The following is a 54,934-nucleotide window of genomic DNA, read 5'->3' as shown; positions in this document are numbered from 1 at the left end:
TATACTTCAAGGAAGAAGGGCCTGGCCGTTTCTTCGCAGAGCCGACCACAGGACCACCCCACTTTGAAGAAGTGGAGACCGGCCCTCCTCCCCTTCTCCCACCTCCACCCCCATGAAGCCCCTCATTTCTGCCGCAAGGCTAGGCGTACTTTATGCAGAAATAAAGACGTATAAAAAATAACTTGTGAAGGATATGAGTGTTAAGTTTTCAAACTACGATTTCACATAATTCACCCTGCTTCATAAGTTCTTTTACATTTCTGTCCTGCAATGCTTACAAGGCATGCCATGCGGAACTAATTATTTCAGAACCCAATGAAGACTGTCAAAGTGATGATTTGTCTTATGCCGCACTAATGAAATTCTTATATGTGTTCATTAGAAAAGAAAAAAATGATTTGAATGCACAAAATATAAATCCCTGCTCGAAGGTTTTATCTGTGTTTAAAACTATTTTTAATTTATATGGGTACAGCTTCAGAGCTGTCAAATATCTAAAGGCAAATTAAGCTTGCCAGCTATATTAAGTACTCTGCAAGGAAGATCACAAGATGGTTCGGCTTATAATATTGTTACGTGACGGCCAGCCAAAGTATGAGACGAGATGACTGATGGCAATGAGATGGTTTAATGGCCGCTGGCCTAGCGCGAGCGCTCCATCTCGGGCCAGTGCCAACTTCGTCTTCTTCGTCACACTACCCGGGCCCACCGACCCGAGACGCTGCCCACACGTGACGACACCGTTCCCCTGCCCATGCCGTTCGGCGCGTCCTGGGGCCCCAGCCGTCGGCTCCTGGTGACCTACGGCCACGAAGCTTCGCGGGCCAGGAATCATTAAGTCATCTCCTTCATCGTGGCGGCCAGCACCTCACCCCTTACTCGTTCCTGTCCAACCATCCTCTGAAGCCCATCACCACTTCGCGCGTCTCTTTGCCACCGATCGGGACGATAGCTCGGTGGGCCCGGGTAGTGTGACGAAGAAGACGAAGTTGGCAGTGGCCCGAGACGGAGCGCTCGTGCTAGGCCAGCGGCCATTAAACCATCTCATTGCCATCAGTCATCTCTTCTCATACTTCGGCTGGCCGTCACGTAACAATATCATTGACCAAAATATGCCGCACTCCTAAGCGTTATGAATGCATTTGGAGGTTGAGCTGCGAGTATCTTATATATTTTTATGTTGCCTAATTTGCGGTTCTCGCTGAGTACTTTAGAAAGGTAATGGTCATGCTGTAACATAAGCTAGGATCAGCAGGTCTCATTGTCATAAGCAGAGTACTAGGTTTTTCGCGAAGCTAAACCGACCAGTCAGTAAGCATTTTCGTTGACACTTTAAATGATGGTACACTAATCAAGGTTAGGTAAAAACCTACGCCGCTATAGAAGCGGAATTTAAACATTTGGGTTAAGTAAAAAAGCATCTTCCCATACAGCATGATTTCGAGGATGACGTGGACGGCTTAATCATTCACCTTATGCATATAGACTCCTCAATCGAGATGACTGGAGGGAAAGTAAACATCTACTATTTCACATGAACCATATGTTTACAAACCATTTCCGGTTTTGTGAATACGCCTTTCGCGCCCACATTACTACTGAGCTACTGAGATTACCAGCTGCATTTGCGCCCCCACATGTGATAATGAGCCGCTGACACCTTGCTGCTGTCGTGCGCGTGCCGTGAAGTACGTCTTTACTGTTATAAACCTCCAATTTATCAACAAGTTTGGTATGCCTCCCTTGAAAACGACCAGACGCCGAAATGGTACCTGAAAGTAATACATTCCTTCTGAGTGTTTAAATTACTGTAGCGAGAGCTACACTGGGCTACCAGTCGAGCATTTCGTGGTACATGGGAGAGGGAAGTTGTGCGCATGCGCCGTTGCCCTGGCAACCGAAGAGGAGCAAACTGCGGCGTGCGCATCGCGGTCGCCGCGGCCGCTCCACCGTCGAAGCCGAGAGCGACGTCACGCGGATGAGCAGTTGTGCGCGTACGCCGATACCATGGTAACCAGAGAGATCCCACAGCTGCGCCGCGTTCTTCGTCGCCGCCTCGCCGCAGCCGCTCTATCTATCGAATCCCGCAGCGCATGCTCAGGATTGCATATAAAGGTGGAGAAGAAGTGTGCGTCTCTATCACAACGTTTGACATGCATGCAGAAAAGAAGAGTCAGAAGAGTCCAGCTTCTGCTAAACGACGGTATAGACAAGGGAAGATTAACTCTTCCGATCCTGAGGTTGGCGCCTGGCACTTGGCTTGAACCAAATAAGAACGATGGAGTCTGTGTGTACGTGCAACAAGCTATCACCGCTGTCAGACGTCTCCCTTCGATCGCGGTGAATAATGGTGAAGCCTGCTATGTTCAGCTATTGGAAAGCAGCTTTATCATCCAAGGAGTCTACATGGAACCGGGAACATCTCTCAGGCTGACGATTGATGTGGTTGCCACGTGTATAGCAGCCTACGGCGCGGTTTCTGAGTTGTGTGTGACTTTAGGTGATTTCAACAGGAAACAGGACTCTCTTAGTGAGTTTATGAAAGAAAAGTGACTTTAATATAGCTTCGGACCCTCACGTCCAGATTACACAATGGGGAACTACTAAGCAACTTGTATACTGAAGAGGTTCTGCCGAATCGAAATTCTGTATCGACAAAATTGAGACCACTGGATGCTGCTTCACCGATCATCGGGCAGTCTTCGTCTCTGTCAAGCAAAATGAATAAAATATGGGTATACCTATTGTCTCTCATTTCTGAAAATGCAGTGACCACCACAAGCTCAGCCAGAGAAACGTACCTCTCGCTACTTATATCCTGCAAAAGCCGAGCTAAGCCACTGCTCATTTTTTTTTCAGTCACTTTGTAATAATTCGGATCAAAAACATTACGTCTTTCAAAGCGCATATAACGTAAAATCGTGCGAATGAGAGCAAACCTATGCATCTTTCATGCACCCCTTAAAATAATCTCTTATGAACAGCTTCCTTCATGTTTTCCCACTTATCTCTGTGGCGTAATGCAGTATGAACTTCACTGTGAAGCCGGCCCAACCGTTGTGGTGTTCACGATTGGGTCCAAGAAGCTCGGATTTAAGCCTGGAGACTACGTAATCAAGGTACGACACATGGTCATTCTGTAACACGCAAGGACATTATATGACGGTGCTCTTGCCTTACCGAGAGTCATACTCAAGCGCACAACAAGCAAATCTGCAATAGCACTGTGGTTTGGGCGCGCTGGTTCTTATCCATGTTTGTGGAGAGATTCACAGCAGAAATTAAAAGCAGACACAAGTGCAGCACAATCTTGTATTATTTGTTCCTGCACTTGCGTCTGCGGTTCATTTGTGCCGAGAATGTTTCTACACCATGCATGATTACGTAGTCCTGAACGGAAAAAAGCCTCCGGTAAGCTCAAGCGTAAGCCAGCCATAGTGCCGGATCTACGCGCCATGTCTTCCTTAGACAACGGTCAACTAGACAGTGCACGCGTAAAATTAATAAATTGCTAAAAATGTCACCTTGATTAAAAATACTCTGAGACCGAAGGGCATTTAGGATGCTCATGATGAAAAATCGCGAATATTTTAAGTACACAGAAAGCACTGAGGACGAAGCCAGTACAGGACAAGCGCTGTCCTCGTTTCGTACTTCATAGTTACCGCGCTTTGATTTCTCAGTAGAGATAAACCAATATGCACAAACATATTCCCTCGTTAGAGTGCGCCGATTGACATATCATACGTTAGGACCATAAATCTTTTTGTTGCGCTATATACAATGAATAGTTTTTGGAGTGACAATCGAAGCAAGGATCGATTTCATAATAAACTGCTAAGTAAGAGCCCTGCGTTGGAGCTCACTAAAGGGCTACACCAAACGCCTAACCTATTTATGCACTGATTCAAGCCGTTTTTGGGTCGCAAATTTTCAGAGCATCCTATATTTCTCAGCTGCAGTCTTTACGTGCGCACTTCTGCGTTGCGTCTATTCGAGGAGGCGCTTGATCTGATTGCTGGTGCCATCTCGCTATTCCTCCTTTCAGCGCTCTATACGAACTTCGTTCAGGTCGACGAGCCATAAGGTACGAGATGCGCCAGCGGTTTCGTGGAAGCCAGCAAGATGCACGATACCAGTTGGCACTTGGGGCTTGTCTTCCTAAGACGCGTCTACACCGTGATCGTCGCGTTGCCGGGTGGAGGGAAAAAACGCTAAGGCGCCCGTGTGCTGTGTGATGTCAGTGCACGTTAAAGATCCCCAGGTGGTCAAAATTATTCCGGAGCCCACCACTACGGCACCTCTTCTTCCATTCTTCTTTCACTCCCTCCTTTATCCCTTCCCTTACGGCGCGTTTCAGGTGTCCAACGATATATGACAGATACTGCGCCATTTCCTTTCCCCCAAAACCAATTATTATTATTATTATTATTATTATTATTATTATTATTATTATTATTATTATTATTATTATTATTAATATTATTATTATTATTATTATTATTATTATTATTATTATTATTATTATTATTATTATTATTATTATTATTATTATTATTATTATTATTATTATTATTATTATTGCCGGGTCCATCTGGTAATGGACGAGTGTGCTTTGCAAGCGCCCGCGTACCCATGTGAATCGCGGCGCTAAGTACATGCGGGATGCCCAAAGCAGCGTTGTTTTTTGAAGCTTAGACCCATTGCTGAATAAAATGACGTCATGCACAGCAATGACTTGGCTGAACCCGGGGGCGGGGGGGGGGGGGGGGGATAAGCTATCGCAGCAAAGCTCGTCGCAGGAGAGCTCATCGAAAACGGAGTAAGAGTGAAAAACTAAAAAAACTTCTGTGAAACTATACACATGCGAAATCGCTGTCATTTTCTTTACCACAATAATTAGGAAAGAGCTATCAAGATGGAAAGAAACGCGAACAGCGGAAAGCGTGGCTTTCCGCAATATCAGCGCAGCCTAGCGTCGGCCCGCTGACCCGAGGATTCGTGTAAAACTCCGGAATGTTTGGCTGTCGCTAGGCAGATCGGCGCTTTCAGTCCGCGTCGCCCTAGCGCTAGAATCTTGTTGCGGCCGGCGCTATCGCATCGCGTGTGTTTGAGAGAAAGATGTGAATACCTAAAACAAAAGCTCAAGCAGGCACAAGTGCTGAACCTATCACAAAAAAGAGCTGGTCGACAAAACATACTTTGCAATAATTAGTATTTGGTTAAGTCTCCTTCGACAAGGATGACAGATTCCATTCGCCGTGGCATAGAGGCGAACACTTTTGTGGCTAGCTCAGTGCCGCGAATCTTGTCCTACTCGTCATGAACAGCCGCCCAAAGGGAGTCTTTGTTCATTTTATGGAGCTGCAGTCGCAACAAGCTTGATTTCATAATTCCCCAGGCATCTTCAGTTAAATTTATGTCTGCTGCTTTTGCTGGCCATGAAAGTTTACGGATGTCAAGGATCTCTAGCAAGCTTTCCACGGAGCGTGAAGTATGGATTGGAGAAAGGTCATTCTGATAATAAAACAGCCCATCCTTGAATGGTACATCCAAAGCATAGGGCAGGACAACCTGCTCGATTTCATTACTGTATTCTGCTGTGGTGAACCGTTGATCTAGCCATATAAGGGGTCCCAAGCCATCGGCTGTGATGGCTCCCAACACATTCACGGAGCAGCGCCTGCGCTGAGGCTTGTTCGCTTGAAGCAGACGGGATCAAAGCTGCATAATTTTTTTAAAAAGTTAGTTTGTGCAGCGCGCTTGAAAATGGTAAAACGTGCTTAGCAGAACCCCTGCTCTAACGAAACCCACTTCTTGTACATTTTTTCTAAGTAGGCACAAAGCTCTAAACAGGATCGCGCTGTGACTGTAATTTGGTTTATATTAGTTCGCTCAGAAAGCACCTCGAGCCGTTAATTCATGCGTGCATCAACCGAAAAGTAGCCAAGGTAAGCGCAGGACATGTTTCTGACTTGAACACACTAATATATAAATTCTCATGGGTACAAAATAGGAACACAAAACTCCGGCTCGCGAGTAGTCCACGCGCACGCACAAATACAATTTTTGCCCGAGTTTGGACGAAGGATCAACACCGATGCCACCGACGCAGTTCGCAAAATGCACATGGCAATATTATTCCCTATAAGCACTCGGCAGTCGCACTCTCATGTAACAAATGTCGGCGGGTTATATTCGTTACATTTTGATACTCTTATCACACTAGCACTAATTAACAATTTTATGACCACTTTTTTATAAACAGCATAGGAATTAAAGAACGCGGTGATACAAAGGCTTACCTATGATTGTCTGGATGCCACAGTTTGTGTGTCATTACACTTTGTGGTAAATATGCTCTCACCTGTGAAGATCAACGGTCCCCAATTCTCCACCGTCCAATCCTTATGCGATTGTGCAAACAGTAGACGGGCGGCTTTGTGGTGATCCGAAAGCAAGGGGTTTCTTTCAGCTATTCTGCTTCGAAGGTCATCTTCATGAAGGCGCTGTCGCGCCACTTGGACACCCACGTTTAGTCCGAGCTCGTTTTTGATCTGCTCCGCTGTGAAAAAACGGTTGTCTACGGCGGCTGCAACAATCAGTGGGTCTTCCTCCGTGATTGGGGAACGTGGCCGCGAACCGTGAGGAAGGCCCAAGTGTCGACCTTCAGTTTTGTAGGCTCTCATTTGTTAGGCGTCATTTGTTAGGCGTCATTTGTAGGCGTCATTTGTTAAGATACCTGTATGAATTAGCTACACGAAAACACGTCTACACAGAGAGAAGGAGCGCATGACCAGAGCTGACGAAACTTCGAACTTTGTCGCGGTAAAAACACCTCGTCATGTAGTCTCTACGCAGCGGTAGTGGTTTATTGAGATGGAAGATTTTAGGTTGAGTCAGCTCCAGTCCTGTGCTTCTTCCGAAGCTTAGTCTTATCCACCTGTTTATTTCTTAGTTATTTTAAACCATCCACTTTACGCCGGGGAATTTCGTCTTAAAGCTTTGAAGGGGTACAAAGCGCTTTAATGCTGCTAAAGAGCTGTAATCGGCGGAAGATGCATTGGAATCAGAAAAAGGGGACATGATTTGTTCTGCACACACTATATATATATATATAAATAAAATGAGGGGCTCGTTTGACAAACGTGTTCAGGAAGCCAACAGTCACCGAAACCAAGGTTCCTTGGTTTCGGTGACTGTTGGCGTTGGCTTCCTTAGTATATATATATATATATATGTATATATATATATATATATATATATATATATATATATATATATATATATATATATATATATATATATATGTATACGGTTAGTTTTCCCAGAGGCAAAACTATTTCCTTACCTTTTCACTTTAGGTAGATTTTTGAGGGAAGTGAGCCATCCGGCATAAATTGAGAAAGGGGGAAGGAATGCAGGAGCCAGAAAGTTAAATAAATTGAAGACCGGTTGCTCTGAATCGGTCGCAGAGGTAGCCGATGAAATTATTGTTTATACAGCTCTAAATTATTGTTTATACAGCTCTGTGTACGGAAGAAACCGTTGTATTTTTACAATATATAAAGAAAACGTATTTTGTTGAATGGCCTTGTTTAGCAGCTCATACTTAACTACTACATATCTCTATTGGGGTCATCTGCTTACGCATGTAACGGGTTGCAAAACTCACATACGTCAAGGAAAAAACGAGCTTAGGAACAACAGTCCGCAGAATAAACAAGACCCTTGACTTCAGTAAGGCATTTTCGAAATTAACCTTCTCACTTTTGACAGAACCGCTGGCCCAGGAGAAGGCTCCAAAACAATCTCCGTGCCGCTGGTTAACCACAAAAATGTGAGTAGCATTCGAATGGGACGACGCTACGGTCTTTACTTATAAACGCTTTACGTAACTGACGCTCTTCTTTTCTAGCTCGTGAGGCGCTTCATGTTCACTTAAGCATTATGTCTCTCCATATCAGCAGCGGAAAGTCGGGTTCACTTCAACTTCTAAATAATCATATTTGTGCACTACTCAGAACCGAAGCCTTTGAGCAAGCTTATTATCCAGACAAGGCAACCGTTGGAAAACATTTCCTATCTAATCAATGAGCAGGGATGTTTGAAATATCATTAGTATTAAGAAAAAAAAGATATATTGAACTGCATTCTTGTTATACCGCGATAGGAACACAAAATACGTACCTTGAACGCGATCTCTAGTGGCTGCCTTTCGAAAGTCGTCACTGCACTCTGCCAGTACAAAAAATGCACAAAATAAGAATGCTATGCATACAGCCCCAATTTTTCACTCTCAAGAACACTAAATTTTGAAGGCCGTTCAGTGCCCCTTTTATAGGAACAATGGCTCTTTTAGAAACTGAAGGTAAAGTGCTACAGCGCTAAAGAAAGACGTGCATAACAGTAGACCATGCCAGTCCTGTCCATTATCTATATGCACGAGCGCATTGTTTATATGTGTTTTTGTCTTTCTTCAGGGATGTTGAACTCTTTGTTATGAATTATTCAACTAGTCAGCAGCTCCTTTTATTGGGTTTCTAAGAGGATGCGTAAGAACGGAAGTACAGATTTTCTCATTTAACCGGTACTTCAATTTTGACAAAACGTGTAACACAGGAATAACTTGTTTTCTACGGGCCCAGCTTTAAATAAAAAGTATCGGCCATGGTTCAAAAAATGCGCATCTCTTTCAAAAAGGGGTAACAATTATGTAATGAGAGCTATAAATGCTTTAGGCCTAATAAAAGAAGAATGAGAGTTTGTATTCTAGCTGTCCAATTGTTTGTACTTTGGAGTTTTGCAGGAGTGACAGATGCAACGACGAGTACTTTATGGCCAGTGTATTTTAGAATGTTAGTACTCTGTTTCAAGTGAATATGTGTCGTTTACCTGCTTAAGCAAATACTGTTTTCAAGCACGCCTTCCAGTAACGAAAAATCAGCCCGTTGTGTCTCTGGCGGTGCGAGCGCAGAAATTTTCTTTTTAGATCTTTTTCTAGCCCAATCGACTGTTTGTAACTACAAGTTGCCAAGTACCGTGCTTTCCGAACTTTAGTCTGCGGACTATATATGTTTAGTATGTAATTTTTCACATCTTGCGTACTATGTATTGATGCGGACTTTACACGATTTAATTAAACGATTTAATTTTTTATCCCAAGAAGGCTAGAATGGCTGTTAAAAAAAACAGGAGCTAACTTCGGCGGCGACATTGGGCGTGCTAAATCACATAGCGAAATCAGTTCCGAGACGCAAGCAAATGCCACTGGAGGAACTTGGAGTGCCTGCTTTTCGGTGCTTGCATTTGTGAAGAGATACGAAAACCCTCGACGAATTACGCCAGAGGAGTCGTAGTCCGTCTTGAAGAGCGGTTACGATGTCCACAAAAAGAAGAGCCTTTCCGTTAGAATTCGAGTTCTGTGTAGTGGATGGTGCACAAGGGGTAAAGTCGAACCTATGAGGGGAGAAAGAATTGGATAGCGTTGAAAAAAAAGTGCCCGTAAGGAAATCTGGGCTGCTCCTCTCATAAATTAGCGGGAAATCTATGAAACTTGTTTTAAGCCAAAATTCGCCCCGGCGGACTATACACCAGATGCGGACTATCTACCTAAATTTTTTTTTATTTTTTGGACCAAAATTTTCCCACGTCGACTCTACACTATAGTGGGGAGTATAGTCCTGAAAATACGGTACTTTATTTTTTGCCACGAAGGCAACTAAGCAACGCGAGGACGCACGCCGTTGGAGAGCGCGTATAGAGCTGGCGATAAGCAGCGTGCCCAGACGTCGTATGGCAACGGGCGATAGCGGTAAGCAGTGCGTTCACACCGCAACAGCTACAGCGCGATGACATTGCTCGTAGAGCAGTCACGAGAACGGTTTCCATTGCTGCCGGCGAGTAGGCGCTCGCTGCTAGAATATCGTCAATGCACCAGGCTGCCCTTTCGCCGGCTCAGGAACGTTGGTTGTGCAGGTTGACTTTCACTTGAAAGCTCTCCTGAAAGAGAAGCGCTTATTTGATGGAATGAAATTTCTGACATTTTTGAATTATTAGCAGTAGCATATTCTTGTCATCAGTGGGTATGAAGGTTGCAAAAATGTTTACTATTATTTTAATTAAAATTCCTTATTTTGAAAAGTGCCTACTTCTCTGGCAGTTGCCAGGTGCCCTTGTGCCTTGTGTCCAAAGTGTCTTTGATTATACTCGCGCGTTCGCATTAAGGGATGATTCATGGTTTGAAATATATGTGTTTTAATCCACACCGAACCACCACGTTTAAATGAAAGTCGAATGAATTGCTCTTCCCTTAGTACATTTGAATGTGCAAAAGACACAGATGCGAAATAGTCTTTCGGACCGGAAAAAAAGCAATCATTTTATATTTTATTCATATACTAGCTAATGGCAAAGAAAACAGCCCGATGCACATAAACTGAACAGAACTCGAAATAAAGGCTGGGCACGTTGATGATGCATCGTAGTGCTGGGAGCGCGAAAGAGGCGGACAATGTTTTGTTTTCTGGTTTGTTCGGTTTAATGCTGCAAAAAATCTAAGGCTATCATGCGCCAAGCAGATGGACAATGAAGATACAAATGGTCAAAGTGCACTCATATTCGTTCTTCGAAAGTGTCCTTCGTGACTGTGTCCTATGTAGTCGAATTATGTGGAAGTTCAAATGCGCAGTTATGTCGAGGCGGGATCGAGTGAACAAGATATAATTCCACTGATATTATTATTTATCTTTGCCTGATTTCACCAAATATGTATGTGTATATCTCATGATCAGTTGTAATAAATTGATCCTGATTTGATGCAGAGGTTTCCGTGTCGGCGACCTGTGCATTAGTGCTATTGCCGCCGGTACTTCACGTACGCTGACGTCGTGCGCGTTCTGATCTTTCCAGCTCACCTACACCACTGTACTGAAGGTGGGCACTCCACGTCAGGCTTTCAATGTCATGCTGGACACGGTGGGGCCTACGTGGCTTATCGCTTACTTCTGCGCCGAGGGCGAACCTTGCCGTAAGTATGCGAATATTATCGCTTTGCTCTCTGTTTCGACCCCAGTTTCTTTCGGCGCATTATTTCTCACTTCTGAGAATGTTTGTCTTTCAGCACGCGTAATGGAATTTTAGTGACTAGAAAAAAACAAGATTTCGATTCCTTACATAACTTTAGCAAAATATTCGAACAAAACAGGAGCCAGAATATGTTATATTAAACTTACACGATCAAATTACGTAAAAAAAAGAGATACCCTTGAACGCGCCCAATGGTACGTGCGAAATGCCACAAAATGATGCCCTTTTAGAGCGACTATGCGCTGCAATAAGTGGTCAATTTTGTTTATTTTATAGTTGCAATCATTCTCGATTAACGTTGCATTAGTGTCGCGGATGGTGAAGGAGGGACCCAGGACCTCCTGTTTTGTTACGCGCCGCTCTATTATTATTATTATTATTATTATTATTATTATTATTATTATTATTATTTGTTTGTAGAAATGCAGGAAGGAGGTTGCAAAAATATATGTAGATTCGATGGCTTCTACCTAACCAAAAATTAGTACAAGAAAAGACATAATAACTCTGAATGGTCCGCGAAAACTGGCACAAGAAAGTGAAGAAACGTTTCACATTTTGCTCAGAAGCTCGGTAAGTTTGAGGCGACATTCCACTCATCTTGCATCAAATGGGTCATGGTCTGAAATATTCTTAGCTTACCATTCATTTCGGAACCACAAGAGGCGAGATAATAGGCGCTCTTCAATATTTCGTGTATATTAGGAAAAAGAACCCAAGTCATAGAGAACAAAAGTACAGTGAACCTGAGTGCGCAATTTATACCACTGTGGCAGCGTTACGTTTCTAATCGTATACCGTGTAAATTATAAACGATCCTCTATACAAGGTTGATGGTTACTTCAGTGTAAGGTACGCATGGAGGAACAATTCGGTGCCTTTTAAATTCACAATCATTTCTTTTTGGAAGCTTTGGTTTTCGCTCGGTAAACCTTTTTTTTCATTTGCATTAGTAGCGCTGTCGGCTGAGCACAAGCGTACGTGCCTAAGCTGAATTTTCTCTTTCCAAGATGGACACAAGATGTTCGATTGGACGGAGTCGACTTCGTACAGCACCGACGGGGTCGATGGTGTTGTAGAGTTCGGCAGGTAAATATTATCTTGTTGATCGATGACAAATCTGGCGCGCTGCATCGCTGACTATAGGTGGGAGGGTTTGAATGTTTATTGCACCTTTCTTGAGAGCGTACCAGTGTTCAAAAGATATTACGGAACACGCTTCGGCGTTTGCAATTTTTGCACGCCTCTCGTGGAGAAAGTATGTTGGCTTCTTGGGTTGAGAAGCAAGCATATAGGCGGCATGTGACTGACATATGTATGTACAGTCGCGGGCAAAAGTAAGAACCCCCCTCCAGCCCAGTGCGTCGGTCTAAATAGGAAGGCTTCCTTCAGATGGCACCGCTATGCTGAGCGGCCAGGTTCGGAACACGAGTGGGGTCTCTTAATTTTTTTCTGAGCTACGGTTGTATGTACTTTTTAAATTTGGCTACCTCTAAGACATCAAAACAGCTTGGTAGCCGAAGCGTGCTCTGTATTGTTATGGCCAGGACTGCAAATAAGCATGTTCAGCTATGCCGACATTGAGTGCCACGTTTCTATTATTGAAATAGTCTTCGATCAGTTTATAATCTTAGAGGTATGCTCGAAGTATAATTTTGCACGATAGGCGGGAGAACGTTCGCTGAAATTCCTCTGTGGTCTAATAGGTTCGTACAATCCCATTATGAGAGGAAGAGAAGTTCTTCATGTGTGTGGTATTTAAGAAAAAATATAAAACACGTGCATTTACGCTTCAATTAACGCATGATGGGAACACAACGCATTGACTCTAACCATAATAATAAGGAACGCACTGCACCGCCCTCTGATATTAAGCAGGATACGCTGTCGAGAGAGCTGGCGCATAATAAAATGTGCTGGCTAAGATGCGCATTCTAGTCGATACCAAGGTAGACAGAAAGGCACCGCTGCAACTTACAACTGTTAGCATCCTTGAGCCCATCTTACCCCTCATTTGGTTGTCTCAAATACGAACTACAGAAAGGTTCAGCGGTAAAATGCACTTTGCCTAGTTTGAAAACGAATCAGTCGACGCAGTTCGCAGCGATGTTGTTGTGTCGCCAAGCAGGTCAACGTTACCACGTTCATTTTGCTTACACATTTCGCGCTTATGCGGTTACTGGATCCCTGCACATCTTCACAGTGGCAACATTACCGGAGTCGAGTCCTTGGACACCCATGAACTTGGAGCCGTAGACATCGGAAAACTCTTTTTCCTCAACGGCATAGGGTTTCATGTGCCCAGCTTCGTAGACGATCCTTTTGACGGCGTTTTCGGCCTGCGCCTGGGCCCGCTTTCGCCACTGAGCGAAATGGCTCGTTCCGGAGTCATCGGAAAGCCGTGGCTGGGGCTCTACTTAAGCAGCGATGAGAATGTTCTCGGAGAGGCCTTGTTCGGTGGTGCGAACGAGAGCCATTATCACGGCTCTCTTGGCTTCGTGCAAGCATTTGGCGATGCCTTCCAGTTTAACATTAACGGGTGAGTAGAATCAACTCAGGTTTGAGTTAGCTCTTCTGAACTAAACAACTTTTGGGACAGACTGACATCTTTTTCAGAAATTAGGGTTTCGACAATGTCAGTAAAATTGAGGGAACCAGATCGGTTCAAGAAAACCTTAAACATTTCACTGACGCTACCCTCAGATCAGTGGCACGTTGAAAATCGAGATAAAAATCTCTGAGCAGTAGGTAAGTGCCTAAATGATTGTGGACAAAACTGTCAAGCCATCTTGAATTAGGAACGGCCTAGCCTTTTCTGTCTAGCGCTTTATTGTTTATACAATATTTTCGAATGTACGGGAGCTATCTCAGCGCGGTCTGTGCAAAGACGCACGTTATTTACGTGAGAGATCTCAACTAAAAGAACATTAATTAAACACGATTATCTAGATATTTTTATTTTAATATTAGGGCGCAGGCTTATATTGAGAAACTGATGGACGAGAACATCAAAAACCAGCAAAGTTTATAAATTTATTTCTCAGCATTGTGGGTCTAAATATCAAACGCTAAAAATACGGAACTGAAATCTCGTTGAGGCCGCTTTCCTCCGTTGGTATTTTAAAGAAGGTGGCGCTGGAGTTTTTTATGCATGAAATATAGACGGAACATCGGTTTTAGTACGGAGAGATAGTCAAGGTGATTTTCACGATTACACTATGCGCAGCGAAATCATTGTATAAATCACTTACAGTCGAAAACGAACTCAACAAGCTTCGAAATGCGTAATTTTGAAATTCGACACTTTAAACTGCGCTGGAGATTTAGAAAATTTAAATGCCCGACTCACCTTTGATATTTAAGGCTTTAATTTCACCATGTAACTTGCCCCCTTAAACTAGAAATAATATAAAAGTTTCTGAGTTATTTTTAATATATAATAGTATATTTATTGAGATCTATTACGTACCTTTTCTCCTTACTGCACAATCGAGACGTAGCGACCGCACCGACGTTTCTCTCAATGCTCTCAAAATAAAAACCCATGCATGTTAAAAAAATTGTCCCCAGTAATATTTGTCGCGCCCAGATTTTTGAGGGTGTCATTATTGCAATTAAAGGCCGTTCAATGTTTTTATTAAGATATAACCACTGCTTTTTAACTATACCTTCGTTTCCTATTGAAATAATTAAGGGCTTTTATTCAACTAGAAAATTGAACTGAAATAGGAGAAAAAGCAATGTTTAAACATATATTTTACCTCAGAATTATTCAAGTGACAAAGTATCACAGAACTGAGGGGTAGAAAAGAATTCATATACATTGCAACTATGTTACTGTGTTCTATATCTACCTCTGTTACAATATCTGAAAATGTCAGATTGAGAACGAGAAAGAATCACGAAACGCGTTGAAGCTAGTTTCGTAAATTCAAAGTAGTATAACGAAAGCTACTGCAGGCCCTGCCAATCCGCAGAAATTTCGATGCAAAGGGATGTGACATATGCAGGTACAGAGTGGGCGCAATCACGAAGACGCTGCCCTCTGGATACTCCCGTGCCCGGCTGGCTCTTACTGAGCCGTTCATTGGAGGCCCAGCCGGGGAAATTCAGGCACTCAACACCTTGCTTGGCGGGCGAAAGGTGGAAGGTGTCAAAGTAAGTAGAACCGCACTCCTGCGCGAATTCGAAATCTGCCTGCAAAAGAAGTGCCCTAAAGTTGTAGTCTGGACGTGAGGGTCCGAAGCTAAATTAAAGTCAAACTTTTCTTTCATACACTGACTAAGAAAGTCCTGTTTCCTGTTGAAATCACCCAAAGTCACACACAACTGTGAAACTGTGCCGTAGTAGGCTGGTATACACATGAAAACCAAATCAATCCTCTGCTTGACAGATGTTCACGGTGCCACGTAGACTCCTTGGATGATAATACCGCTTTCTAGAAGCCGAACATAGCAGGCTTCACCATTATTCAGCGCGATCGAATGGCGATGTCTGACACCGGTGATAACTTGTTTCACGTACACAAAATCTAGCGTTATTTGGTTCAAGCCAACTGCCAGGCCACAACCTCAGGATCGGAAGAGTTAATCTTCTCTTGTCTATACTACCATTTAGCAGCGGCTGGATTCTTCTTCTCTGCATGAATGTCAAACGTTGTGAGAGAGACGCCCACTATACCTCCACCTTTTATACGAAATCTTGCGCTTGCGACGCGGGTTACGGGTTATAGAGCGGCGTAAATGACGCAGAACCCGGCGAATCTGTGGGGATTCTCTGGTTACCATGGTATCGGCGCATGCGCACAACTGCTCATCTGAGTGGCGTCAAGCTCGGCTTTGACGTTGGAGCGGACGCACGGCTGCGGCGACGGCGAAGTGCACGCCGCACTTTGCTCCTCTACGTTTGCCATGGAACGGCCCATGCGCAAAACTGGCCTCTCCATGTACCGCGAAATGCTTGCCTGGTAGCCCAGTGTAGCTCTCGCTACAATAAACAAGGCACGGTTTATCGACAGAAGAACGATCAGAATCAAGCAGCCTGTAAAAAGTTCAATTAACGCCTGAAACCAACGTAGACTACTGCAGTGAAGGTAGAACTAACACTGCTGTAGAATCAGCACTTGAATATTCACTTGATGCAGAAAAGCGTGCTTGCATCTACTATTCTTACGAAGCCAATGCGGCCAGGTAGGTTTTCAGCCTGATAATTCTAGTGTTCTTGATCCTGACATCTAAGCAGAAAGTAGACAACGGGTATTTTGCACGGACCACTAGTTTACAATCAACTTGCTGTTCTTGCTCATCTTGTTCAGGTATCTTTCATGCTCTAGCTGCAAATTGCCGTGGGGAGAAGCTCAGTGCCAGTTTCTCCCTCCAGCTCGGCCTGCGCATGCTTCACTGGCACGTGTGCCACCTGTAGCGGTACAAATGTCACTTACGTTTTTACTGTTCTGTAACAGTAGTGTCAAAAGTCGTGTTGTTATGCCTTGCCTTAAGATGAACAGACGAAGAGGTCACGCTCAGGGAATAACATTCTTCTTGTGTACGTAAATTAATTTTGTACTCGCTGTTATCTTTTCGTCAACGATCACGACATGTCCTGTCAAGCGCAGATGATGAAATTTCGTACGAAAGAGTCACTGTATACAAATTTTGTGCGTTCCAGAGGCCGATCTCTTCTGAGCTGTTTTGTTCAATTTTTGCGCACCTTTGCCTGTGGCGCAACGCAGTACGAACTTCGCTGCGAAGCCGAATCACCACCCCTGCTCTTGAAAATTGGGTCCAAGGCGTTCCAGTTTAAGCCTGAAGACTACATAATCAAGGTACGCTGCATGCCCATGCTATAACGCGCTCCAGGCTTTGTATAAGAGCACCATTGTGAACGTCTTACTGAAAAGCAAAACAAAGGGCTTTGAATAAAAACGAAGCTTCGCGAGTAGCAAGCGAAATCCTGCAGCAGTGCTAGACCTACCCTCCTGTGTAATCCTACCACAATGGTAGACTTTAAGAGATAACTTGCTGTATATTAAAAAGAACAATATTATTCTTAACATTACACCAAAAATCATTTGCATACTTATGATATTAAATCGGTTATTTCAAGTGTACCCCTTACTGTCAAGCGTAAACATGAGACAATAATTCTATTTGTTATGTTCTATACACCATGTAGACTTCAATGAAATTAAAATCTACATAAAGAATCGATTTCACAATAAATTCAACTACAGCAGCTGCTTTTTATGCTCTTTTCCTTGCATTTATTTTACTGTGGATTTCGCTACCAGGCTGCGGTAAATGGTTCAGCTCTTTTCGTATTTATTCAAGCGATTGTTTTCAGCGTTAATGTACACAGCACTCCTTAATTGTGAGTTTCAAGCTTCACACGCGTGCTTCTACTTTGCTTCTTTCTTCATTTTCTCTTGGAAGAGATTCTTGATCTCACTGCAGATGTAAGTCACTTTACTCCGGCTTCCAGAGCTTCATAAGCACTCCTTCAGAGAAACATGCAAATGCCTCATAGAGATTCAAATGTTTCCGGAGAGACTTGTAGCGGCTCGCAAGCCAATCTATAAAAGGATGAAAAAACTCGATGTAGAGGAATCGACAGCTCCTAATAGGTGTTCTTGTGAATTGTTTCAGGTCGACGAGCCATCAGGCACGAGATGTTACAGCGGTTTCATGGAAGCCGGCGAGATGCACAATGCGACCTGGCACTTGGGGCTTGTCTTCCTAAGGCGCGTTTACACCGTGCTCGAGGCGCCGCTAGAACCGTCGGGCCATGGTCGGGTGGGCTTTGCGAGCACCCGCATCAGCGGTGAATAGCGGCAATAACTAGACGCGAGATGCAAAATCGCAGCGGTGCTTTTTTAAGCTTACCTTGATTTCTGAATAAATGGGTGCTATGCACAACGATGACTTGGTTCAGTCCAGTGGCACACATCCACGGCACCAGATTTTTGATGTCTACGGTTGGCATGTCTATCTTAGCCAGCCGCTCAGCGCACCCCCCTTTTAGACAGCTCCGTCGCCAAGCCCGTCCCTTTGTCGTGCGTGACCAGCTGCTTTACCGTCGGAACTACTTGCCAGATGGACGCAAATGGCTGATATTAATTCCCCGGCATATCTGCTCCGCCATTTGCGCCAGTTATCACAAAGACCCACATTGCGCCCGGGCCAATCTGCTGAAAACGTTTACTCGTCTGCGTGTTCGGTATTACTGGCGGGGCATACATCGTTTTGTCCGCCAATATGTGCGCTCTTGCCTGGAATGCCTGCGTCGCAAGAATGCGCCTCCGCGAGCTCCTGCTCCTCTGTAGCCTTTACCGTGTCCATCCCGCCCATTACACCGTGTTGGGATCGACCTTTATGGCTGTCTTCCCAGTACTTCCGCAGGACACCGGTGGATCATTGTCGCAGTTGGTCATCTCACGCGCTATGTGGAATCTTCCCCGTTATCACCTGCCACAGCCTTTGATGTCACCGGTTTCATACTTCAATACATCATTCTTGGTCACGGTGCGCGTGAGGAATTGCTCAGCGATCGGGGTCGCGTCTTCTTGTGCGGAGTCGTGGGAGCCCTCCTGCGGGAGTGTCGTATCGATCACAGCCCAACGTCTTTGTACCATCCGCAGACGAAGGGCATGGTCGAGCGCTATAACCGAACCCCCGGCAAGATGATGGCCAATTATATTTCTTCTAATCACTCCAACTGACACCTTGTTCTAGCCTTCGTTGCCTACGCTTACAACTCTGCAACACAAGCAAGTTCTCGGTTTTCCCCGTATTTTCTTGACTACGCCGGGGAGCCTTCCTCCATCATGAACACCATACAACCTTACCGCAAAGATTATTGCGAATTTACAACCGTCTCCCAAGCCACCGCTCATGTCGAAGAATGCCGTCAACTCGACCGTTCTCTTACATCTCACGACCAGCACCGACACCCTGCGGGTCCACATACCGTCCAGCAAGCGATCCCTGGCATCGTATTGGGTTAGTGGCAGTGACGAGACCACACGCAGCGTTTCAGTGGCAACAGCAGTCCACAAGCTGTCCATCCCATCATAGTTCACCCCGGCGGCAATTCCTTCGTATCCGCTGTGGTGTCTGCGGGAGCCATGTGCGCACATTAGAATTTCGAGGATAGCGAGAAAACTAAACTTAGCGACGCCGGCTTTTAAAAAGTCGAAACTCTGCCTACTCCACTCCGAATATAGCGACCGCACTCATTTATATACAGATGGCTGGGTCAAATCTACAAGTCAGCTTGCGCCGTGTACAATCCTGCAACACAGATCAGTATTAACCAGCTAACGTCGCATCGGACAGCATGCACTAGATCAGAATTGGCCGGTCTTAATGCGGCTCTACAGTGCATCGTTGCGCAAACATCCCAAAATTAGTAGTTCACTAGAATTCAAACGCTGCCCTACAATGTTATAAGTCTGCTTTACGCCACGGTGATCACGAGCAACTGGTAGCCGAGATCAGACATCTTCAACACGAGGCACTGGATGAGGGTCATGAAATCATCTCACAGTAGCTACCAGGACACTGTGGCATTTTCGCAAATGACGCAGCTGCCGCTGGAGCTAGATTAACCCACGTCAGTAGCGACTTTCTCCGGATACCGCTGACAAGAACCGACGCAGGAAGACATCGGCGAATGCTTGGCCGAAATTAGATTTTACGCCATGGACTTCCCCTGGAAATTTGGCAGGGAGTTTGCACCACCTCGACCCCTTACGTCAACTTCATCCTCCGTCTGGCCTATCCCGCCACGATGCTACGATGTTGTGTCGCCTGTGGCTGGTAGTGGCGTTAACAAAATCTACTGCCAATTAATCGATATGGCAGACTCTCATGCGTATGAGAACTTCGGGTGCGACTAATCAATTGAGCACCTACTTTGTGACTGCCCTCGGTTTGGGCATGAGTTTGTGCTTCTGGCTGGAAAGCTACGCCGCTTAGATCCTCGTCCGCTACGGAAGGGAAGATTCTGGGTGCTCTGAATAAACCTTCACCGCAGAGGACTGCTGTGAAAATGCTTCTGCAGTCCTCCTGACTGCAAATCTGCGTAGCATAGATCTCGTCAACTACAGAAGCCAAGATTCTGGGTGTTTTGAATAAACCTTCACCATAGAGGACTGCTGTGGAAGTGCTTTTAAAATTCCTGAAATACTCAGGACTGAGTTCAGAATTATAAACTTTCGCTGTGTGCTCTGTGCACCCTGATAGCAATGACCTACAGACAATCTAAATTGTGATCTCCCTTTCCTCTCTCTCTCTTTTCTATCTCTCTCTCTCTTCCCCTTCCAACGTGCAGAGAAGCACAGCGGGCGTCGCCTAGTTAACCTCTCTGCCTTTCAGTTCATCGTTCTCTCACTTTCTTTCAAGTGGTATCTTGCCTGCAATGCCTGTTTAGTGCACATGTCTCTCAACCTCAGCCGGAAATGATATAATCTCCCTATCGTATTCTGTAGGAACTTCCGCTTGTAGAATTACTTCTTAACTTTCCTAGCTCCGACGGATAAACGTGAGTCGGCTGACCAGCATTGTTCATGCGTGTCAAAGCCAGCTTTCAACCTTCGGCCGGGAAAGTTCCGGAAACCAGTTTATATAAAGAACTTGTAGGTATATTCTATAGTTGGGGAGGATAACTTTCTGAATGATATTTCGTTGAAGCCCTACATAAAGGCAATTACCGTATATGACACGATATTTAGTGTTCGTTCTTTCTGCGTAAGCTGAATACCACACTTCGCGAACTTTGTCTCGACTGTTCATTTTACTTTTTTTTTCATTTTGAAGCCTAACCTTGTTTCATAGTTTCCTTTTTCTTGCTTTCGAGGCTCTTCGGGCCGTCTCATGTTTCGGCCGTTATTTATAAGAAAATACATTTCAGTTAACATTATGCATTCTTGGGGGCATCTTTGACACTTCCTCGTTGTCTTCTGTTACTTGTTAATATGACTCGTGTTACAAGCAAACATTCGCCCTAGCTCTGTTATTATTCTTATTTACATCGTTGGACAGTCTCAAGCGTACCATCGATTGGAAGTTTTTTAGTGAAATAAACGACTGTCCAGTTCTTCACAGCCACATTGCAAGTGTGTAACAAGATATCTTTGCACTCGCAATGACTTCAGGCTATAAATAAAACCACATTGCTGTTCCTCTGAAAAACTGGTTTGCCGATTCAATCTACTCGTTTTGCTGAGTCTTGTTTTAATCATAGTTCACGTGGAAAAGTATACACTGTTGAGAAAAAAATATTTTGAGTTTTTTATATCTACCCCTGTGAAGCGAATCTACTGCTTACTCAAGGAGTAGAAACTACAGTTTGGCTAAAAGTACAAATTCAGAGAACTTAACGAACTAACCATTATTATGGAGTGTGCTGCCACTCGCCTAAATAGGTGGATTTTAGTTTCCAATAAACATACAGCAAATTAAATTATTGCTGGGAATCAATATTCTTCCAAGACAGCTAGGTAGAAGATTTGTCTTTCAATGAGCAATTTACAGAAAACAATGCAATTCTTTAGCCGAGGTGCTAGACTATTACAGTGCCGATACTTGAAACAGCAGCACGTCAAACGCACAAAGACGACGATGGACGTTAAAAACGCTTCCAAATAATTTATACATCTATCTATCAACCCACCTTCCGAAGACTTCCGTTGAACACAATACTGTCGAAAAGGTTGAATCAAGGGCACAATAATGGAAGTTACGTTGTCTGCGTAATGTCTTAAGAACGAAGATCTACCTGCGCTGTACCTTCAGGTGCTCTACTCTTAGCTTTTTGCAATATGCTCGGAAGACCGACAAAAATTTGTCCTTCAAAACTGAAGCCTCCTCCCGAGATCTTGTAATAACCATTTAATCTAACATCCATTCCTCGCCTATAAATTATGCTTAAAGGAGACGGCCTAGTAGTTAGTGAAAGCTGCTAACACCTGATTATCTCATGGCATCGCATTTTTCCTCTCACACAGCGCTATTAACCCTCTCTGAGCAGGTGTAGTTTCCCTCTCACTACAGCACCGCTGACAGTTATATTGGGTTTCCTTGCCCCACACAAAGAATGTCCCTAAATGACTTTGTTATAAATAGTTTTTACGGCATTTTGTTTTGTTTCCTTACCTTTCAGCTAACCCTCATCCGAGTTTAGCCTGCCTCGAAAAACTCTCCTGAATACACTTTTGCGCGTCATTCAGCATGTCCCTCAATATACTATTGCGTCCCTTATGCCGATTTTAGACATTGTGTCCTGCAGACACAAGGACCCTGTGTCCTTAGTTCTCTTAATCAGTGAAGTGGCCTTCAGTTTCGTCAAAATCCTTCAAGAGGTTATTGTCAAATGCAATTTGTGGAATAGAAGAAGCGGCACCATTTTGAGGCCAAAAACCCACCTTATCAAAACACATTTCTGCTTCAGTATGACGGCCCTATTTTTGGAATAAAATAAAAAGTTAATATACAGGCTATATGCGTTTCCATCGTACTACGCGCCCTCTGTCTACAGAAACTGCAGCAGGTATCTGCCTGAAAGCTGAGTGGGCGAATTCTTTTTTTGTTATCGACCAATTACCAACTGATGATGTGAAGTGATAAAGCATTCTTACAACTCATGATTGCATTGGTTTTACAGGGTTTAACCTCCAAAAGCGATTCAGTCTCTTAGGGATGCCGTAGTCAAGGGCTCTGGAAATTTCGACCACCTGTGGTTCTTTAACGTGCACCAACATCACACAGTACACGGGCCACTAGAATTTCGCCTCCATCTAAATTCGACCCACGCGGCCGGCATCGAACCAATACGTGAGCAGTAATTTAGTTAGGGAAGAGTTTATAGAGCGTATATATGCATCTATACAGAAGTGTTTGCAGCTCACTTTTTTTAAGAGCATCTTATTGACGATAAAACTAAGTATTAGACAGCCGTAAACGTATAGGGCCGTAAAAATCGGGAGATATAGTTAGAGACAGGTTCGTGTTTTTGAGTGGGTCTCTTCACTCCGGCGTGACATTTTTTCCTTATGTGACATCAATGAGCTTTAATTGCCATAATTGCCGAAATAGAAAAAGTAATGAAAACAATGTATTCAGCGACTGAAAAAAAGGGTTGCAGCCTCCTGCACTGCCCTGAGACCATATTTTACCACACTTCCTCAACCTAAAAAATAAATACGCTGTAATAAAAGCTATCTCCGTGGTAGTCAATCTTGAAGCACCATCTGAGCAAAAATTGGTTCATGCGACTTGCCGCTAATCATTACAATGGCTAAATGTCACGTAATTTAATTGCAATAGTCATGTTCGCCGGCTCTTGTGAAGGGGTGCTGGTGTCCATTTTGGAGTTGTAGTGAAAATATTGTGCATTTAAAAGGAAAGGTGGCTGTACAATAATGAGTGAGAACGCAGTGATTATTACGGCGAGTATAAAAAGAACGAAACGTAAGAAAATTGCAGAAACGGAAGAGTGAAACACGCCGTTCTGAAAACTGTGGCCTCGCCTACACTTCCTCAGCATCAATTCCGTGCCCGTTGGCTCTTAAAAAAGGTTAATAAAAGACAGCCTAAGGATTTAGCCGACCCAACAAATCGATGTGGGCCGTAACCATTACTCTCGCAACACTTACAGCTGCGCCAAAATTCTAGCGCGAAGTTGACGGCTGCGGCGGCACCCTGTAGTTTTAGCTGAAGGGGCCCGTGTGCTCGACAAGCTTATGTGCGCCGCTATGCTTGCCTAAGCGCCCCCTAAACCATACAAAAATGTCCTATGGCCGGCTATAGACATTTGGCCCAAATAGCTATAAACCTTTCCTATTTCTATCTATAGCTGTAGATAGAGGCTGAAATATTTTTCTTTAGAGAGCTTAAGACAGTTGTATGCTTGCAAAGTTATAGCTTTAGTGGCATAGATTTTTCAATAGCTAGCAATAAGCCCCTCTCTATGTGCTTATAGACGTTCATAAAAGGCCATAGACGGACGTAGCTTTTTCCAAAGACGCCCATAGGAAGGTTTTGTACGGGAAGTGTTTCTTTGTCAGTGTCCAGCGACATTGAAGTACCGCGGCGTTCGATGTCCAAGAAAGGGGGAAGGTTATGTGAAGTTCACCAGCACTGAGAGCAAAAAGAGACTTCTCTGGTTGTCCTAGCTCCTTTACAACATAGTGAATTCCTAAGCCTTCTCGTGTAATCTTCGATGTGACGTGCAATGCGCGATTAATATATGTGTAATCGCCAACGAATCACAGCGTCTACATTGACTAGCATCAGTGGTCCAAAAATCTCGGATGACGTCACCGTGGTGTCAAAGAATAAAATTTCTTTAAAGGCGCGGTAATTGAACCTAGCACTTTCAGATTTCCAGGCGAGCACGCTGTCACATATATTAAGGAGCTTAAATTAAATTTTAAGGAAAAAGGGTGTGAAGAAGACAACGCGAATTAACCGAAGAATAAAGAAGAGGAAGAAGCATTCGTTGAGGTGGAGAAGCAGACGGTGACGTGGAGAGAGATGATTGGTGGAGAAGAGAAGACGACGACAAGGCTTACGTGGACTAACACCGAGGCTATATAAGGGCGAGCGAGAGCGAGGCGCAGGGCGAACAGCAGAGAAGCGGAGGCTCCGGCGGGTCGGGGACACTTTGGCTGGAAGAGAGCGACGCCGGCTACTGCTCCGGTGAGCTCGCGTTCTACGGCAACGCATCGTGGACCTCCTGCCGTGCCTGAGCCCGTTGCGGGGAGTCAACGGAGGACGCTACCACCTGCTACGGTCAGGTGTATCTCCAGCGCTGTTGCCACCCATCCGGGTGTTGCCCCCAATGCCAACAGCACCGGCATCACCTCCACGGGCGCTTGTACCGGGAGCTTGTACGACATAGCCAGCGACGAGGCCAGCGACGCCAGCCCAAGCACGGCGAACGCCGCCTCGACGCCGCCTACTGGATCCATACAACGCCGCAGCCACACCGAACCAACCGTGAGCACGAACGCCGACCGCTAATAGTAGAAAACTAGTAGTAGACGCTAGTAGCAGTGTGCCCGGGTCGTGTGTATTTATAGTTTGTGTGTTGTGTTAGTTTTGTTAGTTTTGTGTTCATGTGTGCGTGTCGCGTAGGCTGTATTAAACATGCGTTTGTGTGGGTACACCCGTCGCCTAGTATATTCTTTCGCCCGAGTGTTCTCCGGAGAGATCCGTGACAAAAATGAGTGGCGAGCCGGTGCCAGGATTCATTTCCTTTTGTCTTTTTGCTTTGTCTCGGTTTTTTCCGATCTCTCGACTGCAGAAAGGATGGATTTGGCAAGAACGTTAGAACTGGCGCTCAAGCTAGGGTTAAGCAAGGAAGAGGCGATGCATCTCTATGAGGAGGAGGGAAAGAGGCAGAGAGAGGAAAGGGCGCAAGCACGCGCAGATTCTCGTGAGGCAGAAGAGCGAGAGGCTAGAAGGATAGAACGGGAGAAGGAGTTTCTTTTGTGGAAACCGGCGCATGTCGCGGGAGGATCTGAGGAAATCACGGATAGTGATCAGCGTTCCTTAGCGGGTAGAGAATCTCCTAGACCGGCCAGAGTTTGTCCAAGGAAGCTGATGGCTTCCTTCGATGACAAAAGAGATGATCTGGACGCATATCAGCAACGATTCGAGCGGATAGCTTTGGGGCAATGCTGGGAGCGCAGTGAATGGGCCACGGCATTGAGCATGTGTTTAATCGGAGAGGCGCTGAATGTGTTTAGAAAGATGCCTGCTGTTGATTCCATGGACTACGAAATGTCAAAAAGCCACTTCTCCAAAGATTCAGGCTTACGGCAGAGGGTTTTCGTGAGAGATTTCGCGCCGCGAAACCTGAGGATTCGGAAACCGCTAAGCAGTTTTCCTGCAGGCTATCCAACTATTTTGATAGGTGGCTTGATATGTCAAACACAGAAAAGAGTTTTGAAGGTGTGCGTGACAAGCTGGTCACAGAGCAATTTTTAGCTTGTTGCAGCTCAAAGCTGGCGCTATTTTTGAAGGAAAGAAAGTTGTGTTCTTTGGAAGAGTTCGCCGACACTGCTGACCAATTCCTCGAGGCTCAAGGGCTAAGAAATTTGAGTAAGGCAAAGGAGGAAACCCAAAAGGTCCTAGAGACAGATGCGGCAAAACCAAGAGCTTGTGGCGGTGCGTCTAAGGCGCCAGTAAGGTGTTTTCTCTGCGGCAAGGTGGGACACCGTGCAGCTGACTGTCGCACTAGTAGCGCTGCCCAGAAAACTCAGGTTGTGTGTCAAGGTTGTAAGAGGAGGGATCATACTCTGGATGAGTGCCGATACAGAACGCAGGACCAAGCTGCATGCGTTGTCGACTCAAGGGTAGAAAGTGTCACGCCATCCGAAGTTCCACAGCTTAAAGGAGAGCAAACGCCGCAGGAAAATGAGGCAGTGAGTGGAACACCCAAGTCGAAAGCAGCAATGCCAGTGGTGGTTGGGCAAATAGGGGACCGTCCTATATTAGTGCTTAGAGACAGCGGAGCTAACACAGTCTTGGTTCGTAGAAGACTGGTGAAGGACGAAGATCTTACAGGGGAAGCGTCGGCCGTCACTCTGGTAGACAGCACAGTAAGGTACCTCCCTTAAGCTAGGATTCTAGTGTCCACGCCATATTATACGGGGCAGGTAGCGGCAAAATGTGTAGACCAAGCCACCTACGATCTCATCCTGGGAAACATTACGGGTGCAAGAAGTGTCGAAGACCCCGATCCCGAGTGGAGGATGCTCGGCGTTGAGGAACATCCAAAGGAGGAAAGGCCCGTGACAGCTGAGACGGGTGCAGTCAGTTTTTCGTCGGCAGTAGAGACAAGAGCTCAAGCGACAGCCCGACCAACGCAGCGTCCGCTCTCTACTCCTGTTACGATGTGCCTGAGCGTAACACTGGGCGAAATTGCAATTAGGCAAAAGGAAGACCCAAGCTTGAAGCCTTGCTTCGAAAGAGTCGGGGAAAGAGTGAAAAGAAAGAAGAGTCGGACGTCATTCGAGTATCAATTGGTAAATGGTCTTCTGCACAGGGAGTGCATATTTAGTTCAGGAAGGCGGGTCCACCAGCTGGTGTTACCGAGAAATACGCGAGAGACCGTGTTGCGCTTAGGTCATGACGCCATTATGGCCGGACACCAAGGTGTTCAAAAAAAGGTGTCTAGGATCACCGAGGAATTCTTTTGACCTGGTGTGCAGAGTGACGTTAAGCGCTTTGTTCGCTAATTTGATGTGTGCCAGCGCACATTTCTGAAGGGAAGAGTTGGTCCCGTACCTATGGGAAAGATTCCAGCCATCGACCTTCCGTTTCAGCGAGTTGCAATTGACATTGTGGGGCCAATCTCTCCACTATCCGCCAAAAGCAATAGATATGTGCTTACTCTCGTTGACGTTGCCACTCGTTATCCTGACGCTATTCCACTGAGAGCTATTGACAGTATCCAAGTGGCGAAGGGTCTTGTGAAAATGTTTTCACGTTATGGGTTCCCGAGGGAAATTTTGAGTGACCGGGGCTCGAACTTCACGTCGGAACTAATGAAGGAGGTTAACGGCCTTTTGTTACCATCCGATGCGTAATGGGCTTGTAGAGCGTTTCAACGGCACCCTCAAAAACATGTTCAAGAAAATGAGCCAGGAGAGACCAACTGATTGGGATAGATATCTCCCAGCTCTTTTGTTCGCTTATCGCGAAGTACCACAAACGAGTCTTGGTTTCTCGCCCTTTGAGATGCTGTATGGGAGAACCGTTAGAGGTCCACTTACAATACTCAAGGAGCTGTGGGCTAATAAGGAGATTTGATCAGATCTCAAGACAACTTACACATACGTTCTTGAGTTTCGGGACAAGTTGGAAGAAACATGCAGGCTTGCCCATCAAGGCCTGGAAAGGGCGCGCAAACGCTATAAGGGCTACTATGACAAGAAAGCCACTCACGGGAATTTGAATCCGGGCGACAATGTTCTCATCTTGCTACCCACGGATCATAATAAGTTACTGATGCAGTGGAAGGGCCCTTACCTTGTGACGCAGAAGAAAAACGACATGGATTATGAGTTATTGATAAATAACACCAAGAAGGTTTTCTATGCAAACATGTTGAAAAAGTACGAAGAAAGAGTTCCCATACAGTGCGCCCCCAAGGCTGTATGCTCGGTAGTGGTCGAGGAGACAGGTGATGTTGCCGAGGTGTCCACGTTCAGTGGGAAGAAAAACGCAGGAGGGGATGAGGTACTGAAGAAGCCCAATTTGAATGCAGACAGAGGATTACAGCCCTACTCCAAATCAAGAGGGAGACGTTTTGGGATTGGCCAAGCCAAATTGAGATCATATGTCACAAATTAGACTTGTATAGAGATAGAGCTAACTGGTCAGCTCTGGGTGTCTCTGGGATTTATCATGTGGTTGTTGTGTTAATGTATCTCTGGGATTTATCTTGTTGTTGTTGCTGCTGTTGGTGTTACGTGATTATACAAGGGAGTGTGTTGTGGACATGAACATGTTTATTAAGGACACTGTACGGACAACAGCAGTGGTGTGTTAGTGTTCTGAAAACGCAGTTTGGTGTGCTGTGTTAGTGGTGTGCCTTTGGTATGTGATGGACATATGCGGTGTGTTGTGTGCTGAGTCCAGAATCGTCACAGAAGATAGTCGGTAGGCTGGATGGCTTGAAGATGAGGATGACATGAGCAGTTTTTCATGGAAAAACTCTTGAGAGAGGGGGCCCTTGTCACATATATTAAGGACCCTAAATAATTTTTAAAGGAAAAGGGTGTGAAGAAGACGACGCGAATTAACCGAAGAATAAAGAAGAGGAAGAAGCATTCGTTGAGGTGGTGAAGCAGACGGTGACGTGGAGAGAGATGATTGGTGGAGAAAAGAAGACGACGACAAGGCTTACGTGGACTAACACCGAGGGTGTAAAAGGGCGAGTGATAGCGAGGCGCAGGGGGAACAGCAGAGAAGCGGAGGCTCCGGCGGGTCGCGGACACTTTGGCTAGAAGAGAGCGACGCCGGCTACTGCTCCGGCGAGCTCGCGTTCTACGGCAACGCATCGTGGACTTCCAGCCGTGCCTGAGCCCGTTCCGGGGAGTCAACGGAGGACGCTACCACCTGCTACGGCCAGGGGTATCTCCAGCGCTGTTGCCACCCATCCGGGTGGTGCCCCCAATGCCAACAGCACCGGCATCACCTCCACAGGCGCTTGTACCGGGAGCTTGTACGACACAGCCAGTGACGCCGCCAGCGACGCCAGCCCATGCACGGCGAACGCCGCCTCGACGCCGCCTACTGGATCCATACAACGCCGCAGCCACACCGAACCAACCGTGAGCACAAACGCCGACCGCTAATAGTAGAAAACTAATAGTAGACGCTAGTAGCAGTGTGCCCGGGTCGTGTGTATTTATAGTTTGTGTGTTGTGTTAGTTTTGTGTTCTAGTGTGTGTGTCGCGTAGGGTGTATTAAATGTGCGTTTGTGTAAGTACACCCGTCGCCTAGTCCATTATTTCGTCCGAGTGTTCTCCTGAGAGATCCGTGACACACGCAGCTGAGGAGCCACAAAAACACATTGCTTCTCGCCTAAACAAGTTGAATCTAGTACTGGGCTGCCTTACTACTGTGTGCTAACGACTAGATGTGCCGTAACATAGAAAAAAATGAAAAAGAATGCTTTTGCATTAAAAGCACGCAAGCAGTCCTAACCGACCTCGGTAAATTGAAAACAGTGGGAGTGGAATCTTGTTGGGCTGGCGTCTTCTTGAGGTACACCAGCAACATTACTGGGTCGTTTCGGGAATTCAAAAATATTGGTTTCCTTTGTGAATAAATATATGCAGCGCTTGCAATCCATTGCTTTTACTGTCGCACAATTTAGGAGTGTGCACAAAACACTACGAAAATTACTATACATCTAAATGATATAGAATATGTCCCGCTTAGTGTTACCCTTATTGATTTCATTCGCTTGTAAAGCTTTACATGATTTAGTTCTTTCCACAAAATAAAAACTTACTGTGCTTTTAGATAAGTAGTAACAGGAGGCAATAAAAAATGCAGTGCCCTGTTGTCTGTCACCTGATATACACTGTCGAAAATTGCCTCTAGGTTTTGACACACTTGGCAAGAAAAGAAGATTTCTTTAGGAATATAATGCCAGATGCCGTGGTTTAAGTATTCTTCTTGGTCTTTAAGGTATCACCATATACCGCGGTGTTCATACATAAAATAAGAAGCATGCTTTGCCGAATTGGGTTTAATTACGATAAGAATGGTATAGAAGAAGCTCTCGAGATATACGTAAAAGCACGGATGTCGAGAAAATTTTCAACCCGGGTTTCATTTTCAAGCACTCGCTGACTTTGCAGTGTGAAACATCTGCAAGCGCGCGGAGACGTTGCTCCTTGACAAGGACCGCATTAACGTCTTGAAGGAGGAGCCGTAACTGCTAGTTATGGTAAAAGAGTTGCACGTGTGCGTAAAATTCTGTGAACGATCCCGAATATATGACCTTCCGGAAAAAATTCTTTAAAATTGTTGCGCATTTTTAATTTCACAAGAAACAGCTATTTCTCATTTTTGAAAAGGTGACTGTACGGTGAAATTGTGGCTTCTGAAAAACGTTTTCTTAATACTGGTTCGCCATTTAGCTTTTTAAAACGTTTTGCAAATCTTCCGTGCTCTAAAAGAAACCATGAGAACTGAAACGTTCACTGCAAACTATCATAACCTTGACCTAACTATCATAACCTTGACCTAGCGCTTTTAGGTACGAGCCTGTTCATAGTTTTGTGAGCCCGTCACAGGGCTATTTAGTGAAACATTCTGAAGTAGCGCTACCACGCAAACGAGCAAACGAGAAGTGCGCTGACGGGCAACATAGCTAATTCCGCGCACTGCAAAATATTCAGAAAAAAAACGAAAACGACGAAGGTTTAAAGCATTGTTATGAAAGAAACTCATTTCTACGTCGTAGCAGAGGGCATTGCCAGCGAAGGCAGTAAAAAGTACATCACGTACACACACACTGAAGCGTCTGAAACGCTGTAGAACGTTTGCAAGCTTGCATATATAAAGCTAGGCCACAATTTATTTCCCGTGCGAATACAAGACCGTTGCCGGAAATAGGTAAACACACCATGGCGCCATCTGGAGATGCTGATTCAAGACGTCTCGGTGCACAGCCAGCTTGGACTGAATGCGAAGCGTAAATGCGGAATGAGTTACCAGCCGTCAATTTTGGAGGAAGAAAACAAAAGAAATCACAGTTTTTAAACCTGACTGAAAGGTGGGTAAATTTTTTCTACCTAAAATCAGGCTAGCAGCTTCACAATGTTCAAACTACCAGACGAACAAGGGCTCTTGCCTCGTACATCTTGACCTACGGGTTCGAATATGCAAACTAACAACGGACACAGCCATTAGTAGCAAGCACTGTATTTGGTCTGAGACTGATGGGCAGGTTACCGTAATGTTGTCAGCGGAGCCATACGCCTCCTAGGTTGATTGCATCACATTATTGCAGCGATTGGTAGTAGGGTAGCTCTTTGCCACATTACACCGGTGTTAGCAGAACGGGTACGAGTGACCGCAAACTAGGGCTGGGCCTTGAAAAGGCTGAAAATTTATTTTTGTTCAAGGGAAAAATTATCCCGGTAACTGTCTCACTTTTTTGGTGGACATCTCAGCCACGCCGTAAGGGAAGGAAGGAAACTTGTATTGAAAGAGAGGAAGAGGAACCATAGTGGAGGGCTCCGAATAATTTTGACCACCTGAGGATCTTTGTCGTGACACTGACATCACACAGCACACGGGCGCCTTTCGCGTTTGACCTCCATCGAAACGCCGCCGCCGAAGCCGAGTTACGTCACGGATACTTGCCCTAGCCACTGAGACACCGCAGCGGAGAGTCCTGAGGGCCACGAAACCTTCCAAGAAGGCAGCAAAGGCGAGATGGGCAGAATGGCGCACAATACGTCATTTTTTTCAAATCTAATATGTACTGAAAATAGAGCAGGCGTTCCTAAAAGCTTTGTCGAAGGTAATCGATGACCATCGTGCCGGACCAGAATGGTAAGCATCGATTTGTTGTATTTGTTCTTGCAGAATAATAGAATGCTGATATAACATTGCAATCGTCGCATGGTTATTCTTGGTTGAACAAGCAGTGGTGCGCCACGCGGCGTCATAAAAGATGGAACCATTTGAATGTTAAAGGCCCGTAAATTTTCGCTTAACGCTACTTTGTGAGAGTTCCATTCTAAGGCATTCTCTTAGATGTTCCACCGAGTAGAAAAGGTGGTGCCATGCGCGCAAGTGTTGTGTACACGGCCTCCCACAGTTGCTAGGCGGCAAAGCGGAAGGAGGGAGATCTACCTCTTCGCTTGTTGTATAGAGAAGGGGAACCACCACCAGCCGGGGGCTCCACAGTGAAGAAAAGGTGGCGGCCGGCGTTGTAGTACTGTGTGCACCAAGTGCCACGGCTGCTGCGTAGTGGGGAAAGGGTAATCGTACTCTTCGTTTCTAGGGACGAATAGGTTGGAATGTGGCTGCCTGAAAAAAAAAACTGCAAGAACTCCGAGGGAGGCTAGCTTGGAAAATGGAGGATCACCATCCGGTTCCAAACAGCTTTCGCCGGTGAATGGGTTAAGCCAGCTACCTCAGTTCTTCAAGTAAGAAAAATACTGAATACTAAAGCACTGTCATCGCTTCTTTATAGTTAGGCATGCTAGTAACATTTTACAACTTTAGCTAACTCTTTATTTAATGAGCCATCCTCATGGCTGCTGCAGCTGGCGGACGCTTTTCTTCACATTGCTCTACTTGCGAACCTACCTTATTAATAAGGTTCAGAGAAATTTAAAAATCGCCGTAACAACCCCTCTGTGAAGCGCACCAGTTCTTTTTTGGTATGTGCACCAATCGGTACCTGTTATTTTGCTTGAGGGGGATTTGTGACTGGCGATGTCAGTTATCGAACGTCGAATACCTAGTAGCCCTATATTCTGACCCCCATACATTAGTCTGCTGGAAACAGCTGCTAAATTGTCGCCCTTGCCCTAACTACAAAACATGTTTTTTTTATTACTTGCAAACGAGAGAACCCACTGCAATGGTCGCGAGTTTTCATGCGCGAAATCGAGACAGGTTTTGCATATCCAGTCGATATGTGCAACGGTGGTGGGGCTATGATAGCTGGGGCGTATTGCTAGAGAATTTCTTTCAGAATCAAAATCATGTTTATTTATGCAAGAAGGAAATACAGCCTGGATAAATGTGTACAGAAAGAGGTCACGTAGTCACCGACTGTACTGGGACCTCCTATATTGTTAATCAAAATTTTAATATAAGTGCAAACTTAGCAGTAATAATAACAAGTTGATGAAACAATCGTGCCTTTACATATTTCAGCGGCGACACACATATCATATAGAGGGGTGAGTAGGCATATACAACAACCAAGCAGAATAAAGAAAACAGAAGTATAGAGTGCTTAAGGTTATACTGTTATTCAGTACTACTTATACTTGTACTTTATTAATGCACTGGTGATGGGACATTAATCGCTGCTATGCTCGCATGTGGCCTATGTAGTAGTTGGGGCGCTCCATCTAGTCTATGAGCGCCATGCACCATCACTTCTAGGCGGCCTTTCTTCAGCAGCGTAGAATGCAAGGGCAACCGCCAGTGCGCTCCTAAATTTTACAAAGGTAGGGCGCAGACGCTACTTTCTATGTTCGCACTAGTGCGTGGAAGCAGCGACCCACAGAGTCACCGAATGGTGGTTTGGTTTGAGTGGCACGTCCCAGAAAACTTTACCAACTTTACGCGTGGTTTGTAATTTTCCCGAACTGATACTGCTTGGCCACATTTTCAATGTTTTTACACGAGAAAACATATTTCGAAGATTTGCGCTCACGTTTGCTGAAATAGGCATTATATCATTATGCTTTGAACGCGAACAGTGACTGAGGATTAGTTACAGAGAATATGCAGCTTTGAATCCTCTCTCGACCTCGAGATAAACCTTGTTTTTCAAAGCAAGCCTTCGTCTGTCTCCTATCTTGTCGCAGAGCGCCGACCTACTCAGTTAACTGCGTCGCTGCTTCAGCAGATACCCGACACCAAAACTGAATATTCAAGACCACCGTTGCCATGAGATAACCTTCTTATAAATGCCTCGCTCTGCTCAGTGTATAGTGTTCCGCCCCGTAGACTTCAAAACGAGTGAGTGGTTTTGGAAAGATGAGGTTCCTAGCTTGCGTCCTGGTGTTGGGTGCCGTGGGGTGCTGTTTGGGTCAGAGGTACAGTTGCGTTTCGATTTCTTTCTAAACTTTTCTGGGTGAATTTGTGGCTACTTCTTAAGTTAAAGGAATATCAGAAATATAACAGCAATGAAGAGTTCAAGTGTAGGCTGCGTGCTTGTTCTAATGTTTTGCAATTAAAGAGAAACTAGTTTATTTATTTATTTATTTTTTTGAAAATACTGCAGCCCCATTCCAGGGGCTATAGCAGGAGTGGTTACATATATCATGCGGTACAGTTGCACGCATAAAGGGGTACATGGCAAAATGTGAAACAAAACGCTGCATACAACATCATATAATGCTACGTCTCAATTTCGGACGCAAAATCAGACACAGAAGACATGTCTGTCCGCAAACACAGAAGGTACTCGTAATGTTGGTTTCTTAAAAAAAAGGCTCATTGAAAATATTAAAATATGAAGTGTGTGTGTTTTTTTATAAATGCATGAGTTTTATTACAAGACCACTCAGAAAAAGGAGAAAATCGGGACCAAATGCTTATGAATTTTTTGAAATGAGAGGGAAATGGCTTAGCTGCGCTTTCTGCTGTCACACAGTATAACTTCAAGGTATTATTACATAACATCGCTTGATCATTACATCATTAGAAACACCAGTTGCAGCCAGCAATGCATTCAAGCAGCACGCTGCAATAAAAACGATCCAAACTTTCGTTTTGCCGCAAGAGAATCTTTCACTCTGTAGTTACTGGAACTGAAAAAGAAGCAGTAGTCTTTTCAGCCATCCATGGTCAGTTTGTTTTAATTCATGGACAATCTCTCTGGAAAGCCATTCTAGCAAAACACAACAAATTGGTCGTTGTATACCTCTTTTCTTTCAGCGTAGTGTGGTGATGCAGCTATTGGTTCTTGTTGTCATAGAAGTGATACGATAGAACAATGTATAATAACAAAAATTCTGCGCATGACGGAGGAGTGTTTTATTTAGGCTTTCTTGATTTCTTTCATGCAAGTAATGGGGCATCGCAAATCGGCGCCCAACATGGAGAAATTGCAAAGAGCATCTCTGTACCGATATCAAACCACAAAAACGTAAGCCTTTCACCACTAGTATTAATCTGTACAGTACGAACGCCTCAGTCAGAAATGCCCATTAATATCTTTGCCTTGCGCGTGCACGCATATGAGCAAATTTTTTCTTGCTGGTGCAACTGTCGAAAAATAAGACATTTGTTTCTTAGCAAAAGCAGAAACGTCCTTATTTCCTTTAATTTATTCCTGAAGATCGCAAACCGATAAAGAATTTATTGAGCTTTTCTCGCAATTTCTGCTTTCCTACCTTATTTCTGCTAGTGCGTATTGGTGTCATAATCGCCTCGCTATGGATGCGTATACCGTGGTTCTGGTAAAGGAAAAAGGTGGAGCCTAAAGGAGCCACAAAGAGGTGTTTGTCTCCACAAGAGAAAACGCACTTACAGCAAATACAAACACCATTGCCTAAGAAAAAATGCATTTCTTTTGCAGCTGGCCCTTTGAAGGGCTGAGCGTCATCATAAAAATTGTCATCCGAAAGCGCCGTGATAATCACCAGAAATGCATACTTTAACACTGGCATAACAAGTCGCTATTTTTACCTTCCGATGCTGTTTAGAGCTGCATATGTTGTTTTTCCTGATCATTGCAGGAAGAACAGGAGATAGTTGATTTAAATACTGCTTTCCTAAAATTTATATTTACTCCGGAAAAAATATTCATCTCAGAATAATGTGTTCATGGCGTCAGACGACTCTATAATGGTCTTGTAGTGAAGGGAATTACATGGATCGTTCCCGCTTTTTTCCTGAGCTGCGAGATTCGAGGACATTAGGACCGTCGGTGTGCCGCGTGATTTCGCTTCCGTTTAGCAAATGTATTTACATCCGGAATACAAAAATTCACTAGATTTCTTTGACTTTCAACAGCGCGAAATAAAGGCGAATGCTAAAGATATTTGTTCTTCAGAATTTACTTTTCTTACTTAAACCTCTAGTACACTACACTAAACGTCAGAGGTAGTTCCAATAGGCAAGCCTCGTTTAAAACCCATGATATGTCGGAAAACCGCAACGGAGGAGGCACAACAATTGTAAAAGCCCCTGTCATGCTTGCGACGTTGTCATTGCCTTACGAAGATCCTTTTTTTTTCAGGGTACACACACAATCCAGCTGAAGATTGGTACACCCCCTCAAGAGTTTACCGTCTTGATTGATACTGTGGGACCAACTTGGCTAACCGCGTACAACTGCACTCCAACAGAGCCGTGCTGTGCGTATGCGATTAATTGTGGCGCCAGTATTAAGCTATTAGGGATGCAAGGTGCACATAAGAGCGTACAGGACAGAGATGTGCGCATGTGTATGCATGCAAAAAATCTAAGATATCTGTCTGGTGGAGACGTGGTGAACGTGTAATACACTGATACACCGGATACACTGAGAGAAATTACACGGGAAGCCATATGTTTCCTTCGTCAGAAAAAAATGCCACTGGGAGAATAAAAACATCAAAAACAGTATTAAATGCAACGCTAGATATTCACGCAAGGAGACATAGAAAGTACTAACAGTAGGAGGCTTAAATATTGTTATTTTCTGACATTTATCTTTTGAAACTCCTATGGTGATTATCGTGAACGCGCTCACCAGAATACAACGTTGCAGTTACGAAACCTTCGGTTCCTTCGTCCGCTGGAGGCTCTTCGTTTTGAAAGCAGCAGTAGTTATAGCTGCAGAGGCAAGACGATTCTTTCACGATGTGGGCATAGCGAAAAGCGACTTTTTTATAATTTTTTGCGTATTGCACAGCTCTCAGGCAAAAAAAAAGAAATGAACAAAACCTTCATTACAAGAGAGGGATGGCTGTCACTCACTGTTGGGGAATTAGAGATAGGGCTGTATATGGGCAGTAGTATTTCTTCTCGGGAATTTTCGCAGCATTAAACCTGTGCGTGGAACCTTGGTCAACCTCTCCTACACTACTCGAAGCAGGTCGCTCTAACTACCCTAAACCGGGATGGCATGTTCTTCGGAATTGTGGAAAAAGGCGTTTATGAACTTCGCCACTCTTTGTTTTCTAGAAGTATTTGCGCACTATATATATATATATATATATATATATATATATATATATATATATATATATATATATATATATATATATATATATATATATATATATATATATATATATATATATATATATATATATATATGTATATATATATATATTCACCAAAAACTGGAAAATATAACAGGATTTAATTCACCACGTTTTGCCTGGAGGACCAGCCTTTTTCCACTAGCCTTCATACTCGAAAAAGGCTGGACCTCCGGCCGAAACGTGGCGAATTAAATCCTGTTATGTTTTTCAATTTTTGGTGATTTTATAATATATTGACCAATCAGCTGCCAGAAATCACTTATACATATCTGTGTGTGTGTGTGTGCTTGTGTGTCTGTGTGTGCTGAAATAAGACCTATCTTACTTATCGTTCCTAATTTTCCTATATATTGAGCATGAAAAACTGCAAAATATCTGTCGTGCCCTCACCATTGCAGTATATATTTTAATTGTTATATTTGAATTATGTACTATTCTGCGGTTCGCTGATGACATTGCCTTGGTGAGTCACTCCAGAGATAAATTGAAAAACATGATCAGTGAGTTAGATAGGCTTGGTCTAAAAATTAACATGGAAAAAAACAATATAACGCACAACAGTTTAGCAAGGGAACAGCGTTTCATAAGTGGTAGCGAGCTGCTGGATATGATAAAGGGATACGGCAACTTAGGCCAGGTAGTGACGGCTGATCCGGATCATGAGAGGAAAATAACTAGAGGAATAAGAATGGGGTAGAGCGCATATGGCAGGTTCTCTCAGATCATGAAAGGCAGTTTACCAGTATCCCTCAAGAGAAAATCGTACAACAGCTGTATCTTACCTGCACTCACCTACGCCACAGAAACGTGGAGGCTAACGAAAAGGGTTCAGCTCAATTTAAGGACAACGCAGAGACCTATAAAAATAAAAAATGATAGGCCTAACATTAAGATACCGAAAGCGGGTAGAATGGGTGAGTTAACAAACGCCGGCTAATTGCATCCTAGTCGAAATCAAGAGGAAGAAGCGGGGTTTGGCACGTTATGTAATGCGAAAGCAAGATAACCGCTAATTCTTAAGACTAACAGTGTGGATTCCAAGAGCTGGCAAGCGTAGCAGGGATTGGCAGAAAGTTTCGTGGGCGGATGAGATTAGGGTGATTGCAGGCATATTGTGGGCGCAGCTGGCAAAGAACAGGGTTAATAGGAGTGACATGTGAGAGGCCCGTGCCCTGCAGGGGGCGTAGTCAGGCTGATGATGATGATGATGAACCGCCAAGCGTGGGTGCCCCATATTATTAGATGTACACTTTAGTCCCGCCATGGTGCATTAGAGATTATGAGGCTCGGTTGCTGGGTCCGCATTTCGATGGACACGAAATATGAGAGGCTGCTTTACTGTGAAATGTCAGCGCGCGCTAAGCACCCCCGGGTATTCGAAATTTATTTGGTGCTCTGCACTACGGTGTTCCTAGTAGCCTGAGTCGCTCTGAGGAGTTAAGATGCTAAATTATATACACAAAATACCGTACTTATAAAATCGGCTTACCCACACTGAAAACTAAACAACTCTGAGCTCAGGATTTAACTGCGGTCCGATGTTTGCGCTATAGTACCTGTTCATATTGTCTCCCTCTCGACTGTGTTCTTCCAGGGAAAATAATTTTTCTTGAAAAATTCCACAATGCTGACGCAATTGTCAACAGATACTTTTGAAGCATTAGTATTTCCCATAGCTGCTGAGTGTATTGGATCTAATGGCAATGAACGGCAAACTGCTCATTCTCTAATTTACATTCACTGATCGCTAGGACTCGCCGTACCGCTCCAGGTGCAGTGGTGCGGTTATGCAGCGATGAACACTGCCCTGGCGGGTCGCTCTAAAACGCTGCCTCAAGTGAGGCTTGTGGGACCCAGGTTGCTTTTCCCGAGCAATCTCTCGCGACCAATCACTAACTTAACTGCCTCCTACCACATTTCGACAATTAGCGATAGTGTCACGAGGTTCGCATCGCGTTGCGGCGGAGGCCATTTCCGCTTGCACTATCCGTTTTATTGCAAACGAAATTATTATTGATTGGTCCCGAAACACTGCTCAAAATGAGCAGTTGTCAAAAGTTCATTATAGAGGAGGTGGCCACGTTCTACGGCTGTCACCAAATCCGCTGGCGCAGGTACTTTTACATATTTCACTGATATCTGTTTATGTACAATTGGAGGAGCATAGTTGTAGATGCCTTAAGGTGATGAATTTATCGACAACATAGTGGTTTCTTATCGGTGCTTGGAGGCTTTCAATCAAGCTAGAAACTTGGCTAAGTATAGTGTAGTGGCGAAGCAAATGTTGGGCACAGAAAAAAACTAGTTAGCCCGACGTTAAAGAAGGCAAATGAAATGACAATGTTTGGTGACGTTTTAAAGAAAACGAGCATGGGCAAGGTTCTGAATGCATAGTACTGACTAGCGGTTAGTCTACAATTGTGAGAGAAGATTGTCAGTCAACGATCTGTTGTGTGACTTGGTGTGTTCTTTCGCTCCCGTCTTTAGCGCTGTAGATATGGAAGTCAAAAGCCAACTCGCCCAGCATACTGTATTGAGAAGATGCGGAATGAAAGGCCATTGAGAAAGAGACATATCGGCCAGCTTATGAACAGTGTTAGATTGTGCAAAGCACGCTAATATATGACGTATTAACAGAAGCCTTTATTGCACTATGCATACCACTCAACTAAGGACGATTACTTTGTACGTGAGATTAAATATAAATGCCTTTGCGTGTTCTTGTCGCATGTATACTGTTCAATGAAAAAATCGTCAATTATGCAGCATGAGATACTCAGTTTCGTATTAGCCCTTCGCGGACAGCAGGCACTTTTATGTCTGTAGTCGGTACAGGATATTTACATCGGGCCTGTTCCGTGCCCGAACCAAGCGATTTTTATTATGCAGAAAGTGTTGAACTCATGTCTATGGTCGACATTTCTGTCACCAAATTCTCTAGGTGTGCAGCACAAGCTCCATTGTTACCCTTACTAAAGGTTTCGGCTTGACTGAAACACTTCCTTTTTCATATGCTGCCTGACATCAAGTTTCTGCACTCATTTTGTGTCCATCTAATTTTCAAAATGTAAGGGGCATCCGGAATTCGGCTACGTTTTTTTTTTCATAAATGCTTAATAGGTTGGCTGCCGCCCCCATTTCTCTCGTCGTGTTAAGGTGCGCATTTGAAGTGACACCTGTCCTCAAGTTTTACTGAAAGAAAAGGTGAAAATCGCACGGGCGCCTTATCGCTTTTCGCAGATAAGAAAGTTTTAGCATGTCTTTTGCTTTTGCAGCTGGCCGCAAGAAGTTTAGCGGGATTAATTCCGCATCATATGGCAGTGAACAAAAAGACGAGATGGCTGTTTTCTTCAGGTAAACCATTTTGTACAAGATTTTCCACCATGAAACTCTACAGCTAGCAAAACTTCAAGTTGAAAAAGCTGTTACACGCAGGTTAGCAATGTCGCCTTCTACTCGCTGCCTCAGCATCTCGTTATATGCACGAGAGTCCTTGCCATTTACTGCGACTTCTTCTAAGTGTTCCCTTTATAGGGAATCAAACAACAGCCTAAACAGACCCACTGCCGAAGTGGATATGTCGAAATGTTAAAGCTCCTTTCTTGTCTCCCCTTATTTATCTTTGGATAAGAAACCAAGTCGGCTGTGAAGCGATAGGTTTACCTGAAGGATTTGGTCAGTTTTGCTCTTTCTGGAATATTTACACGGTGTTACACGCATTGCTCCGTGCAATGTATGGTAGGGCAAAGTCGTGTGCCTAGGCAGGCAGGCTAATAATACAGATCAATTTGTCAAACGAATTCTTCTGTAACGTATCTCATGCTAAACATTTTTCATGGTACTTTCGCATGAAAATCTGACAAGTTTATAAATGAAAAGCAAGGCTAAAATAACGCCTAGGTGTTCACGATTCTGTTTAATTACATTTAATTTTTCTTTCTTAGTCAAGTGTTTCCTCTTGTTATATTGGCTGTACACTACCCACTGCTGTCGCTTTAGACGAATTTACTGTCAAAGATCTGTCTTGTGCAAAGTGCAGAGGAAGCCACAGGTTCTCACGTCCAAGGCAATATTTCACAGTGGCAACGTCACGGGACCTCTTTCGCGAGACGTACATCAACTGGGCGGAGTGGACATCGGACAACACTCTTTCATCAATGCTGAAACCTTGAATGGCGTGCCAAGCTACCAGGAGTACCCTTTCGATGGTATCCTGGGGCTGCGCCTGGGACCGCACTCTTTATTAAGGGAGATGGCTCGAACGGGAGTTATCACCAAACCATCGGTTGGACTTTACTTCAGTTCTGATGAAAACGTCACAGGAGAAGCGCTGTTCGGAGGCGCTAACGAGAACCACTACCAAGGCTCGCTAAGCTTTTTGGACGCAGAATCAGATAGATTCCAGTTCCGAATTACGAGGTGAGCCACGTTTTACATTCCTCACGTGTGGGAATGGCTGATGTGACTAAATGAGATGCACCAATCCCACTCATTTAGATTGATATGTATAATGTACATCGTGCAGTGTTGAGAATAGTTTTCACTACATGACTAAAATTGAAAACAAGTGGTCAGCAATGTCCTAATGCATTTACGCATCTATTAAAGAAATAAACTGCAGCGGAACCAAGGAAAACCTTAGGGCAATGTAGCTCGGTATCTATGTTTCTGGTGTTTAACATTTTGAGGACAGTTTAATAATCACTTTACGACCAAAGAATAATTGATTAGAAAAAGAAAAAGCGAACCACGTACCAAAAGTGGGATCCGGCCCCATTACCTCCCTATAGACAGTTATTATTAGTTTATAATGTACAGAACCAGCATTATAAAATCAATTATTGTATATTCTTTGAATGTTTGAAGGCGCGTGAAAATTGCAGTAGATGTACATAAGTTTTGAGCATTTTGTTGTACATTGTGGCTCTTATCACCTTGCATCAAAATTCATTTTGTTGTAAAAACACTCGTCTAAACTTTCTGCTGCCAATTATATCTTGTGAAAAGTGGGTATGACACGTGATCCGATTGTTTTTGCGACATTCTCGGCGCACTGGGTGTTCCTTCATTCTGCTTATATGCCTATAATATCTTTATGTCAAAGTTTGCATGTCCACCTACTATGTTATAAGACTGACCTAAAGCAACGAACAACTATTCTCAGTTTGCCATGCTAGAAATCAACCTGCGTGATGGTTATATGCTGGTGTCCCCCACTTCTTTCGTAACCTTAGAAGAGCCTTTGCACAAACTGCTATGACCGCAGGTATGACTACGATGGAATGGATCGAATTTTCCCGAGGGAAGGTGATGAATCGACAGCCATTCTTGCACCATTCGATCCATTCATTCGAGCTCCCTGGAATGAAATCCACCCGTTGAACGAGTGGCTCGGCGCAATGTTCAAACGCAATGGAAGAGTAAGACTGGCGGCTGCTTTCATTAACTTCCTTGAAGATTCATCTAATTGCTTGTGTTCTCGTAATACATGCGTACGAGCCCCCCGTGCCACGGTCCCTCAGCCAACACAAGGCGCTGACTTGCACGTATTGCGCTTTCCGGGAGAAATATATTGTGTGATCTTCTCTTACCGCTCAAACACGAGTTGGCAGAACGCCGGAATTTTATTAAAGATGTTCAAAAGGTATTATAAGCAACGTGGAGTGTCACGGGCTCCTTATCAGTATCGCGGTTTAACACTGCAATAATTTAACTATGCGCCGCTCTTTTCTAAATGGCCAGGCCCAATGGCCGCTGCACGACACAGTGCACAGATGTCTCTACCATGAGCTCACTTACTTGCGAGGAACGAATACAGGTTACCTTGGGAGCGGTTAGGGGCCCATTTCGACGCCTGGCAGAGGGTATCAGGGCCCACTTGCACGAGGAATGCTTAAGCGCGCGCTGCGAGGACCGCCACACACAGGCCCCACAGCGCCGCAAACTATCCAGGAACTGAGTTTTATTCTAATGCTGGCTATAGACAAGTAACCTCCCTATTCTCAGAACCCACATGCCAGACAACCATAGTGCGAGCCTTTTTTACCGCTCGAGCTCTACAGACTTTTCGCAATCGCTTTTTACGCTTTGCCGGTTAAGATTCTCAGCAGTCCCTTCAAATCTTAACAGCGGTCACTAAATTATGCATTTCGAGCTTTTCACTTACAGTATGTTTTGAAGTTGGCAAAACCAGGAAGGTTAATTAACTGTTTTTCTCACGGCAGGGCATCCAGAAGTCCAGTGCGGAATGCAAACAAAGTTACAAATCTCTAATACGAACTATCAAAAATATGATTGCCATGATTTACTTTGGTTGGAATCATGTAAGTTAAAGAAAGAACCTAATATGATCTGGGAAAGATAATTTGTCTCTCTTCCAGCAAGTATATAACTGCAAAATAAACTGCACGGGGTGCCTGTTCTTGTAAATTTTTTCTCTTCCGTATAAATGTGTGCAATTTTTTGTGTCGAGCAAATGCATTTTATATTTCGTCATTGATGCCACCGTGGTTGCAAAAAAGTATGACTTCCCTTACTGGCGGTGCTGACAGAAATATCTCAGATTATTGATCAAAAAATTTCCAGCTGCTCAACAAAAGGAAAAAACGAATGTGCAGCAATATTTTTTTAAATACTTATCTAATGTCGCTGTTCCTCTTCTCAGAATAAGAACGGGCGGCGGGCTGCGCGTTGTCATGGATGAGACTTCGAGAACTGATTTTCTATGCGGGGCGTACATGTTGTTCTTCGCCAGCTATTTCTGATGCAACGCTGAAAAGTAAGTCGCTATTAGTATTGAAATTTATCATCAAAATTACCGTTTCTTCAACCTGGAGAAGGTGTATGCTGTTGCGAAGTTGCCCTTTGTGCTTGAGGTCTAATTTATGGTCATTTACCAACGACTTAATCATTTCGTCTCCTCTTACTGCCCCCGTGCATGCCTTCTGGCAGGTTAATTGCTTTTGTTATTGTTTCTCACTGAAATAAGACTATTCATTTTATAACGAGACCCAGACTACCCTGAAAAAACTAAAAAAGCAAATTGTTTAATTTTTCTGCAATTTTTGTTTTTTCAACTGATCGCTATCTTAAGCATCATATCCAAAATTGACTCAGAAAATCTGTTTTGAGTTAGAGTAATATTACAAATCCAACTTATCCAACTTTGTCAAAACGGATGCTTGGGCGAGTTGGTAAGTCATCTTAAACGGAACAGCGCGTAGTTTGACAGGAACAACGCGCGTCTGTGTCGTGCCTCCCTTGTTATTCCTGTCAAACAGTGCGCCCATCATTTGTCCTTTTTTACAATCTTTGTAGATCATTCCACTTTGAAAAGGAAGGGCCAACTTAACTGTGATTCTCGAACTATCAAGCAAACAAGCAAGAAAATCTTGAGCCCCACACTATGCTATATAATGTACTCGCACTCAAAAATTAATGCCACGATTTTGTTAGCACCACTGAAATGTGAGATCTACGTCTGTCTACAGTAAGCAACGATGGTCATTTGTCCTTTTTTGTGCAGCTAATTTATGTTTATTTAAAGAACAAATTCAATGCGTCGCTAATGATGTCAAATGCCCAGAGAAAGTAAACAATATATTTCCTAGCAAGTTTCATGCCATTATTACCTGAAAAGCTTTAAAAAGTGATATAAAACAAATTGTTGGATATTCGCTTGAACTAGCGCTACCGCCCCCCCCCCCCACCCATCAGAAAAAAAAGCTTTTACCCGACTGCTTCTTCAAGAGGATCATCTAATGTAGTAATGTCTGAACAAACAGGCAGAATTATCACCACATATCTCTCCATTGTTTATTACAGTATTCCTTCTCGTCTGTGCAGTAATGAGAACATGGCCGTGGAAAGATACGTCCCGCGAATTCACTATTACAGTGTTTAGCTCCGAAATAGTAAACAATGTACGCTTTATTGCTTTGCGCTCAATTATTCTATGCTGTAGAAAGTGTGCACGAGAAACCTCTAAGCCGAAAATAGTGGTCTCGAATACATCACACGTATTACAGAAGATTCAGCACCTCAAGCGAAAAACGAATATTTTTTTGTATGCAGTACGAGTTCCACTGCAGCTCCACACCAGCTGATGTCATCTTCACCATCGCATCGAAGCAGTTTGTCCTGAGGGCTGAAGACTACATTATGAAGGTACAGATTTTATTTAGGAATTTGATGCAGCGGTGGGTTCCTTGATAAAATAACCTGCGGCGTAAACACAACCGAGAAAGGGCAAAATGATACTCTTGAGACGAAACTTTGATAAATGTACGCCTACACTGAGCGAGGTACGGCTGATCAGGCATTTCGTTTAATATGGTCGATGTGATGCTAACAGCCCGCGTAGTGGACAGATGCTGAAAGCGTGAGTGACCTAAGCTCAGTTTTCATCCCTAGCAGGCTCTACAGGGCGCCACTTATTAAGCGGGCCAATGGTGAAGTGTTTATACACTTTTCGCCTTTTTTTTAGGCCGCCGCGGTGGCTGAGTGGTCATGGCGCTCGGCTGCTCGCCTGAAAGCCGCGGGCTCGATCCCAGTCGCGGCGGTGGAATTTCGATGGAGACGATATTCTAGAGGCCCGTGTACTGTGCGATGCAGTGCACGTTAAAGAACAACAGGTGGTCGAAAATTCCGGAGCCCTTAACTGCGGCGTCCCTCATAGCTTGAGTCGCATTGAGACGTTTAACCCTCATAAACCTATCCAAACTTTTCGCTTTTTAGCGATGGTCTATCCCAATAGTGCGATAACTATTCTTCACCGGTCTTCCGACGCAGAACACGTGAACAATAACTTGACACCATCTCGTAACGGCGATAGAGCCGTCCACGTTTTGCGTTGTGCTCCCGAAGGCCCTGTAAAAAGTACAAAACGCATAGATGCCTTTGGCCCGTTGTAATCAGCCAGCTAGTTTTTCGAAACGCTGCTCCTTCAGTGGGTACGTCTCCTCCATGGACGAAAATACAGGTGATGATGACATTTAGTTCCAGAACAACTGTCATAGGTAACTAACTAAGCAGGGGCAATGACAGATAGGAAAAGGAATTGCATGGTATGCGCAGTTTAGCTCCCAAAACCTGCCGAAGGGGTTATGAGGCAAAATACACGGCGATTGATGGTGTGATACGATGTGAAGCAGTGAGCATCGCTCGTTTCTGTGGCCTCTCATATTCCGCTGCTGACACAAGCAGAAAATCCTCGAGTGCCGGTTTCGTTTCCCATTAGCCTCCATGCTCCGCCTTCGTCACGATGAAAGTCACCTTGCAGCGGCACTTCCCTTTCCCAGCCCAACGCAGCTGGCGCGCGCCTTCACTTTGGAGCGCAGTTCTTAAGCGCCCGTCCGTGGGGTGCGCTGCGTCGGCGTTGCCCAGCGTAACTGAGCGCAAGGGGACCTCGGGAGGTGCTCTTTCCGCTGGCACATCTCAGCGCAGGGTCCCCGCCAACTTTTCTCCGCGACCGCGGCGAGGCGGCGCGCATGAACACACGTTCGAGAAGGTTCGTGCCCTGTGGAGAACAAAGGGGGAGGGAGACGCAGCTTAACGTGTGCTGCGGCGCCTACTCCCTCTCTCATCGCCGCCATGCGGTTCAAGAAGTTTCGCAGTTTGTTATTTGAGAGCATGAAAACGTGTTTCATGCTGTTATGCGGTTATTGGTAAGCCTGCGTCGAAAGAAGCAGACAGACCCAGATACTTATTGGTATCATCGAGTGTTATCAGAGGGACGGGCTTCCGCTCCATAGGGAAAGAATGGTTTTCACCTTAAGGCAGTTGTATCTGAAGGATGAGCTACCGATTGGGTAGAAATGCATCGTCTGCCGCTCCTGCTAAACGAGGTGCCCGAACAGAGGCTCAGCGCCGCGGACGCCACAATCCAGAGGTGCGCGCTGCCGAAGCAGCAGCTAAGCACCGCCTCCAAGAGGACCTGGCTGTTCGCGCCACCAAAGCCCAACCTCTCAAGATGCAGCCATTCTGTGTGTAAACTTCATCGCTGTCACGACCTCAAAATCAAGAATACTGTCATACTAAAAGAAGTTGGTGCCAGCTTAAATCAACGCCATGTTCTGGCTTGTTGAAACTACTTGGGGTCATGCCCGATTTTAGAACACTGGCTGGCGGCTGACACAATTGCCCAAGGGTAGCCCCCTCCATCAGAACATCGGTTGCAGCAGCACATTAAGATGGCCGCCCAAACTGCGGAATATTTGTGGCAACGTGTGCGACTAAACCTTCCGGCGAGAACAGCGCTCCAGTCTCAAACAAAATGCTCAGTTATGGCCCTAGGGGATGGAAGACCTCCAGCTGACGGAAAAAGTGAGAAGAGACCCGATTATAGCTACGAGCCTTCTGCTAGCAGACCTCTGCCGCTTGCCATGGCAAGAGGCATAGCTGACCGGGCTGAAGAACAACAAAGGGTCCGAATTATCGATGAATGTCTCCACTGCGTTCTCCATCTGGCAACTGCAACAGGAAATCAAAAAGATCGCAAGACGGCTTGGACAGTCTGGCCCTATGGCTCTTCAGAGTAAGAAAAAAAAAGAGGGGGTTCGTTACCATGCCAAACGAACTGTTTGACCAGAAGGCAGCTAGTGATAACAACTCCAAAGTTGTCGCAGTTCAGCACTCGTCCTGTTTTCTTTGTGTCTAGTCATCCCTCTTTCCTTACCGCCGCACCTCTCCATGACGACCCTGCCGTTCGCGCCAGCGAAGCACAAGCTCTTCGCCAGTGCTGAGAGCAACCTGCCGTTTGCGCCGCCGAACAACAGAGCTGCGTTCACATTTAGCATTAGGGAGTATCGTAATCGTCCTTAGAATTTTTTAGAGCGCAGAGCGCCGGTTCCTGCGTTCCGAGCGGTCGTTGGCGTAACCGGTCGTCTAAGTAGCAGAGTGAAAAACCACGTGGAAGGTGGCTAGATCCTAGAGGATGCATAGCAGTGTAACACGCCGCCTTCCACTACGCGTCAGTGTAGTCATCTACGCAGACCACACCAACCTGTGACTTGCCTCCTGACAGGTAACGTGTAACCTGAAAGGCAGGTAGTAGCTAAACAAAACACCCATGCCACGAAGAAAGCAGAGGAATGGGCAGCTGGAAGGTGTCTAGGGGCATAACGCGCCACCTATCAGCGGTCGCAGGCGGCGTGTGAAGAGCTGTGGTCAAAATTAGCATTACCGTCTATCGTGGTCGTATGCTAATTTTTTCCTCCTCCCTGGTTATCTTTTCTTTTTTCGCTTCGGCTGCTACTTTTACGAGCCCGCGCTCTCTGGGTGGTTCTCCTCGGTGTCGCGCACTCTCTTTTTTTGTCCTTCCTTTCATATTTGTCTTTCTCTCTGTCTGCCGTTCTCATTCAGCGCGCGAGCGCTAATGGTCCTTCTTCATCTCCACTTTTTCCTGCCCTTCTTTTTATGCTGGCCTCCCTGTTTTCTCGCAGCGCTGTGTCTCTCTGCTGCGCCAGTTCACTAGAAGACTTTGTTCTTTTGACATGACCCCTCTAATGATGTCCATTAAAAGTTCTTCGGGTGCGAAGAAAGCAAAAACGCGGACAAAGTAATAATATGTAAAGGTAGGCAACAGTTAGAAATTAGTCATGTATGTCGAGGGCTCACAAATTTTCCAAGTGCGGCCTTAATTTTAAATGCGCTGCATCTACTTTCATCTTATTCACAACTAAACGCAATGGTTTTTTACTTGAGTTGTGTATGTGTTTGTTCAGCACTTTGCCATTCCTCCATGTAAGCGGACACGGCCAGGTACGTCCAGTCCTTTACAGAAATTCAAGGTACGACCTGGATATTACATATAAATGCGCATTTATAATGATATGTGGCTTCTTATACGGTTATTATATGTGAATATGTCAGCAGGAATATGGAAAAATATGGCCTGTGAAGACCATATATGGCGCCATACGTTGATCTATACCAGGGTGTTTTGGGAAGTGGACCACTAACATTCAAATATAGGTTTAGAAGCTATCAAGACAGCTTCTGCGGCAGAATAATAGCAGTGTCGGAAGACATCCCAAAACAGATGAATAGAGTTAACTGATTAAAGGGTTAACTAACTTGTGGTAACGAAATTTTCAACTATTACAGTTAGGCATGAGCTCTTTTTAAAGGTTTGTTGTAGTAATAGCCATGTAATATTTAGAATTTCGAAAATCCGATTAGCCTCGACGTTGTAGCTCTTAATAGTTTGGTTATTTTGACAAGCTGCATGCACTACAATGGTTGTTTTGCCAGCAACTTTTCGAAAGCGCATGTATTTTGGTAGGATAAAACAAAAATATGTTGATCCACAACTCCGCGGGTAATCGCGTTTTTAAAGTTCTAAAAACTGATTTGGCTTTTACTAACGACCGGCTCTCAATCTCTAATTGTAACAAGTTGCTTAATCGGGATTATTAAACACCTTATTATTAGAATTAACCACCAAACCAGCCAACTTTATTCACCTGTTTTATGATATCCGCCGAATCTGGTATTATTCTGCAGTAGAAGCCATATCCATAACTTGAGAAGGCTATGTTTAAAAGGTATTTGACCGGCTTCCAGAAACAACAGGCATAGCCACATAAAGCCGCAGATGAATCTAGATATGACCCTCTGTATAACATTATACAAAGTCCCTTTCATATTTCGGTGCTCTTATTTTGTTATAAGCAGGAAGGTCCCTATATAGAGCTCTCTATCTCTTATATGGACGTATCCATTCGAATATGAAGACATCACTGTTATATAAAGAACACTTCTTGAATGTATTGCCTGCTGCGGAATAAGAATTTCTTATTGCCATCAGCATATTAACAATAAATCAAGGTCATGGTATACATCACACATCAAGAACTAATTATTAACTCGTGCTGAGATCAATCACGTTGGAGCCTATACCATAGAATAAACGTGGAAGATCAATTCTTCTGCAAATGATTTCATTAACTGTACACAGACGTGCAGGTATTCCTTTCCATACCTGCTCTGATCGACTTCGGTCTGATTTGGGACTTTCCTTACTTGATGTGAATGAATGAACCGCAGCCGTGGCCTAGTGGCACAGCACCCGCCTCGGCTGCTGTAGGTCGTGGGTCAGACTCCCGCTACCGGCCGGTTACACATCGGTTTCCTCAAAACGGGTACAAGCTATGTACCAGCCAGGTGCTCGGCGTGCTAGGGTTACATGACTTGGCAAAGGAGCCTTCGCCTTCAAATCCCGTCTCTGTGGGTTTGGAAAAGAGACAGCACTCTCTCTTTCCTACGGTAAACTTACAGATGCCAGCTCTGTTTGCCTGCGGTAATTTTACAGGTACACAGATGCCCGCTCTGAGATCGCGTACCGCGCGGCAAGATATCTCCTCTAATTTTTCCCTAAGAGACGCCCAATTTCAAAATACTGCTTCGTCTATAAGAGTTGGCGCTGCTTAGCTGAGTGAAATTCAGCCGCGCAACAACCCCACGCCTGGCGTTCCTGACTTAAGCGAGGCCTTTGATTCTTTGAAGAGTCTCAAGGAAGCAGTTATCTTGAAGCAAAACAAAAACAGGGCGCGTACTGCGCCGTCGGCTACCCGCACGCAACTGAGCAAGGAGCGGAGAGGCAGAACAATGCCCTTGTCGTGATCCCCTTGCCTCGCCGGGGAAGCTCTACTGCCGGATATTTATACAGTAAAGTAGTAATTCGCCCTATGAATATGTAGGCTTATACTATATGCAGATACTAATACAGTACAGTACAGTAACCGGATGTAGTAAAAGTAGAACTAGTGGAAGTACTACATAAAGGGCAGTTCAGTGAAGGGCACTTCTGTGACAAACAAAAAAACTAGTTATTTAATCAGAACATTGGTCGAAACTGTTCTCCCACAAGTTGCTATGTTCTGCGTACGGTATGCTGGCGTGGCTTGTTAAATTTTCGCACCCTACAAGAATAAAAAAAAAACTATATGACTAATTCCTGACACCAGTCAGAACTACCAGATTATGTTGGCCGTAAACCGCACGCTTAGGCTTGGGTATAATGCACATTATGTGCACAAGTTTCGCGAGGTTACGGCATCAAACAATCCTGCTTGGCACACACAAAGGTTCACAATGAAAGGCATAAATCAGAAAGAATCATACAAGCGTGGCACATGCACTGCACCTACTGAAGTAAATCTTGTTCTGCCCTATATACCCTGTAAATCTGACTCTCAGTTATGTGCTAGTGGCTGCAACCCGCTGAACTAAGATACCAGTTTTAATTACCAAGTTGTGATTTTTGAAGACTTGTTAGACTACCTAACAGCACGTAGCTGCAGAAAGGTTTAATTACAAGGCTATATTATTCACACACAAGCCTGTTTCAATTGTATCGAATGGCGTTAATTTAGGGTTAAATCGACGGTTACTAACCAGGTACTAACTAACGACCGTAGGTAGTAAAGAGGTAGGAAGCGCTTAATGTTACTAACTACATTGAAGAGGGTAGCAAATAGCAACCAGTAGTAAGACGCAGTTGGAGTCAACAAGTGCGACACTTACTACCTCTTCAACCTTTTTTAAGGGTGTATGGTTTTCTGTCTGATATTCTACGCCAACCAGCCACACGAGTAAAGAAATCAGCGTTTAGAGTGTGTTTTCATAAATAGGCGAATAATAATAAGTGGTTTTGGGGGAAAAGAAACGCGCAGTATTTGTCTTATGTATCGTTGGACACCTGAACCGCGCCGTAAGGGAAGGGATAAAGGAGGGAGTGAAAGAAGAAGGGAAGAGAGAGGTGCTGTAGTGGAGGGCTTCGGAATAATTTCGACCAACTGGGGATCTTTAACGTGCACTCACATCGGACAGCGCACGGGCGCCTTAGCATTTTGCCTCCATAAAAACGAAGCCGCCGTGGTCGGGTTCGAACCCGAAAACTCCGGATCAATAGCAGAGCACCCTGAATTCTCGCCTTGTAGCTTCATTTTCTGATATCGGTAAACCAACACACTGATACATGGGTCATATTTACATATAAACGTGGTGTCAGACATGGATATATAGCAGCGAAGATATATCGGATGTTCCCAATTCCCACTATCTTCATATGTGATTTCTATATCAAACTGACTATGACATTTTAAAGAGGGATAAGTTTTCAATTCATTGCAAAAATAGCTTGCACGCGGACAGGCTCCATTCTTTATTGGAAACCCGCCATTTGCTATTGCCTTCGAACCTCCCGTTTTACAGGTCAATACATCGGATGGAATCAAGTGCTACAGTGCCTTCGTTACCTCGAAGGGGTACAGAAGAGGCGACCCGTCATGGCAATTAGGTCTGCCATTCCTGAGACGTGCGTACACCGTGCTCGAAGCGTCGCTACAAAATCCAGCTAGAGGGCGCGTGGGCTTTGCCCATGTCCGCGGAGATGGTGGCATCGCAGCTTGAGCGTCGAGGCCAACCTGACAGGTGTTCGCCCATTCTTCCTGCTGGATGATCTCCTTTAACACATTAAGAATTTCAAAAGCGAGCACCTGAAGCTGCACTTCTACATGTTGAATAAAGGGTGACCAATGGCAGTTTGTAAGCAAAGCTCTGACGACCTTTGGCGATATAGATTTCAGGATTGCACGTCGAATGGGAATATGTTATATATGTTCAAGCAAGAAGAAGGAAGGTTGATGGAATAGTCTTCATGGCTTAACGTCGGCTCCTTCATATGGTGATGCCGCCGCGGTGGCTGAGTGGTTGTGGCGCTCGACTGCTGACCCGAAAGACGCGGGTTTGATCCCGGCCTCAGTGGTAGCATTTTGATGAAGGCGAAATGCTAGATGCCCGTGTACTCTGCGATGTCAGGGTGCGTTAAAAAACCCCAGGTAGTTGAATTTATCCGGAGCTCTCCAGTACGGCGCCCCACATAGCCCGAATCGCTTTGCGACGTTAAACCCAATAAACGAAACTTCTTATAGTGATCTTCGACCAAACTTCTCGTTATTATAAAAAAAAATGTTAATTTTCAAAGGAATACTAAGCATAGCATTGGGGGGCAGCCTGTAAACATGAACGGTACGAAGGAGCTTGAAAAGGGTGTCAATTGTGCTTCCGTGTTTTGCACGCACATGTGCACCTGCATCCGCTATGCGGCTTTGGCGTCCGGCGGCTCATTCGGAGGCCCCGAGATCGAATCTCTGCGGGGGCGTCAACTTTTGAATGCGGCAGAAATGAAAAAAAAAAACGCACAACCAGTGCGATGTCTGTGCACGTACCCAAAGTAATGGAGGTTCACCGGGAGCTCTGCACTACAGTATCTGTAACAAAATATCTGGACGCAAATTAAGGCCAGCAGATTGTAATACCATCCTATTTATAGTTGTATGTAAAAATCTGAGAAGAAACGCTGCTGTCAAAATTTTACTTTTTCACGCATAAATATCTCGCTTTTGGTTGCCATGTTTTAATTTTACAAAATCAAACGTATTCGAATATTTAGTCCTCTCATCTTGTATCCTAAAACTTTGGCTGACGCTTGCGTTTAGGTAAAGATAAAAAATACATTATTCCTACGCATCCCTTTTAACAGCCCAGCAGAGTAATTCACTGCTGGACTATTGATGACAACTTTCAACCGACCCTAAACAGGTCCATAGTGCAAAGTAAATACGTGCTGAGTTGGCGGCGGCATAGGGCTTTTTGGATGAGGAGAGTGGATCGGAGAGAATGATACACGTATGGAACTTCTTGTGGTCACTAGAGAAAGTATTTACAGCCAATGTTTTTCGTCCTCTAAGTAAGCGGTTTAGATTTATCACGCGTAGAATTTTCCGAGTGCCTAGCTCTTGGTTTATCGCGCTTTACCCGTTTACGACTGTACATCCTGTGAATTGTGTCACGGGCGAGAATGCTTCTTCTAGGCCAAAACGCCTGGTGCTGGGACAATTTTCTGGTGTAGCCGGAAATTATAAAAGAAACATTTAGTGAATTCTACTCGTGCAGTAGTTTCGGGAAAATGAAAAAGGCAGAAATGAGTCATATACAGAGTTTGCCTACAGGCTTATGTCAAACATGCAGGAGTGGCTCAAAGAAGAGAAAGCGTTTGGTGACCACGAGAAAATTCTGCAGTGTTTCGGGCTGGAACAGTTTTATAGTCGGTTACCTGAGAACGTGCGGTACTGGGTCTTGGATAGGCCAGACGTTAGTACAGTGGCTAAAGCCGCCGAGCTAGCCGAGGAGTTTGTGACGCGTCGGGCTCGCGGAGCTAAGGACGGTCAAAAGGGTGAATTTGGCTCCAAGTCTGAGAGGCCGAAGTTCACACCCATGAGAGCAAGGGGGGACACGCGTAGTGCGGATGCGAGTGAAAGCAGTCCGACCGAACGTAAGGAGACGGCGGGAGCAGAAGCCGAA

At 44.7% G+C, this 54,934-nt stretch overlaps 2 protein-coding genes across 2 annotated transcripts; both read left to right on the top strand.

Annotated features, from left to right (window-relative positions):
* The first annotated feature begins 7,711 nt into the window (after positions 1–7,711).
* LOC144132643 (lysosomal aspartic protease-like) lies at positions 7,712–18,005 on the top strand. Its single transcript, XM_077665196.1, has 7 exons — positions 7,712–7,840; positions 10,912–11,029; positions 12,099–12,177; positions 13,292–13,627; positions 15,099–15,246; positions 16,820–16,912; positions 17,733–18,005. Exons 2-7 carry the CDS (start codon positions 10,966–10,968, stop codon positions 17,913–17,915), a joined length of 903 nt encoding a protein of 300 aa, XP_077521322.1. The 5' UTR covers positions 7,712–7,840; positions 10,912–10,965; the 3' UTR covers positions 17,916–18,005.
* Positions 18,006–34,254: 16,249 nt separating this feature from the next.
* LOC144132642 (lysosomal aspartic protease-like) lies at positions 34,255–54,527 on the top strand. The gene is made up of 8 exons (XM_077665195.1): positions 34,255–34,405; positions 35,382–35,460; positions 36,556–36,673; positions 40,843–40,921; positions 41,648–41,986; positions 42,834–42,987; positions 45,641–45,733; positions 52,784–54,527. Exons 1-8 carry the CDS (start codon positions 34,347–34,349, stop codon positions 52,979–52,981), a joined length of 1,119 nt encoding a protein of 372 aa, XP_077521321.1. The 5' UTR covers positions 34,255–34,346; the 3' UTR covers positions 52,982–54,527.
* The last annotated feature ends 407 nt before the right edge of the window (positions 54,528–54,934 follow it).

Source organism: Amblyomma americanum, chromosome 5, assembly GCF_052857255.1.
Source record: "Amblyomma americanum isolate KBUSLIRL-KWMA chromosome 5, ASM5285725v1, whole genome shotgun sequence".
Taxonomy (NCBI): domain Eukaryota; kingdom Metazoa; phylum Arthropoda; class Arachnida; order Ixodida; family Ixodidae; genus Amblyomma; species Amblyomma americanum.
Note: the sequence above shows the minus strand (reverse complement) of the source record. Positions and strands in the feature narration are given on the sequence as shown.

Excerpts from the sequence above, each read along its gene's own strand:
- LOC144132642 (XM_077665195.1), top strand. The coding sequence starts at position 34,347 with ATGAGGTTCCTAGCTTGCGTCCTGGTGTTGGGTGCCGTGGGGTGCTGT. Across the intron at positions 35,461-36,555 it reads CGATATCAAACCACAAAAAC|GGTACACACACAATCCAGCT; the intron begins GTAAGCCTTTCA and ends TTTTTTTTTCAG. Across the intron at positions 45,734-52,783 it reads CTGAAGACTACATTATGAAG|GTCAATACATCGGATGGAAT; the intron begins GTACAGATTTTA and ends CCCGTTTTACAG.
- LOC144132643 (XM_077665196.1), top strand. The coding sequence starts at position 10,966 with ATGCTGGACACGGTGGGGCCTACGTGGCTTATCGCTTACTTCTGCGCC. Across the intron at positions 13,628-15,098 it reads TTCCAGTTTAACATTAACGG|GTACAGAGTGGGCGCAATCA; the intron begins GTGAGTAGAATC and ends TGACATATGCAG. Across the intron at positions 15,247-16,819 it reads GAAAGGTGGAAGGTGTCAAA|TACGAACTTCGCTGCGAAGC; the intron begins GTAAGTAGAACC and ends GGCGCAACGCAG.